The 72089-nt window shown below is 40.6% G+C and overlaps 2 protein-coding genes across 8 annotated transcripts; one reads left to right on the top strand and one right to left on the bottom strand.

The window, feature by feature from the left end:
* The first annotated feature begins 30974 nt into the window (after positions 1 to 30974).
* On the top strand, positions 30975 to 40529 carry LOC122420762 (zinc finger protein 181). 5 transcript variants are annotated; one of them, XM_043436213.1, is made up of 6 exons: positions 30975 to 31262; positions 32170 to 32245; positions 36858 to 36978; positions 37240 to 37338; positions 38314 to 38387; positions 38607 to 40529. In XM_043436213.1, exons 2-6 carry the CDS (start codon positions 32237 to 32239, stop codon positions 39798 to 39800), a joined length of 1497 nt encoding a protein of 498 aa, XP_043292148.1. In that variant the 5' UTR covers positions 30975 to 31262; positions 32170 to 32236; the 3' UTR covers positions 39801 to 40529. The 5 variants fall into 5 exon arrangements, with proteins under 5 accessions (XP_043292148.1, XP_043292146.1, XP_043292145.1 ...); XM_043436211.1 differs by having other exon boundaries at positions 31017 to 31253; positions 38314 to 40529; XM_043436210.1 differs by having other exon boundaries at positions 31017 to 31262; positions 38314 to 40529.
* A 10257-nt stretch (positions 40530 to 50786) lies between these two features.
* ZNF599 (zinc finger protein 599) lies at positions 50787 to 66219 on the bottom strand. Of its 3 annotated transcripts, none has more exons than XM_043436206.1 (4): positions 65824 to 66219; positions 63818 to 63944; positions 62288 to 62383; positions 50787 to 54509 (listed from the first exon to the last, which is right to left on the bottom strand). In XM_043436206.1, exons 1-4 carry the CDS (start codon positions 65965 to 65967, stop codon positions 52984 to 52986), a joined length of 1893 nt encoding a protein of 630 aa, XP_043292141.1. In that variant the 5' UTR covers positions 65968 to 66219; the 3' UTR covers positions 50787 to 52983. The 3 variants fall into 3 exon arrangements, with proteins under 3 accessions (XP_043292141.1, XP_043292144.1, XP_043292142.1); XM_043436209.1 differs by having other exon boundaries at positions 63855 to 63944; positions 65933 to 66219; XM_043436207.1 differs by having other exon boundaries at positions 63855 to 63944; positions 65824 to 65958.
* Positions 66220 to 72089: the final 5870 nt, after the last annotated feature.

Raw genomic sequence — 72089 nt, 5'->3', positions numbered from 1 at the left:
GGTGCCCTCTGATGGCCATCCAACTCCCATAGAGGGTCATTCAACTTCACAGAGTACACGGAGCCGGTTAGACGTCCCCTTCACCCCATAATCTCCTTCAAATCCCTTTTTAAAATTCTTAATCATGCACTCCAATACAAGTGCCTTAGATTCACTTTTTCCCATCTTGCTTCCCTTCTTGGATTTTCCTCTTTCTTCCCTTTTTGTTCTGTTTATGAAGTTCTTGGTATCCTAAGTACTTCTATTATTTCCACTCAATGAAACGTTTAAATCCACCTCTTTCCTAATTGGGGTGAGAAGAAGAGCCTTACCTGCCAGATCCCAGAGGGAGAAGGGAGATCCACGTGTCTTCACCTGCCAGTTGGCATGGCTAAACCAGAACACCACGTGGTCCAAGAGTGTTTCTCCTCTGATTTTAAGACTCCGTTCTGTCTTAGTGGGCTTGATCGTGTGTGGATGAAAACATAGATGGATTAAATATCCCACGTCCCAGGCTACCTCTGGAAAGGCCAATTTGTATTCATTTGTGTATCCCCCCCCTCACCTGACAGTCCTGAGAGGATTAAGAACTTCACAGCAAATGGGACACATCCTCAGGGACGGTAGAATACAAGCACACAAAGACCAAGTTTCTTCCCCCAAAAGCCCTCTTGCAATTACTTGGTAGCAATTTACCCCAACACGGCATGGACACCACCTCCTTTGTGACATTCACCCAAGTTTTGTCCTTCAAAAGCTCTCTCACAATCACCTGGTAAAAATTTATCACCAGACCACATGGACAACACCTTTTTTGTAACATTCATGGTCAGTGTGTGTCTCCCATTCCCTCCCAGGGTGTTGATCAGGCCCCCTCTTTCACCCTGCTGGGTGGGAACCTCCTCACCTGAGCGCTTAGTTCCCCTTGCTGCTGTCCACTACTCACTTAACATGAGGGGTCTGGGAGCCAAGAAGCGGGATCTTTCCAGAAGGTCAAGGCACCTTCCCCCCTCTAGAAGATCCCAGTTGTGAGGCCTCAGAATAGCCCCAAATGGGACTTGTCTCCTTAAAGTGAGGAGCTTCCCGGCCCATGCACAAAATGTTGTAGCCAAACACCTCAGGAAGCAAACTCACTAGGAAGGACAACACAGTCCTTCTGCAAATAAATGCAGTTTATTACACCGGCAGGTCCAAAGCAGAGTTTCCTACTGGCCAGGGACCTTAACCGAATTTTGTGACAACCTTTTATACCTAAAGTGTATGTATCCAAGCCCACATCCCCAAATTTCTCAAGTCTGCTCTGGAAAATGTGAGAAAGAGATACAATCAGGTTACAGTCATGATTCACACTCTAAAGATCATCTAGTCATGCAGTGTAGCCCACACCAATGGGCATTTCAAAGATTACAGAAGGTGATTGATTACATAGTGGATTATTACATTCTTCTTGGTTCTGGGGAGTCTAGGTATGAGGTCAGCCTGGTCTGGTGTTTGTCCGTTCAGGAGGCTTGCTCGGCTATTGGTATGTTGTCTCCATGGTTACCAGATATATAGTCCAAAGTTCGCTGAGAGTGCAAGATGGAGTTTCCTTCCTTTTAAAATAGAGTCAGTTTAGTCAAAGGACCAGGTCAACCTGGTCCTTTCCTCCTTCATCACAACTGCACTTAATAAAGAATTCTCCTAATGCCAATATAATGGGAACTTGTGGGGGGTAAAAAGAAAAATATATCAATCATGATTTATCTCAAACAATACAGACAGGAGAAGAAGGAGGCGGGCCCTATATTACATGATGACAACACCAAAGCTGAACAGCTGAAGGAAATTACTATATAAATTGTCAAAAAGTATTCATAAAAAGCTCTATTCAATGAAAGGTAAACAAAAGACAAAAGATACAGTAAAAACTAGAACATATCTGTAACATATATAGTTAATAGAATATTAATATAAGGAGTATATTTTTTAAAAGTCTTAAAAATCTAAACCAGAAGTACAAAACCCTAGTAGAACAACAGGCAAAAGATCATGAACTTATATTTCACAGAAAATACACACTGGCCAAAAAATATATGATAAAGGAGTTCAACCTCAGCAGTAATGTGGTAAATGCAAATGAAAACCAAAGCAAGAAACCAGTTAGCATTCATTCAACTGGCAAAAATTATAATAGTCTGAAGCTATCATGTGTGGGAGAGCATATGGTCTGTGAAATCTCACATCCATTACTGGTGAAGTTAAGTTGGTAAAGTCACTTTAGAAAACATTGGGCAACATCTTGCAAAGCTGTTTTCGATCTTCCAATCACTCCATTCATAGAAAGAGTTACAACTAAAACTCCCACACACATGCATGATTACACACATACAAGATTACATGATTACACACATACAAGATTACATGATTACACACATATAAGATTACATGATTACACACATATAAGAATCTTCATGGCAGCAAGGTGGGCGACCACCAAAAAAATAGGAAACAAATGAGTATCTTTTCATTGAAAAATGTAGTATGGACAGAATCTTTGGATATAATTATGGAAACAGGTGATCCACAAAAATCAATAAGCACATTGTGATATACTGATATAACAATATTTTGAGAAGGAAAAAAAAAGCTACAGCTCACACACCATGGTTCTTAATAATGCTGAATTTTTTTTTCATTTATTTTTATTAGTTGGAGGTTAATAACTTTACAATATTGTAGTGTTTTTTGCCATACATTGACATGAATCAGCCATGGATTTACATGTGTTCCCCATCCCAATCCCCTCTCCCGCCTCCCTCTCTATCCCATCCCTCTGGGTCTTCCCAGTGCACCAGCCTTGAACACTTGTCTCATGATGCTGAATTTTTTAAAAGCATGTATCAGAAAACTACATTACTGTCTTGGTCGATATGGGCTGCTGCAACAACATACCAAAGCCTGGGCAGCTTACAAACAACATTTGTTTCTCACAATTCTGAAGGCTGGGGAGTCCAGGATTGAGATGCAAGCACGATCACGTCCCTGGTGAGGGCATTCTTTCTGATTCATAGTCAGTGCCTTCCTGCTGTGCCCCCACATGGTGGAAGGGAGCCTACTGGATAAGACACTGAACCCTCACGACTTTTGCCCCTCCCAAAGGCCTCACTTTCTAACACCATCATCTTTGGAGGTGAGGATTTCAACAAATGAATTTGAGAGCTACACGTTTCAGCTGCAGCATCAACTATGATAACCACTTATCAGAAGTTAAAAAACAGAAAACCATTTAATATGTTGTTTAAGTACGCTTACAAACAGGCATAATAATTAAACTAAGGAATGAACTGACAACCAGATGAAAAAGATAAATTGTTTGAAAGATACAAAATAACAAATCCAACACAAGAAACAGAAAATCTGAAAGGCACATCTACAAAAGAAATTCAATTTATAATACAAAACACTCTCACATATAAAGTAATGAAATTATTAAGGCATGTTCAAGACAGCGATTAACAAGAAGAGAGAAGATGGCAAAGGGGAGAAATGTACATACTGAGGTAGGATACTGGTTAGTAATACTCCTTCCTGTTCTTGCACTGGCTAATGGTAATCTTTTAGAGGAAACAAATAAATAACTGGAAAAAGTTTAAATATAAACATGATGGTACAATGACAAATGATGAATAGGACATAAACCAAGGTTTATCATTAATAAAAACCTACACACCATTCCAGTCAATTATTATAAGATGTGAGATGCCAAACAGTATTGTGGTTAATGTCAAGCATCTGGGGATTGTAGTTAAAGTCAAGCACCTGCGGAGAATCAGCCTGGGCTCAAATTCCAGCAACACCCCTAGCTAGTCTTCTGCCCTTCAGCAAGCCATTCAATTTCCACAAGCTTCTGCTCCCTCAACGACAAAGTCAGAGTACAAGCAGAGTCTCAAAAATCACTGTAAGAATGCACTGAAACAGTGCATACACACTGTTTAGTATGATACAAGCACCAAGAAGCAATGAATACCTAACTATCCCGTCTACACTACGGCATGAACATGGGACACAACATACATGCACTGAAGAAAGAAGTAGAGGTGCATCATTCAGGGAGACTAATCACAGTTAAAAGAAGAAGAGCCATGAGATGCCAGGCAAAGCAAATATTGAGGCAGCGATCAGAGTAAGAGGCAGAGAATGATCAGAATTGGAGAAGAGGGGCCACTGGGACTAAGGAACAAAGCTCAGGTGTGATAAAGTGAACCATGTTTCTGCTGCATCAGAAACCAGTACAGACAGCATGGTGGTGTAGGCTGTGACTTCAGTTCAGATTCTGCCTCTACCAGGCACAGTCATCCTGACAGTTATTAACTACCTCTAAATCACCATTTCCTAATCTGAAACACTGGGAAATGCACAGTTCTTAATTCGCTAGCTGCCATGAGGGTTAACAAGACAACACCTGTAAAATACCCTGGTGATCCAGGGGTTAAGAATCCCCCTGCCAGTGCAAGGGCAAAGGTTCAATCCCTGGTCCAGGAAGATCCCACATGCACAACTAAGCCCACATGCTGCAACTACTGAAGCCTGTGTGCCTAGAGCCCATGCTCCACAGTAAGAGAAATCACTGCAATAAGATGGCACATTGAACTACAGAAAGCCCATGTGCAGCAATGAAGACCCAGCACAGCCAAAAATAAATAGAAAAATATTTTTTTAAATAAAATAGTCAGTAGAGTGCCTGGCACAGGATGAATGTTTAGTAAATTGAGGGCCATTACTGTTATTACTATTGTTGTTTAGTCACTAAGTCGTATCTGAGTCTTTGCAAAGACCCCATGGACTGTAGCCTGCCAGGCTCCTCTGTCCATGGGATTTCCCAGGCAAGAATACTGGAGTGGGTTGCCATTTCCTTCTTCAGAGGATCTTCCCAACCCAGGAGTCAAACCCAGGTCTCCTGCTTGGCAGGTAGATTCTTTACCATTGAGCCACCTGGGAAGCCCATTATTGCTGTAACATTTGGCAATTAGGATAAAAGCTACAACCACATCAAGAATGGTTTCACAAAAGACCTATACATAGAAAACTATAAAACACTGATGGAAGAAATCAAAGAGGACACAAACAGATGAAGAAACATACCGTGTTCATGGACTGGAAGAATCAATATTGTCAAAATGGCTATACTACCCAAAGCAATCTATAGATTCAATGCAATCCCTATCAAGCTACCAATGGTATTTTTCACAGAACTAGAACAAATAATTTCACAATTAGTATGGAAATACAAAACACCTCGAATAGCCAAAGTAATCTTGAGAAAGAAGAATGGAACTGGAGGAATCAACCTGCCTCACTTCAGACTCTACTACAAAGCCACAGTCATCAAGACAGTATGGTACTGGCACAAAGACAGAAATATAGATCAATGGAACAGAATAGAAAGCCCAGAGATAAATCCACGAACCTATGGACACCTTATCTTCAACAAAGGAGGCAAGGATATGCAATGGAAAAAAGACAACCTCTTTAACAAGCGGTGCTGGGAAAACTGGTCAACCACTTGTAAACGAATGAAACTAGAACACTTTCTAACACCATACACAAAAATAAACTCAAAATGGATTAAAGATCTAAATGTAAGACCAGAGACTATAAAACTCCTAGAGGAGAACATAGGCAAAACACTCTCCGACATAAATCACAGCAGGATCCTCTATGACGCACTTCCCAGAATATTGGAAATAAAAGCAAAAATAAACAAATGGGACCTAATTAAACTTAAAAGCTTTTGCACAACAAAGGAAACTGTAAGCAAGGTGAAAAGACAGCCCTCAGATTGGGAGAAAATAATAGCAAACGAAGCAACAGACAAAGGATTGATCTCAAAAATATACAAGCAACTCCTGCAGCTCAATTCCAGAAAAATAAACGACCCAATCAAAAAATGGGCCAAAGAACTAAACAGACATTTCTCCAAAGAAGACATACAGATGGCTAACAAACACATGAAAAGATGCTCAACATCACTCATTACCAGAGAAATGCAAATCAAAACCACAATGAGGTACCATTACACGCCAGTCAGGATGGCTGCCATCCAAAAGTCTACAAGCAATAAATGCTGGAGAGGGTGTGGAGAAAAGGGAACCCTCTTACACTGTTGGTGGGAATGCAAACTAGTTCAGCCGCTATGGAGAACAGTGTGGAGATTTCTTAAAAAACTGGAAATAGAACTGCCATATGACCCAGCAATCCCACTTCTGGGCATACACACCAAGGAAACCAGATCTGAAAGAGACACATGCACCCCAATGTTTATCACAGCACTGTTTATAATAGCCAGGACATGGAAGCAACCTAGATGCCCATCAGCAGACGAATGGATAAGGAAGCTGTGGTACATATACACCATGGAATATTACTCAGCCATTACAAAGAATTCATTTGAATCAGTTCTAATGAGATGGATGAAACTGGAGCCCATTATACAGAGTGAAGTAAGCCAGAAACATAAAGACCATTACAGTATACTAACACATATATATGGAATTTAGAAAGATGGTAACGATAACCCTATATGCAAAACAGAAAAAGAGACACAGATGTACAGAACAGAATTTCAGACTCTGTGGGAGAAAGCGAGGGTGGGATGTTTTGAGAGAACAGCATTGAAACATCTATATTATCTAGGGTGAAACAGATCACCAGCCCAGGCTGGATGCATGAGATAAGTGCTCGGGCCTGGTGCACTGGGAAGACCCAGAGGAATCAGGTGGAGAGGGAGGTGGGAGGGGGGATCGGGATGGGGAATACATGTAAATCCATGGCTGATTCATGTCAATGAATGACAAAAAACCACTACAATATTGTAAGTAATTAGTCTCCAACTAATAAAAATAAATGGAAAAAAAGAGAATGGTTTCAATGCTGTGGTTCTGAGCCACCTCATCCATGGGCATCAGAAAGGAACAGGGAAGATACCAAGTGCTCACGAGAACATGGAGCAATGAGCACTCTCATTCATGGCTGGTGGGAGCGTGAAAGGGTGCAGCCACTCTGTAAAATGGTCTGCCAGTTTCTGTTCAAGCCAAATACACACACACACACACACACACACACACACACACACCCTAAGACCCAGTCATTCCTATCTTGTGTATATTCCCAACAGAAATGAGTATCCCAAAGTAACATGAAGAGAATGTCCATAAATCAGATATATGAAAAAACTAAAATGGCAATCATGGCAGAATGGACATACTTACAATGAGATACTGCTGAGTACTGAGAAAGAACAGAGGTGAGCTATATACAACCACAAGAAGGACTCTCACAGAATAATGAAGATCAGAAAAAGACAGATATAACAGAATAAACTGTGGGGTTCCATTTGTATCAGTTCAAGAACAGTCAAAGTTAATCTGTGATGACAGAGTCTAAGTACTGGTTACCTTTCTAGAAGGAAGCATGAGACACCTCCTAAGTTGCAGAATTTGTGATTTATTCTCTGGTGCAAGAAGTAGCCACTGCAGGGGGCAAGAACTCTTCCACAAAGTTGGGAAGGGAAGCTATAGGTACAAGACAGAGATAATCTATAAGGCTGAGCAGCAAGAAAGAAGTGTATGAAGTAGGCTGTATGCCGAGACATCAGTGGCTCAGGAGTGGTGAATGTTTGGATCAGTGGTTGTATACATGGGACTGAGCTGACCAGAGACACAGCGGATGTGGGCTGACCAGTCAGAAATGTCTTGGCATCATCTTGGCAAAAGAAGATGAGAGCTAAGACCAGGAGGTTTGTGGTTGGAGTCCATGGAGGTGGTGGAGGTGATGGATTCACCCGAAGTGGAAAAACATAAACAAGATGACGGTGGCTGAATGTCAGATTAGATAGAGTGTTTTTACAAGGTCATTTCCCACCATCTCAACTGTCTGAATGACAGGGCCATCCACTGACATTGTGGAGGGTGGAGTGGGCAAGATCATGATTTCCTTCCAAGGTATGAAGGATCTGATGGAACAGGTGGAATGTAACTGAACGTTAAATATTTGGGAGAGATGCCATTGAGCTAAGGAAGGAACTAGACACATAAATGAACTGGCTGAGGACCGCCAAGAAAGCAGGAGAGGGGCAAGACCATGACTCTGCAGTGGTGCCGATCAACACACTTGGTGACTCCACCTGTTCTCAGCAGCCCAGATGTGGGCCTGACAAAGCCAAAGGCTGCCTTGAGACTCTACAGTAAAGGAGGGCCAGGAGGACAAGGCAGCTAGGGACTGCTTCCATCTGACAAATGAGAGGATGGATGAACAGATAGAAAAGGGTAGGATGCAGAGTATAGGCAGAGACAGTAACATAAACTTTGTTTCTGAGTTCAGGAGGACCTGGGAGATACTATGCATTGTGACTGACACTATTAAACGAAAGATCCTAACAACTGACTTTTTCTGAGCTTGTAACTGTAACTCAGGCAAGGTGCTAAGTAGTTTCATGCATCAAATGATTACACCTTCATACAGCCTAGTTAGTTAGAAATTATCATCACTTTTATTTTTCAGGAGTAGGCTAAGTGCACCAGACTGGTCTGAGGTAAATGAAACCCAGAAACCTGTCTGAACGTCTCCTCAGACACACAGCTCTCAGATCCCAGCTGTATCAAAAGAGGCACACAAAGACTCACAGTCACAGAGAAGAGACCTGTGGTAGCTGGAGGAAGCGGGGTGTAGAATGGGAGTGTGGGATTAGCAGATGTGAACAATATTTTATATATACATAAAACTGAATCACTTTGCTGTATACCAGAAACTAACAGAACATGGTAAATCAACTATACTTCAATAAAAAAATTTTTTTAAAGGGATGGCCAACTGCTGAGTTCTTGTTAGCAGAATATGAGGGGAAATAAATGTGGGTGTTACTTCCATCCTTCTCTCATTTTCCCTCTGTCAGTGGAATGATGCCAAGGTAACTATAAAGCCAGACAGGTGATACCTGGGTCTCTGAAAACTGTGTGATATGAACTCCCATGCTGACCCACATGAACCCTGCCCTGAGAAAAATCCTTTTTATGTGTTGAGCCACTTAGCTTTTGGAGATTATATGTCACAGCAGTGAGCACTAACAGCAAAACAAGGCCTCTCCAAATTATGCCACTTCTCTATTGCCACGGGGCTGCTGCTGCTGCTGCTAAGTCACTTCAGTCGTGTCTGACTCTGTGCGACCCCATAGATGGCAGCCCACCAGGCTCCACCGTCCCTGGGATTCTCCAGGCAAGAATACTGAAGTGGGCTGCCATTTCCTTCTCCAATGCATGAAAGTGAAAAGTGAAAGCGAAGTCGCTCAGTCGTGTCCGACTCTTCGCGACCCCATGGGCTGCAGCCTACCAGGCTCCTCCATCCATGGGATTTTCCAGGCAAGAGTACTGGAGTGGGTTGTCATTGCCTTCTCCAGCCACTGGGCTGGTGATCGACAAAGGCAGACTTTAATACTAAGCAGTTGGAGCCCACAGCCTCACCCTTACATAAAACATCTCCTTTACCCTGTGGTGGAAAAGAATGTGTTGAGGTGGGAGGACAGAGAGACCTCAAGATGGAGAGCTCAGGACTTCCCTGGTGGTCCAGTGGCTAAGACTCCATGTTCCCAATGCAGGGACCTAGATTCCATCCCTGATTGGGGAACTAGATCCCAGAAGCCACCACTAAAGCCTCAGCTTGCTGCAACATAAAGATCTAACTAAAAGTCATGTGTGCTACAACTAAAACCCAGTACAAATAAGTAAATAAACATTAAAAAAAAAAAAAAAAAGGAGAGAGCAAGCTCTACACTGACCCAGGCACCCAAGAAGGCCGCAACAAGAAGTCTCCCACAAAATTTCAGAGGCAGTGATCCCCTCAGTCAAGGCAGCCATGACCCCCAATGCCTAACACTTGGCCACCCAGCTGGCCAGGCACTTTGGGGGACGCTTCTCTTCACCACCCACAGCTTCTGCCTGTGCTTCAGTGGGTGGGTCAGAGCTGGTTTGGAACCGGATATCCTGTCCAGAACTTTAAGTGGAGACAGGGCCTCAGAATGGGCTGCTCTTGTCCAAATTGATCTGTGACCTGGGAACCAGAGCCAAGAACATCAGCATTAGGCCCTAAAGGCTGAGAGCCTAGACAACAAGCACTCTATGGAGAGGAATAGGAACAGATGATAATGATCATAAGACTTATCAGAGTTAAGCACAATACTAATCAACTGGTCCTCACCACCTGCCTGACCACACTGAGAGTTCATGTGCTAAATTCCAGCAATTACTCAATCCTTTCCAGCCATGGAGCTAGACTCCCACTTGGAACACAGCCTACTGAAATGACAGCTGCCTGCTCTATAACCTGGCAGACATCAACTTATTTCTCTGACTCCTGACTTTCCAATCAAAACAATAATAGCTCCCACTTCAGCAGGTGGTTTTCGAATTAAAGAGAAAATATTCAAGAAGCAAATACCAGAAGGCCTGGCACATATAAGTGCTTGTCATGTCTTCCTACTTCAGAGCTGTGTGACCTTTGGCAGGCCTCAAGTTCCTATTCTACATAGTAGGGATGCTACTAGAAGGTAATTCTGGGGAGGTGGGGTGACTCCACCTCAGCACAGATCAAGTGCTATATGGAGGCCAGCTGTTATGACTGTTTTCATTGTTATTTTTCCTCTTTGCTTCCAGAACACCCTGCAGAGAAAAATCAACCACGCCCCTATCTCTGCTTTGGAAACTACCAGACTCTGTGCACAAAGATTTCAAAAGACAGGCAGACGGGGACAGGGGTACTTTATCTAGAACTAACAAGGGCAGGGAAAGACCCTTCTAAGAGGCGACACTGGTGGAGAGCTGTGAAGAAAGTGAAGAGACAGCGCAGTGAGATCTGGGAGCAGTTTCCTAGACTGAGGAAGCTGCAGAAGCTTCAAGGTGAGAAAGAGCTTGGAATGTTCAAGACAGCTTAGCAAGACAGCAGTGAGCAAGGGAACAGAAGGGGAGAACAGAAGGTAGGAGGAGGGGAGATGGATACAGCAGGGCCCCACAGGCCATGACGGAAGGTTTGGATTGAAGTGTGATGGGAGTCCCTTATTTCAAGTGTGATGGGTCCATTCACTCATTAACCACTTGTGGAGCACCAGTTACAGGCCCTGTACTGTTCTAGGTCTGAGGATAAAGCAGAGAGCAGGAGTGATGCTCCAGGGCTGGGGACAGGTCCCCAAGAAGTAATGCAGAAAACCATCTCGAAATGCTGTTGAGGATTCTTCAGACAGAAAGCAGAGTGACGGTATCCAAGACTAGATGACTTTAAATGGAGCGAGTGGGGAAAGGGCTCCCCAAGGAGGGGACACTGGAGGGAGCCTGAAATGAAGTGAGAAAGGGAACCATGTGGAGGACAAATGAACAAATAAGAGAAGCCCTGACAGTGATTAGGGCTATGACAAAAGTAAACATGGTACCAAGCTAGAGAGTAACCCAGGGCCTGTTGTCTGTTCATGTGGGAAAAGACACAACACTCCTGCATGTCACCATTACTGAATATGTAACGGATTTGCCCTTCAAATGTGTCTTAAACAGGTCGACTGATTCACTACTGTCACAGGCAAGTTAATCATACTTGCAAGAACCAAATAGCAATTGCAAAGATGCATTCAGGGGCCTCCTTGGCTCACCACCTGATCTGCCATCTTCTGTACCCTAGCAGAGGAACAGCAATTCCAAACACGTTATTCCCACCCACCTTTTCTGTGGGCTTATCCCTACCCATCAGCAGCTCAGAGGCTAGAGTTCAGAAAGGCCCACATGTCAGATTCTTCTCGGGGTAAGTCCCGAAGATCATTGCCCAGAAACGCACCTCCCTAACAACACAATACAGAACGATGCTCCCTCGGCAGTGCTGGGGGACAGGAGCAAACCATACAAGTAGCCTCCCCATCTACCCACACCGAGAGGGAGCCACTGCAAGCACTCCCATTTTGTACCCAAGAAGTGGAGGCCAAGCTCAGCGATGGTACTCAGGCAAGGGCATAGCCCTGGGATAGGCGATACCTGGAATCTACACTAAGGTTTCCGCACTCAGCAGCCCACATTCTGCCGAGCGGGCAGCGGGAAGGTCCACGGGCATCGAGCGTAGTGGAGATTCTGAGAAGCTACATTTCCTCCTTTCATGCCGCAAACCGGCTATTGTCAGAAATGAGACCCTCCCCACGTAAGCGCCATCCTGGATTTCATACTACAGGCTGCCCACGCCAGGGCCCCCAGATCCAACGGCAGCAGGGACAAAGTGAAGACCGCCCCCCTCTGCATACCACCATCCCCCACATGGGGCGCCAGACAATGAAGGTAGTGACCCGAGTGCGTAGGGACACCGGGCTCCCGCTACTTACCAGCACTGGGTCCATGAGCGCCAGCGCCGTGCCCTCCTCGAATTCCCTGTGCGGAGCGGGGCTAAGAGAGTCAGCGACCGAGACGGGTTCCGTGGGCTCTCTCGAACCCCTCCCTCCCAAGGTCTCCCAAGGCGCAGAGGTGGCTCCCGTCTCTTCAAAGTGCTTCTCTGGAAAGTTCTGAAAAGTCGCCTGGTCAGGAAAGTCGGAGAGCGCAAGACAAGCACGTTTGAAAAAGACACGCCGCGGAAGCCAGAAGTCCGGGAAAACAACGCAGGAAACGCCTGATTTATGATCCCTACTGGCCCAATTCTCACCGCTTCCTCCTAGTACAGACTTCTGGGCAATATAGTTTCTTTTCTGCACGCTGCTGCCTATCCAAGCTCTCTGGAAAACCCTGGGAACCCGGGCTTGGGGGCTGAGAAAAGATGGCCCGAGGCTCTTAGGAAGGGGCGGGGCCACGCATCTTAATGGGGACGCAACCAGATTTATCCACCACCCGTCACAGATGACTTTAACATTTCAGGCGGATTCTTTACCTGCTGAGCCACAAGGGAAGCCCAAAAATACTGCAGTGGGTAGCCTATCCCTTCTCCAGCGGATCTTCCCGACTGCAATGCAGGAGATGCGGGTTCAATCTCTGGGTCAGTAAGATCCCCTGGAGGAGGTCATGGCAACCCACTCCACTATTCTTGCCTGGAGACTCCCCATGGACAGAAGAGCCCCACGGGACCGCGAAAAGTCGGACACGATTGAGCGACCAAGCACAGCACAGCACATGTCACAACTAAGACTGAAGATCCCGCATGCCCCAACTAAGCCCCAGCACAGGCAAATAAATAAAGCTAAACATTACAAAAAAGAAAATGTCAATCTATCTGAAAGCCTGTTCTGCCAGTTTTTCCCAGAGCGTGCCTCATCCCTGATCTCTGCCCTGAACTCCTTTCAAGATGTGATGAAAGTCAGCAACTACAGTGGCTGTGTGACCTATTCTTTGAGAGACCCATAGCTAGTGACAATTTTTATTTGGCAGTTTTGTAAATTTCAGAACGCTTTGTTAGGGATAAGAAAGAAAAGACTCCAGCAGGGACAGAAAGATGAAGGGGAGAGGAGGACTTTCAGAGGCCCTGAAGCTGGTGAACATGGGTGGCACTCTGCTTTTGGTTGCCTCTGGTTGCCTGTCCTGTTGGTATAAACAGTAATGTGTCCAACCCAGCTGGCAACATTGGTTTACCCAGTTGCTGTTTTGTTATCCAGATCTTTTGTTGCTGCTCAGTCCAATGCTTTGTGACCCCATGGACTGCAGCATGCCAGCCTTGCCTGTCCCTCACCATCTCCCAGAGCTTGCTCAAACTCATGTCCATTGAGTCAGTGATGCCAGGCAGCCACCTCATCCTCTGTCGTCCCCTTCTCCTCCTGCCCATTTCATCCTCTGCCATCCCCTTCTCCTCCTGCCTTCTATCCAGGTTCGAAAACATATTAAATTTCTTTTAGGAATCTGGAAAGTGAAGCCACTTACAAAATGTCATTTCCTGCCAGGAAAGAAGCTATCACAACCCCTGCAAGTATGCCAAAGGGGTCTCTGAAACCTGAGACAAATATTAGTGTTTCCCGTATCTCAATTCCTTATTAAGAAGTGATTATCACTTCACCTGTAATTTCAGGAACAGTAATAGCTGCACAGAGAAAATTGCCAAAACACACCTGTAAATTATTTAAATTTCTGAAAGTCATTAATGATAGTTAAGTATTTATTCAAAGATGGTGGCAGAAATACCCTCTGTGAAAGCACACTGTGACAAGTGAAAAAAGTTAACATTTTAAGAAACTTTGAACATAAGAAACAAAAGCATAAGGATTAATAGTATGAGAGGTAGCATGTGCTATGCTTCAAATCTTGCCACACCTGAGGATTTCTCTTCAAATCATTTGCCATTTTTCATTCTTAATACATTGAGGCAAAACCCACTAGAAGAAAGTGGTAAACAGGACATTTGGAAAGATTTTCTAGAACAGTGAAAATGAAGGGAGGGGACTGTTATGTTTATTCACTGCTCTAACAAATGTTCAGTGACTAAATAATGTATTTTTTGGTAATATCATCCATATATGGGAGACAAAGGAAAGAAAAGACATAAAGAAACTTACCCTCATGATATTTACATTCTATTTGATAACAGCAGGCAGGAAAAATGAAAAAAAAATTATGAAATTAAATATTATGTAAAATATGGTAGACAAAATGGGAAAAAGAGGAATAGGTGAAGGTGTCAAAAAGGTAGTAGAACAAACGCTGAGTCAAGGAGTGAAGGGAAATAATTTTTCAAGTAAAAAAATATGAATTAATGATGCTGCTTTTAAAAAGAGCTTATGTAGGTGTACATGGAGTAGGAAGCACCAGGATTCTAGCTGCCTGCCCATGTAGTCAACAATTTCAGCAGAATCTGTCTGATGTAACTATTTGGAACCTTGTACTCTACTGAAGGTTTGCAAATTCCACAAGAAAACTTCAGCAGTAAACTGTGATTAATGTAAGTCAATTTCAGCCTTCACACAGTAGCAGCTACCAATCCACCACCTCCAGGCTGGAGACAGGCAGCTGCACATGTATTCCTGGAACAAGCTGAAGAGTGTTACCATTGTTAATGCACCTCCATTGATTGTTGATACCCTCCCACTCTTGCTGATGTGACTTCTGGGAGGATGTAAAGGGCTAGAATCATTTTCTACTCCTTCAGTTCAGTTCAGTTCAGTAGCTCTGTTGTGTCTGACTCTTTGTGATCCCATGGACTGCAGCACACCAGGCTTCCCTGTCCATCACCAACTCCCAGAGCTTGCTCAAACTCATGTCCATCAAGTTGGTGATGCCATCCAACCATCTCATCCTCTGTCGTCCCCTTCTCCTCCCACCTTCAATCTTTCCCAGCATCAGGGTCTTTTCCAATGAGTCAGTTCTTCACATCAGGTGGCCAAAGTATTGAAGTTTCAGCTTCAACATCAGTCCTTCCAATGAATATTAAGGACTGAGTTCCTTTAGGATGGACAGGTTGGATCTCCTTGCAGTCCAAGGGACTCTCAAGAGTCTTCTCCAACACCAGAGTTCAAAAGCATCAATTCTTCGGCCCTCAGCTTTCTTTATAGTCCAACTCTCACATTCATATATGACTACTGGAAAAACCATAGCCTTGACTAGACAGACCTTTCTTGGCAAAGTAATGTCTCTGCTTTTTAATATGCTGTCTAGGTTGATCATAACTTTTCTTCCAAAGAGTAAGCATCTTTTAATTTCATGGCTGCTGCAGTCACCATCTGCAGTGATTTTGGAGCCCAGAAAAATACAGTCAGACACTGTTTCCACTGTTTCCCCATCCATTTGCCATAAAGTGATGGGACCAGATGCCATGATAATTGTTTTCTGAATGTTGAGCTTTAAGCCAACTTTTTCACTCTCCTCTTTCACCTTCATCAAGAGGCTCTTTAGTTCTTCTTTACTCTCTGCCATAAGGGTGGTGTCATCTGCATGTCTGAGGTTATTGATATTTCTCCCAGCAATCTTGATTCCAGCATGTGCTTCATCCAGCCCAGCATTCCTCGTGATGTACTCTACATATAAATTAAATAAGCAGGGTGACAATATACAGCCTTGACGTACTCCTTTTCCTATTTGGAACCAGTCTGTTGTTCCATGTCCAGTTCTAACTGTTGCTTCCTGACATGCATACAGATTTCTCAAGAAGCAGGTCAGGTGGTCTGGTATTCCCATCTTGTTCAGAAATTTCCACAGTTTGTTGTTATCCACACAGTCAAAGGCTTTGGCATAGTCAGTAAAGCAGAAATACATGTTTTTCTGAAACTCTCTTGCTTTTTTGATGATCAAACAGATGTTGGCAATTTGATCTCTGGTTCCTCTGCCTTTTCTAAACCAGCTTGAACATCTGGAAGCTCACGGTTCATGTACTGTTGAAGCCTGGCTTGGAGAATTTTGAGCATTACTTTACTAGCGGGTGAGATGAGTACAATTGTGTGGTAGGTTGAGCATTCTTTATAATTGCCTTTCTTTGGGATTGGAATGAAAATTGACCTTTTCCAGTCCTGTGGCCACTGCTGAGTTTTCCAAATTTGTTGGCATACTGAGTGCAGCACTTTCACAGCATCATCTTTCAGGATTTGAAATAGCTCAACTGGAATTCCATCACTTCCACTAGCTTTGTTTATAGTGATACTTCCTAAGGCCCACTTGACTTCACATTCCAGGATGTCTGTCTCTAGGTGAGTGATCACACCATTGTGATTATCTGGGTCATGAAGATCTTTTTTGTATAGTTCTGCTGTGTATTTTTGCCACCTCTTCTTAATATCTTCTGCTACTATTAGGTCCATACCATTTCTGTCCTTTATTGTGCCCATCTTTGTATGAAATGTTCCCTTGTTATCTCTAATTTTCTTGAAGAGATCTTTAGTCTTTCCCATTCTATTGTTTTCCTCTATTTCTTTGTACTTATCACTGAGGAAGGCTTTCTTACCTCTCCTTGCTATTCTTTGGAACTCTGCATTCAAATGGGTATATCTTTCCTTTGCTTTTCACTTCTCTTCTTTTCACAGCTATTTGTAAGCCCTCCTCAGACAGTCATTTTGCTTTTTTGCATTTCTTTTTCTTGGGGATGGTCTTGATCCCTGTCTCCTATACAATGTCGTGAATCTCCATCCATAGTTCATCAGGCATTCTGTCTACCAGATCTAGTCCCTTAAGTCTATTTCTCACTTCCACTGTATAATCATCAGGGAGTTGACTTAGGTCATACCTGAATAGTCTAGTGGTTTTCCCTACTTTTTTCAATTTAAGTCTGAATTTGACAATAAGGAGTTCATGATCTGAGTCAGTCAGCTCCCGGTCTCATTCTCCTTATGTTTCTCACTTTCCCATTTTGGGAGCTAGAAATCAAGGATTAGGACAGTGAAAACCAGCCTGCATGTTTGGGAAAAATTAGTCAGTGACTGTATGTGATGAGGGAAAGGTGCAGGTCCAGTAAAGATCTGAGAAGACTGCAAGTTTAAAACCTCAGGTGATTCTATCCACAGATATAGCCTAAAGAATCAAAATAAAATAAGCAAAAACAGCAAGCCCTGGCAAAAGGGGAGAGAATGATTCAAGTATTTCCAGATTATGAGATTTTAAGTGTCCAGAGTTCAACAACAACAACAAAACTATGAGGAAAAAAAAGAGTCAAAGAGAACTGTCAGATACCACAAAGAAGACTAACATACATTGTGAGATTCCCAGAAAAAGAGACAGAAAGGAGTACAGAGAATATCTGAAGAAACAGTGGCTGAAATATTCCCTTATTTGATGAAAGACATAAATATAAATATCCCAGGAGTTCAACAAACTCCAAGTAAGTTGAAGGGAAGGAGACCCATTACAATATACAGTATATAATAAAACTTGTGAAAGTCAAAGACAAAAGAGGGAATTTTAACTTATCACATCCGAGGGATCAACCATAGTATAATCAGCCTATTTCTCTTTACAAATTTTGAGGGCCAGAAGACAGTGGACCAATACATTAAAGTACCAAAACAAAACAAACTAACAATACTCCCACACCATCAACCAAGAGTCCTCTATTCAGCAAAATGTTCCTTCGAAAGTGAGCAAGGAAATAAGACATTCCTACATAAGTCAAAACTGTGGGAGCCTGTTACTAGACCTGTCCTGTGAGAAATATTCAAGGCAATCCTGCAGGTGAAATAAAGGGAAATTAGACAGTAACTTGAAGCCACTTGAAAAAATAAAGATCACAATAAAGGTAAATACATGGGAAATTATAAAGTCTAGTATTACTGTAATACTGCAGTTTCTAACTCCATTTTTTGTTTTCTACATCATTTTTTAAATTTTTTGTCTAAAACTAGTACTATTGTAACTTTGGTCTGTAACTCTGCAATTTGTATTCTACATATCTTAAGATATAGTGTACTTTAAAGAGTTATTAGTTTATATTTTTAGTCACACAATGTATAAAGATGTAATCTTGTGATACCAAATACCAGATATGGGATGAAGTTTTAAAGGAGAAGAGTCTTGTATGTTACTGGTTAAGCTGGATAAATTCAAATTAGAATGTAATGACTTTAGTATGTTAAATATAACCCCATAGTAACAACAAAAAAACAGCTAGAAAATATATACAACAAAAAATGAGTCCAGGCAAGAATACTGGAGTGGGTTGCTATGCCTTCCTCCAGGGCATCTTCCCAATCCAAGGGTCAAATCCAGGTCTCCTGCATTGTGGGCAGATTCTTTACCATCGGAGCCACCAGGGGAGCCCAAGAACGTAGATGTTTCACTACAAAAAAAAAATTGACAAAATACAAAGGAATACAGTAATGCAGGAAATTAGGGATAATTACATCTTTGTTTTCTTTAAGTTATGTAGAAAACAAACAGCAAAATGACAGAAGGTAGAAGGTAAAACCCTAGAAGAAATTACTGAAGTAGAGCTAGGCAATCTACTCGATAGAGAGTTCAAAGTAATGGTGGTAAACATGTTAAAAGAACTGGGGGGAAGGTTGGATGAACAGAGTGAGAAGTTAGGTGGTTTTAACAAAGTTAAGGGCTTCCCTTGTAACTCAGTCGGTAAAGAGTCTGCCTGCAATACAGGAGACCCGGGTTCTATTCCTGGGTCAGGAAGATCCCCTTGAGAAGGAAATGGCAACTCACTCCAGTATTCTTGCCTGGGGAATCCCATGGACAGAGGAACCTGGGAGACTACAGCCCATGGGGGTCACAAGACTTGGACACGACTTAGCAACTAAATCACCAACAAAGTTAGATATAAATAAGAACCAAGCAGAGATGAAAAATACAATAACTGATATTAAAAATATACTAGAAGGAATTGGAACTTCCCTAGTGGTCCAAGGGCTAAGACTCTGTGCTCCCAATGAAGTGGGTCCAAGTTCAATCCCTGGTCAGGGACTAGATTCTACATGCCATAACTAAGACCTAACATGACCAAATAAATATTTAAAAAATACACTGGAAGGAGTAAACCATAGATTAAATATATAGAGGAATAGATCAATGAGCTGGAAGACAGAATAGTGGAAATCAGTGATGCTGAACAGAAAATGAAACAAGAATAAAAAGAAATGAGGACAGTTTAAGAGACCTCTTGAACATCAAGCATACTAACATTCTCATTAGAGGAGTCCCAGATGGAAAAGAAAGAGAGAAAGTGGCAGAGCACATATGTGAAGATATCATAGCCAAAAACTTCCCTACCATGGGAAAGGAAACAGACATCCAGGTCCAGGTAGCATAGAGGGTCCAAAAAGGATCAACTGAAAGAAATCAACTGTAACTAGGAAAAAAAAAAAAACCTGCAAAAAACACACAAACAAATGAACACTAAAAAGTATGCTACTAAATAACCAATGTGTCACTGAAGAATCAAAGCGGAAATTAAAGTAATACCGGAAACAAGGAAAATGAAAATACAATAATCCAAAATCTTTGAGACACAACAAATGGAGTTCCAAGAGGGAAGTTTATAATGATACAAACTTATATCAGGAAATAAGAGGATCTCAAATAAACAGCCTAACCTTACATCTGGTGGAATTAGAAAAAGAAAAACAAACAAAACACAGAGTTAAAGAAGGAAAGAAATCATACATCTCAGAGCAGAAATAAATGAAGTAGAGACTTTAAAAAACCCACAATAGAACAGATCATTGTAACTAAGAGTTGATTCCTTGAAAAGGTAGCAAAAAATGGTAAACTGTTAGCCAGTCTCATAAAAAAAAAAACAGAGGGCACAAATAAATAAAATCAAAAGTGAAAATGAGAAATTGCAAATGATACCACAGAAATACAAAGGGTCATAAGAGTTTACTACATGTATATACATTTCTATATTTAGATTCTAAAATTTAAATTATATGCCAATAAAGTGGGCAACCCAGAAGAAATGGACATATCCTTACAAATCTACAATTTCCCAAGATTGAATCAGGAAGAAACCAATTACAAGTAACGAGACACAATCAGTAATAAAACAGCTCTCAACAAACAGAAGTTTAGGTCACAGTTGAATTATACCAAACATTTAGAAGATAATTAATACCTATCATTCTTAAACTATCCCAAAAAAAATTCAGAGGGAGGAACACCCCCAAAGTCATTCTGTTGCACCAGCATCATCCTGATACCAAAACTAGATGAAGATATCACCAAAAAAAAAAAAAAAAAGAGAGAGAGAGAGAGAGAGAGACAGAAAATTACAAGCAAATATCACTGATGAACGCACAAGCAAAATCCTCAACAAAATATTAGCAAATGGAATCCAATACTATATTAAAGGATCATACACCATGATCACTGGGATTTATCCTAGGGATGCAAGGATGATTCAATATCCACAGATCAATCAATATGATACAACACGTTAGCAAACCAAAGAATAAAAACCACACGATCATTTCAATAGATGCAGAAAAAAATTTTTGACAAAATTCAACATAAATTTCTGATAAAAGCTCTCAACAAAGTGGATATAGAGTAAACATATCTCAACATAATAAAGGCCACATATGAAAAATCCACAGCTAACATCATATTCAATGGTGAAAATCTGAAAGTGCTTCCTCTAAAACCTGGAACAAGACAAGGATACCCACTCTCACTACTTTTATTTAACACAGTATTGGAAGATCTAGACATAACAATCAGACAAGAAAAATAAATAAAAGGCATCCAAATTGAAAACAAAGAAGTAAAATTGTAACTGTAGACACAATACTATACAGAGAAAATCCTAAATATTCCACCAAAATACTACTAGGACTTCTCAATTAATTTGCTAAACTTGTAGGATACAAAATTAATATATATAAAACTGCTGTGCTTCTATATGTTAATAATGTACTATCAAAAAGAGAAATTTAAAAAACAATGCCATTCACAATCACATAAAAAGAATAAAATACAAGGAAATAAATATAGCTAAGGAGGTAAAATACATGTACTCAGAAAACAATAAGACACTGATGAAAGAAATTCAGAAATGCAGATGGAAAGATATATTGTGCTAATGGATTGGAAGATATGAGATAGTTAAAATCTCCATACTACCCAAGGCAATATACAGATATAATACAATCCTATCAAAATACCAACGGTATTTTTCACAGAACTAGAAAATATTCTAAAATTTGTATGGAAACACAAAAGAACTCAAATAGCCAAAACAATCTTAAGAAGACAGAAGCTGAAGGTATCAAACTTCCTGATATCCAACTATACTACAAAACTGCAGTAATCTAAACAGTATGATCCTGGCACAAAAACAGAAACAGAGATCAGTGAAACGTGATAGAGAGCCTGGAAATGAACCCACACTTATAAGTGAATTAATGAATGACAGAAGCAGGAATATACAATAGGGAAAAGATAGACTCTTCAATAAGTGGTGTTAGAAAAACTGGACAGCTACCATGCAAAAGAATCAAACTGGTCTACTTCCTCACAACATATGAAAAATAAATTCAAAATGGATTAAAGACTGAAACCATAAAACTTCTAAAATGAAACATAGGCAGTACGCTTTTTTACAGTTGGTCTTAGCAATATTTTTTGTATGTTTCCTCAGGCAAGGAAAATAAAAGCAAAAAAGTAAACAACTGGGACTACATCAAACTAAAAAGCGTTCTCACAGAAAAGAAACCATAAATAAAACTATAAGACAATCTACTGAATGGTAGAAGATACTTGCAAATGATATATCCAATAAGAGGCTAATATCCAAAATATACAAATAACTCATATAACTCAAAAACAACAAAATGCCCAGAACAACTCAAAAACTGGGCAGAGGAGTTGATTAGACATTTTTCCACAGATGGCATACAGATGGCCAACAGGCACGTAAAAAGATGTTAAGCATCACTAATCACTAGGGAAATGCAAGTCAAAACCACAATGAGATATCACCTCATACCTGTCAGAATGACTATTACCAGAAACACAAGAAATGACAAGTATTGGTGAGGATGTGGAAAAGGGGGCACACTTTAGCACATTTTGTAGGAATTTAAATTGCTGCAGCAACTATAGAAAACAGCATGGACATTCCTCAGAATAAATTAATTGCTGCTGTTGTTCAGTCACTCAGTCCTGTCTGACTCTTTGCAAACCCATGGACTGCAGTGCAGTCTTCCCTGTCCTTCACCATCTCCCAGAGTTTATTCAAACTCATGTCCATTGAATCAGTGATGCCATCTAACCATCTCATCCTCTGTTGTGCCTTTCTCCTCATGACCTCAATCTTTCCCAGCATCAGGGTCTTTTCCAATGAGTCAGTTCTTTGCATCAGGTGGCCAAAGTATAGGAACTTCAGCATCAGTCCTTCCAATGAGTATTCAGGGTTGATTTCCTTTAGGATTGACTGGTTTGATTTCCTTGCAATCCAGGGGACTCTCAAGAGTTGTCCCCAACACTGCAGGTCGAAATCATCAATACTTTCGTGCTCAGCTTTCTTTATCGTCCAACTCTCACATCTATAGATGACTTCCAGAGAAAAACATAGCTTTGACTATATGCACCTTTGTAGGCAAAGTAATGTCCTACTTTTTAATACACTGTCTAGGTTTGTCATAGCTTTTCTTCCAAATTTCATGGCTACAGTCACAATCCACAGTGGTTTTGGAGCCCAAGAAAATAAAGTCTGTCACTGTTTCCATTTCCCCATCCATTTGCATCTGAAGTGGTGGGACCAGATGCCATGATTTAGTTTTTTTAATGTTGAGTTTTAAGGCCAACTTTTTCACTCTCCTCTTTCACTTTCATCAAGAGGCTCTTTAGTTCCTCTTCACTTTCTGCCATTAAGGTGATGTCATCTGCATACCTGAGGTAATTGATATTTCTCCTGGCAATCTCAATTCCAGCTGTGCTTCATCCAGCCCAGTGTTTCTCATGATGTACTCTGCATATAAAGTAAATAAGCAGGGTGACAATATGCAGCCTTGATGTTCTCCTTTCCCATTTTTGAGCCTGTCGATTGTCCCATGTCTGGTTCTAACTGTTGCCTCTTGACCTGCATACAGGTTTCTCAGGAGCAAGGTAAAGTGGTCTGGTTTTGAGAATTTTTTTCGAATTTTCCATGGTTTGCTGTCATCCACACAGTCAAAGGCTTTAGTGTAGGCAATGAAGCAGAAGTAGATGTTTTTATGAAATCCCCTTGCTTTCTATGATGCAATGGATGTTGGCAATTTGATCTCTGTTTCCTCTGCCTTTTCTAAATCCAGCTTGTAAATCTGAAAGTTCTCGGTTCACACACTGTTGAAGCCTAGCTTGAAGGATTTTGTGAATTACCTTGCTAGTACGTGAAATGAGTACAACTGAATGATACTTTGAACATTTTTTGACATTGCCCTTCTTTGGGATTGGAATGAAAACTGATCTTTTTCAGTCCTATGACCCCTGCATGGGTGCGTGTTAAGTCACTTCAGTAGTGTCCAACCATTGCGACCCCATGGACTGTGGCCCACCACGGACCTCTGTTAATTGGATTCTCCAGTGACAAACACTGGAGTGGGTTGCCATTTCCTTCTCAAGGGTATCTTTCTGACTTCTGGATCAAACCTGTTACTCTTATGTCTCCTGCATTGGGAGACTGGTTGTTTACCACTAGCGTCACCTGGAAAGCCACCTGGGAAGCCGTGACCACTGCTGACTTTTCCAACTTTGCTGGCATATTGAAAAAAAGAAGGTATGAAAAATGAAAAACTACTGAAATGAATGAGTTATGCATGATCAGGGGCTTTCCCGGTATCTCAGCTTGTAAAGAATCCACCTGCAATGCGAGAGACACCAATTCGATTCTTGGGTCAGGAAGATCCCCTGGAGAAGGGATAAGCTACCCACTCCAGTATTCTTGGGCTTCCCTGGTGGCTCAGACGGTAAAGAATTCGCCTGCAATGTGAGATACCTGGGTTTGATCCCTGGGCTGGGAAGATCCCCTGGAGGAAGGCATGGCAACCCACTCAAGTATTTTGCCTGGAGAATCACCAAGGACAGAGGAGCCTGGTGGGCTACAGTCCATGGGGTTGCAAAGAGTCAAACAAAACTGAGTGACTAAGCACATTGAGTGCAGCACTTTAACAGCATCATCTTTTAGGATTTGAAATAGCTCAATTGGAATTCCATCACTTCCACTAGCTTTGTTTATAGTGATGCTTCCTAAGGCCCACTTGACTTCACACTCCAGGATGTCTGTCTCTAGATGAGTGATCATACCATTGTGGTTATCCAGGTCATGAAGATCTTTTTTGTATAGTTCTTCTGTGTATTCTTGCCACATCTTCTTAATATCTTCTGCCTCTGGTAGGTCCATGCTGTTTCTGTCCTTTATTGTGCCCATTTTTGCATGAAATGTTCCCTTGGTATCTCTAATTTTCTTGAAGAGATCTCTAGCCTTTCCCATTCTATTGTTTTCCTCTATTTCTTTGCATTGTTCACTTAGGAAGCCTTTCTTATCTCTCCTTACTATTCTTTGGAACTCTGCATTCAGATGGGTGCCCACCCATCCTGTGGTGGCTAAGATGGTAAAGAATCTGCCTGCAATGCAGGCGGCCTGGGTTTGATCCCTAGGTTAAGAATATCCCCTGGAGAAGGAAATGGCCACCCACTCTAACATCCTTGTCTGGAGAATTCCAAGGACAGAAGAGCCTGGTGGACTACAGTTCACAGAGTCACAAAGAATTAGACATTTCTGCTTCATTGATTATGCTAAAGCCTTTGACTGTGTGGATCACAACAAACTGCGGAAAATGCTTAAAGAAGTGAGAATACCAGATCTCCTTACCCGCCTCCTGAGAAAACTATATGCAGGTCAAAAAGAAACCATTAGAACCGAACATGAAACATGGACTGCTTCAAAATCGGTAAAGGAGTATGTCAAGGCTGTATATTGTGGCCCTGTTTATTTAACTTATATGCAGAGTACATTATGCGAAATGCTGGGTTGGATGAAGCACAAGCTGGAATCAAGGTTGCTGGTAGAAATATCAATAACCTCAGATATGCAGATGACACCACACTTACGGTAGAAAGTGAAGAGGAATTAAAGAGTCTCTTAATGAAAGTGAAAGAGGAGAGTGAAAAAACTGGTTTAAAACTCAACATTCAAAAAACTAAGATCATGGCATCTGGTCCCATCTGCTGCTGCTAAGTCACTTCAGTCGTGTCCGACTCTGTGTGATCCCATAGATGGCAGCCCACCAGGCTCCCCCATCCCTGGGATTCTCCAGGCAAGAACACTGGAGTTGATTGCCATTTCCTTTTCCAATGTGTGAAAGTGAGAAGTGAAAGTGAAGTCGCTCAGTCATGTCCAACTCTTAGCAACCCCATGGACCACAGCCTACCAGGCTCCTCCATCCATGGGATTTTCCAGGCAAGAGTACTGGAGTGGGGTGCCATTGCCTTCTCCATCTGGTCCCATCACTTCATAGCAAATAGATGGGGAAATGGAAACAGTGACAGGATTTATTTTCTTGGGCTCCAAAATCACTGCAGATGGTGACTGCAGCCATGAAATTTAAAGATGCTTGCTCCTTGGAAGAAAAGCTATAACCAACCTAGATGGCATATTAAAATGCAGAGACATTGCTTTGCTGACAAAGGTTCATCTAGTCAAAGCTTTGGTTTTTTCCAGTAGTCATGATGGATGTGAGAGTTGGACTATAAAGAAAGCTGAGCGCTGAAGAATTGATGCTTTTGAACCGTGGTGTTGGAGAAAACTCTTGAGAGTCCCTTGCACTACAAGGAGATCCAACCAGTCAATCTTAAAGGAAATCAGTCCTTAATATTCATTGGAAGGACTGATGCTGAAGCTGAAGCTCCAACATTTTGGCCACCTGATGTGAAGAACTGACTCATTGGAAAAACCCTGATGCTGGGAAAGATTGAAGGCAGGAGGAGAAGGGGACAACAGAGGATGAGATGATTGGATGGCATCACTGACTCAATGGACATGAGTTTGAGCAAGCTCTGGGAGTTGGTGATGGACAGGGAGGCCTGGTGTGCTGCAGTCCATGGGGTCACAAAGAGTCAGACCCAACTGAGGGTCTGAACTGACTGATTCAGATGGGTATATCTTCCATTTTCACCTTTCCCTTTTGCTTCTCTTCTTTTCTCAGCTATTTGTAAGGCCTCCTCAGACAGCCATCTTACCTTTTGCATTTCTTTTTATTGGGGATGATTTTGATCACTGCCTCCATACAGTGTTACAAACCTCTTTCCATAGCTCTTCAGGCACTCTGCTTACCCTTGAATCTATTTGTCACTTCCACTGCATACTTGTAAGGGATTTGATTTAGGTCGTACCTGAATGGCCTAGTGGTTTTCTCTACTTTCTTGAATTTAAGTCTGAACTTAGTAATAAGGATATCATGATCTGAGTCACACTCAGCCCCTGTCTTGTTTTTGCTGATTGTATAGAGCTTCTCCATCTTCTGCTGCAAAGAATATAATCAATCTGATTTCAGTATTGACCATCTGGTGATGTCCATGTGTAAAGTCATCTCTTGTGTTGTTGGAAGAGGGTGTTTGCTGTGACTAGTGCATTCTCTTGGCAAAACTATGTTAGCCTTTACCCTGCTTTATTTTATACTCCAAGGCCAAACTTGCCTGTTACTCTATTCCTCACCTTCAAACTTCTGCGTTCCAGTCCCCTGTGATGAAAAGGACATCCTTTTTTTTTTTTTTTTTTTTGGTGTAGTTCAAGAAGGTCTTATAAGTCTTCATAGAACAGTTCAACTTCAGCTTCTTTGGCATGAGTGGTTGGGGCATAGACTTGGATTACGTGATGTTGAATGATTTGCCTTGGAAACAAACTGAGAGCATTCTGTCATTTTTGAGATTGCATGCAAGTACTGCATTTTAAACTCTTTTGTTAGCTAGAGTACTACTGTATGATTCATCTATCTCACTTATTGATATTTATCTAAAGAATGTGAGAACACTATTCAGAGAAATATATGAACCCCCATGTTCATTACAGCATTATTTACAATAGCCAAGACATGGAAACAGTCTAAGTACTTATAAAAGGATGAATGGATAAAGAAGATGTAAGATACACACACATATAATGGTATACTAATACTACTCAGCCATAAAAAAGATAAGATCTTCTCATTTGGAACAACATGGATGGACCCTGGGGGTATTATGCTAAGTGAAATGTGTTAGACAGAGAAAAGACAAATATTGTATGACTTCATTCATATGTGGAATTAAAAAATACTAACAAAAACCAAAAACAAATACATAGATACTTAGAGAACATAGTAGTAGTTACCAGAGGAGAAGGCACCGTGGGGAGGGAGGATAAAACTGGTAAAAAGGATCAACGTATGGGAAGAAATGGAAAATAAATTATTGAAGTTATATGAAGTTCCCAGAATAGACAAATCTACAGAAGCTTAAAAGCAGTTTAGAGTAGGGAGGATGGGAAGATTGGGTAGAGTGGAAAATGATAAAGCATATAAGATGTTTTCCTATCTTTTTCTTTCTTTCTTTGTTTCCCTTCTTTCCTTCCTTATAAAGTACCTTCAGTACTCCAGCATGGATCTTCATGTTGGAAATGCAGTGTTGAAAAGAGATCTACACTTTGTTTCAGTAAGTTTCAGTCAAGTGCTTGCCATCAAATAATAAACGAACTGTGGTGAATTACCACAAGTAACAAAAACTAGTGAGTGTTGGGTGAATAATGAAAACAGCATGGTATATAAATGGACTAGATGGCACTGTAGAAAGACTGGGAGGAATGACCCATTTGAGAAGGTGAACATAGAGCAAGAATCTAGAAGACAAGATAGAAAAGCAGTGAGGTCATGAGGAGGAACCTCTAGGCAAAAATCTTTATTTAAAGGCTGGTATGCATGCACTAAGTCATTTCGGTTGTGTCCGACTCTTTGTGACTCCATGGGCTCTAGCCCTCCAAACTCCTCTGTCCATGGGGTTCTCCAAGCAGGCAAGAGCATTGGAGTGGGTTGCCATGCTGTCCTCCTGGGGATCTTCCTGACTCAGTAATCGAAACCACAACTCTTGTGTCTCCTGCATTGGCAGGAGGGTTCTTTAACCACTGAGTGCCATCTGGGAAGCCTGTTTAAAGGCTTGAAAGTGAAAGTTGCTCAGTCATGTTTGACTCTTTGCGACCCCATGGATATACAGTCCATGGAATTCTCCGGGCCAGAATACTAGAGTGGGTAGGCGTTCCCTTTTCCAAGGGATCTTCCCAACCCAGGGATGGAACCCAGGTCTTCACACTGCAGGCAGATTCTTTACAAGCTGAGCCACCGTTTAAAGGCTTAATGGTGCATAAATGTGAGCACTGAAATAACATGTGTATCTTTGTGAGCAAGAAAAATGGAAGGGAGCAGAACTTTTTCTTCTCCCAGTTCATATTCTAAAATGCGCCCTTAAATAGATAAATTCCAATAGCAAAATCATTTATTGTAAATATTGCCTAATATAAAAGGGAATGAAGGCAACTTAGGGTTAGTAGAAGGGAATGGGTTCAGTATGGCATGTGAAGAGTTTTCCTGTTTCCTTATTGATCTCTCACAGCCCCATTTTCTTTCTCAAGTGACTGGCATATTTGTTTAAAACTGGTTTACCTATGCCTAAATCCTCATCCATCTGCCCCTGAATTTCTCCTCCTTAGTCTCTACTCATCAGAGTGCCTCTATCCTTTCTGTCAAAAATTCAAATTATGTAGCATTCACACTTTAGCACTTTAGTTTTGAAGTAATTTGTTCTTTTAAGTACTGGTCATAAATTGCTATAGAAACAGAAGGACTAGCCCTACATAGAAAGTTCTTCTCACCTCTGCTCCATAATCACATCTAGTTCTTTAATGTTAACCCTTCTTCCCCCTGAACTTAATTTATGTCTCAAATATCTGAGGACCCATAATGAGAAGTCTTCACAATTCTTCCAAAAAGCTCCTAAGGAAAACCAGCAACAATGAAGAATTCCTATGTAAGATTTTCTGAAAGGACTGAGTAGAGACTTTATGTCTTAAAGTGTTTCCAAAGTGGTAGTAATCCCAGATCTTGTCTGAACATCAAATTATATAATCTGTAGAAAAAAGAGGCACTTTCATCCAAGGATATTGGGGAGACCAGTAAAATCTCTTTTCAGGGACTGAGCAGCACACAAAGGTAACCAACCAAAAAAGGAAACAGTGCAAACTGAGTAAAGAAATTTAAAAATTTACAAAGATTCATAAGATCTTCAGATTTCCTAGGTGGTGCTAGTGGTAAAGAATGCACCTGCCAGGAGACATAGAGATGCAGGTTTGATCCCTGGGTCAGGAAGATCCCCTGGAGGAAGGCATGGCAACCCACCCCACTATTCTTGCCTGGAGAATCCCATGGACAGAGGAGCCTGGTAAGCTACAGTCCACAGGGTTGCAAAGAGTCACACACGACTGAAGCGACTTAGCACGCATAAGATCTTCAATATTGGTATTATCATATCATGAATCAACTGTGCCTACCATATTACAAAAATTTTTGAAAAATTGAAAACAAAAGAATCCACTGGAAAGGAAATTATAAATGTTAGATAAATAATAAATCATTCAGACTGCAATACAGAGACAGAAAGATGGAAATTAGAGGAAAATAGAGTGGAAAAATCTACCTAACAACTAACTGGAATTCACAAGAAGAGGAGAAAGAATGGAGAAGAGCCCAATATATGGAGAAGGAAATTTTTCTCAGGATGGGAAGATGCCACTAAACAGATTCAATCTCCTCAACAATTCCAAGCAGGAGAAAAGGCAAAGAATTTCATAAAAAGCATGAGGAAATTCTTTCATGCTATTTATAATTTTTAAAAAACAGGTAAAATGAATTTAATTAAAAAAGAAAATAAAGGCAACAACCCAAATTAATACCAAGAGTAGAATGCCCTGGTCTTGATACATCTGTCCAGCGCCTGTGTGGGTGGGCTGGGCAAGGTCTCAAGGACAGAAGAGGGTCAGAGGAGTGTTTTTTTCCCAAGATTGAGGGTTTTTATCCTCAAAACCTTCACTTGAGTCCGATAATCCTGCGTCCTTCGAGGACATGTAATGCACATCACCGTGGTAGTCAGTGTCCGAGCGACGACGTGACCCCACAAACTTCCGGGAAGTGCAGCTGGTCCCCGTTCAGCTAATGTTGTGACAGCTCGGATACAGGGTATTTGGGGAAATACAGTCCTGGACAAGTGGAAGCCAAATACTCAAGAGCAGTACAAGCCTAGCAGAGTGGCAGCAAAGTTTTGAATGACAGATCTTCGGCTGGTAGAGGCCACTTCTTGTCCCGTACCAGCAAGTCTGCCCTTGTTCGGGGAGGAAAACGTCTGTGCGAGCACAGAAATGACCCAAAAGACGTTTCACGGCCTCTGGGAAACATAGGTTCCCGGTTTGGGCTCTCATTATCTTCACAGCGCATGTAGACGCCGCCGTTGGTTTCGAGAAGCAGAGTTCGCCAGAGATGACTATTGTCCTCTGCATTCTTCCCGAGGGATCGATCCCAGTGGCATCTCAAAGCGGTGTAATTTCTCACTAAGCCCAGCCCGGGGTCTCGCGGTGCTCCGAGATCGCGCGGCCGCTGAGCCTCCTGGGAAGTGTGGTTTTCCGGAAGGCAACCGTGCGACTCACCGGCAACTTTTCTCCGTGGAGCGGAGGAGTCTGAGAAGTGCCGTCCGGCCCGGGGCTCCGCCTGGGGCTGCCTGGCGTTTGTCTCCGACGCAGCATTGGTGTTCTCGGTCCTGGAATCGCGGAGGACTCTGGGCACCGCAGTTCCGGCGAGGCAAGCGGCCTTTGTTCGCTACAGCTACACGGTGCGTCAGGTACGCGGAGGTGCCCGCAGTGGACGGCTTCGGTGCTGGTGGGGGGTCTGTTGAGGGGTCAGGCAAGTGTGGGTGCGGGGAGGGTGGCCGACGCTGGGCACGGCCGCCATAACCTCTCAGGTCCCAGCGTCTACCCCGCGGTATGAGCCCGGGCAGGCCCCTGGCTCCTCTGGGCCTCTGTCCTGCTTTGTAAAAGGGGAGTAAGGATGGCGCTTACCTCTAAGAGCTGTTGTAAAAAAGGAAATGGGAGAGCGAGTGTGCGTTATACGCACTGAAAGAAAAAAGAAATTCATTGTATAGACCTTAAACAAATTGCTTCAGTGTTGCCAAGTTTCAGTTTTTCTCATCGTTTATTTAAAAAAGAAATCTGGAATAATGTGAATGCCCACCATGCATAGTGGTAAAGATCGAAAGAGCTTTTATTTAACATTATTATTACTGTTGTTTTATGAGTCAGTCACTTATATATGGGCTCCCCAGGTGGCTCATTGGTAAAGAATCCACCTGCCAGTGCAGGAGATGCAGGAGACCCCCCGTTGATCCCTGGGTAGGGAAGATCCCCTGGAGAAGGAAATGGCAACCTGCTCCAGTATTCTTGCCTGAATATTTACATAGAGGAGCCTGGCGGGCTACAGTCCATGGGGTCCCAAAGAATTGGACACGACTGAGCGTGCACATACACACACATACACACACACACACTCACACTCTCGTGTATATATGATAGTTGATGTACACATAGATGCCACCTGGTTACCTCTTGCCAAGAAACACATTGTTAATTCAGGGAAAGGTTGGAACCCTAGAAAGTGATTCCCAATGGGATCCTCATGTAGGTGTGTCCAGAGCTGCGAGATACGCCTGATTTGTCATGACTGCTTTTTCCTGTTTTGATCTGCCTTTTCAGGCACTGCCCTTCTATAAGAAGAGAACCTGGAAAGAGGACTGTGTCGACTACTGGAAATTGCAGAGTCATGTTTCAGGTAAGTTGATTTGTCCCCAAATCTTCCTAAAACACCTACTTATCAGGACTCTTAAGTGTTTGCTTTGTCTCTTGTACCAGTTCCCACCTCGCAAAGTTCACTTAGGGATTGGATCTTTGATTCCTTTCATTAAAACAAAGCATGGAGCCTGCAAAACTCCAAAGTATTTTCTTTCAGTGCTCCTCTTTTCTATCAGTTTTCTGCTAGAAGCCTCTGAAGAGTCTTGAGCAAAACTTTTTTAAAATTATGATTCAGAATTCAAGTTTGGAATTTTGGGTATTTGCTTTATGATTGTTTAAGCTGTATCATGTGGTCTCTATTAATGGTATATGTCAGTCTTTTCAGTTATTCAAGTCAAGAGATGTTTGGAGTCATCCTTGAGACCTCCCTTTCTCTTATAATTCACATTCAGACACTCTAGTTAGATCTAAAATATACATAGTATATTTACACAATCTGACCATTGGTTACCACATCACTGCCACTACCACTCCCTCCCTGGTCCAAGCCACTTAGGTTATTGCAGTAGTCACCTTGCTGGATTTCCTGCTTCTGCCCTTGACCCTCTTCAGTCTTCTCAATACAGCTGTCACAGTGATCCTCTTGTTATATAAAATCCTGTCATTCCTCAGCTTAAAACTCTTTGGTGGCCCTAACTCAGAAGTCAGAATTGTGTAGTGACAAAAAACTTTGCACAGTTAGGCTGTCTTATTACGTCCCTGATTTCATCTTCCATCTGTTTCTTTGTTCTCTGGGAGTTCCAGCCACACTGGCTACCTGCCTCCAGACCTTAGAAGTTGCTGTACCATCTGCAAGGAGTATTCTTTACCTAGATATATACAAGCTTGCATTCTGACCTCCTTTGTGTCTTTGCTCTGTAGTTACTTTCTCAGTAAAACTTCCCTAAACACCTATGTAAAATTGTAATCACTTTCTCTCGACTATCACTTCTACTCCTCCATCATTGTGTTGTTTTTCATAGCACTCTCCTGATGGCCCAGCGGTAGACAACCTACCTGCCAATGCAGGAGACACAGGATTCACAATTCAACCCCTGGGTCGGGAAGATCCCCTGGAGGAGGAAATGGCAACCCACTCCAGTGTTCTTGCCTGGGAAATCCCATGGACAGAGGAGCCTAGTGGGCTATAGTCCATAGGGTCTCAAAGAATCCGACACGACTGAGCATGCATGCACACACATCACTCACTAGCTGATACACTATGTGTTTACTGTATGCATATGCTCATTGTTTATCTCCTTCTACTGGAAAGGATATTTTTTTGTTGACGGTTTTCTTTAGTGGCCAAGTATCTGGTATAGCCAGATACTTGGTAAACAGTTGTTTAATGAAGGAGTGATGAGAAAATGATGGTAAAGAATCATGGAGTGGAAGTGAAACCAGTATAGGAGAAGGTATGAGTGGTAGATATGCATGTTGGGCAGAGTCTCTTTCTTGGGAATGTTAGATGATTAGAATTGAAAGAAGTCTTTTTTTTTTTTATTTAGGTAAAAGCTAAAGTGAACTAATTGCCAAAATCATTCACTGATTTATTTTCTAAACACTTAACAAATAACTGTTAGGAGATTCTTACATAGGTTTCTGTCATTGGTACACAAGATTTCATGATCTCATGCAGTACTGTCAAAGAGAACTCTCTATAGTGGGGGAAGTATCCTATTTGTGTCCTGTCTAATGTGGCAGCCACCAGCCCCTTATGACCGTTAAGCACTTGAATTATAACTGAAGTGACTAAAGAACTGAACTTTTTATTTTATTTAAATTTAATTTTAATTAAATTTTATAGCCAAATACAGTGGCTACTGTATTGAACAATACAGGACTGTTAGAAAAGTAACATCATAAAAATTAAGATATTTATTTAATATCTAAGTTCTAGCGACAGAGGTGAATTAGCATCCCAGGCTGCTGGGACACTGAAGGGGAAGAGAGAGTTGAAGCATCCCTGGCTGGAGTTGTCTAGGTGGCCCATAATACCAGGGAGGCAGAGGTGGAAGTAAAGTTATACCAAACTGAGAGAACACCTTGAGTATAGGTAGAGAGGCCTAAAAGAGTCTTTCAAGGAAATGCAAAAATTTTGTGCAACAGTGGTTTTCAAACAGGGTTGACTTTGTTCCCCTTAATCCCATTCATAAGAGACATTTGATAATGTCTAGAGACATTTTCAGCTGTTAAAACGGGGGTAGGGAGTGTTAGGGGGAGTTTCTACTAGTATCTGAAGGGTCGAGGCTAGGGATGTTATTAAACATCCTAAAATTCTCAGGACAGCCCCCACAGCAAAGAGTTGTTCAGCTTAAAATGTCAGTAGTGCCAAGACTGAGAAACTTTGATTTAAATAAAGATCAAAGAATATGTTAGAGTATGTGGGGTTTCTTCTCTGGACTATTAATGTTATGATATTGATTAATATCAAAACTTAAAATATGAAATGTCTTTGCATTGGTGGAGTAAAACATGGTGTTTTATTCATTTAATATAGTGTTGACTTTTCAGTTTGGCTTATCAGGTGAGATTTATAAAAGCTGATCATTTTAAAGATCACTGTGGAAAACAGGATGAACTTTTCAGTTCATGTGATAAGGCTAGTATAACCCTCATACCTGGCTAAGAGTAAATACAGATGGGAAAAATAATTTTCCCTGGTGCCAAAGGGAGACCTTCTCCCCTTTCCTTTTCTTAAGAGTGTTTCCTTGAGAAAAATATGTAATTCTGTATCCTTTCCCCTGTCCCTTTAAAATGTTTATAAATCTTTTCAAAGCTAAATAAGCCTCTGCCAGTTTTACAGAGCATTAAAGTCTTTCTTAAGGGCACTAGTGGCACTAGTGGTAAACAACCTGCCTGCCAGTGCAGGAGACATAAGAAATATGGGTTTGATTCCTGAGTTGGGAAAATCCCCTGGGAGGAGGGCATGACAACCCACTCCAGTATTCTTGCCTGGAGACTCCCATGGATAGAGTAGCCTGGCAGGCTGTGGTCCATAAGGTTGCACAGAGCTGGACATGACTGAAGCGACTTAGCATGCATGTGCAAGGGCCTTGGCGACATCCGTTTGAAATGAAAACATGAAAGAAGATGCACTTCTGTCTCCCTATCTGTATGGGAGTTTAGCCTAGACTCGGGCTCCAGGTTCTAACTACCTGCTTGTCATAAAAATGAGTTTAAAATTTTTTCTTTGGAGTAAAGGCACCTAACACAGAGGACTACCCCAATTGCCAGGTGAATTTAGGATGAACTGTGTGTTGCAACAGTTCATCCTAAATTCACCTGCAATTGCAAAGTGATGTCTCCAAGGCCCTTGTGCATGCATGCTAAGTTATTTCAGTCATGTCCAACTCTGTGCGACCCTGTAATGGATTGTATCTGACTGATTTTATAAAAGGGTGAGATTTCTTTCTGTCCTTGCAGTCTCATTAGTTATTAGTTATTATTATGAAGTGCATTACAGTCTGGTTTAATGCTTTTTCAGTAATAAAACTGTTCTCTTTTTACACTATAGAGAGGATTTTCTGCTTGGTAGATTTGATTGATTTTTAATTTCCTCAACAGACAAAGGTAAATTCTCTATTTAAAACCAAAGACCAGTATCACTGGTGAAAACATGCGTAAAACATCCAAATGAAGTAATATAGTATGGAATCTATAGTTGGAATGAAAAATTTACAGTAGCCAAACAATGTCTGTTTCACCAGTGAAAGGTCGTAATAATGACATTTTAAATGCCCTGAAGGAAATCCAATCCACTCCATATTCTTGCCTTGGACAAGAAAAAAAAGGAAAGCCCTTGGACAGAGGAGCCTGGGGGGACTGCAGTCCATGGGAGTCACAAAAGGGTTGGACACAACTTAGGAGCTAAACAACAACAAATGTATACATTTTTTTCACATAGTTTAATTTGACTAGCCAATAAGTTATGATTGAACATTTAAACTTTTTCTATAATTTTTCCATTTTAAATAATACCATGAATGAGTACTGTTGGGAAGAAATCTGTTTTCTTAGGATATTTTCCTTAGGATGTGTCTTATTTTTTCTTTGCTCTTCCTTTAAGGTTCTATTCAAGGACTACCTATGGTATGAAACCATCCTTCAGTCCTTTTGCCCAGGAGTCTCAAATTATTTTAATTATAGATTATAAGGGTTAATTATGTACCGTAAATATTTTTGCTTTTTGTTTATAAACTGATTATGTATATGATTATGTGTTTATCTTTAATATAAAGATGTCTTCTTTTGAGCCTGTTGGATTGTTTTTTTAAAACTCAATTCATGTTTTATTACTTGGCACATAAGCTATGAAAAACAAAACTAATCACTTGACTAAATACTGTCAAATGTTGAATGCTGAATTTTAAAAATTTTAAAATTCTGTTCCCTACTCTCCTGAAGCAGAGTTCTTGTATTCGTCTCTTAACTTTATTGTATAACAGTGCCAAGCACATAGTTATCCAATTATTACTTAGATCAGATTCTTGATCATGTGACAACTGCTGGAATCTTTATCCCTTTCTTCCATACCAGGGTAATTTTACCCTTTAATCAGCGACAGAAGAGGCCTGGACTATGGTTGAACCTAAACGTGTTTGCTGTTTCAGGTGACATTTAGTGATGTGGCCATAGACTTCTCTCACGAAGAGTGGAGATGGCTCAGTTCTACTCAGAGGAGTTTATACAAAGATGTGATGGTCCAGAATTATGAGAACCTGGTATCCCTAGGTAAGCATATCTCTTCCTCCCCCTCAATGAAGGAGATCGTCCACCTGCCACTGTGAATTGCTAGAGATCCTCTTTAGTAAATGGCTGAATTTTTGTTTCACAGTCCCAAGTACATGTATAGTTTTGTTGTGTCCTGCCTGAAGCTTATCATCGCATTTCAGTGAACATCCTTCAGATCTTTCTTTGGTCCCTTTTATGGTGATGGTCTCTCCATGAAGACCACAACTTAAACAGTGTTTTTTCTAATATTTTTCTTGCAAGCAGGTCTTTCCATACCTAAGCCATATGTGATTGCTTTATTGGAGGATGGCAAAGAACCTTGGATGGTGGAGGAAAAGCTGTCAAAAGATATGTTTCCAGGTAAGTCGTACTAAATCAGGAGTCAGAGGTCTTTGTTTAAAGATGCTTGTGTAAAGTATAGAGGCATTTTAGTATATTTTAGGGATACTGTTATTAGAGATTCCAGATGTAACAAAATTGAGGGATGCTTAGATTTCTAAATGACAATTCCTCTATCCTAAATTATCTTTCTGTATTACTTATCTGATCAAAAGTGGAGGGTTTTGCCATCATTATAATCCAAATTGTTGTTTATTTGAAGTGAAATAAGGCAAATTATTATATGTCCACATAAGGAAAAATATACAAATGGTTTTAGGCTAAAAAAGCTGTCAACTAAATGGAAAACCACTTTACCCCTGAGGCAGAACTTCAGAGATCAAGAGTGAACATAAATGTTAAAGGAAGTAAGGGATATATAAGAAAGTTTCTAAGAACAGTATTTTCTGTCAATAAATATTATAAGTTCACACAGATCCTACATAAACTCACAAAGCTTAAATCTTTCTGAGCCATAAAGAGCATTTACATTATTTTGTTGTCATTGTAGCTATATAGTGCAGTGCTGTACATTCTCCATATTAAGCGTACTAATCTGACAGCAAATTGAGATTAATCAAAGTTTGGAGAACCAAGGCTGTGTGAGATAAAATGTAGTCGTTCATGTAAGTATAGACACAAAATGTTGGCTTGGGATCCAGAATGCCTTTTGCACTTTCTTTCTGATAGTTTCCTTTTTTTCCCCCACAGACTGTCTATGTATTAATTCATTTCCCTTATTACACTCTGTTCCTGCCTCTGTGAGCTGTTTGTATTCTGTGTGCTCCACTGTAACTTTGATCAGAAATCATTGAATATATGAGAGTTGTGAGAGTTATGTGTTTTCTTGGCACTGTGGGGAATGACTATTTTTTATCTAGTTCTCCTGTTTCTGCCATAGAAGTTTCTTTTCAAGAAGTTAAGATAAAGCAGATTTGCTCTTTTGATATATTACAGATTGTAAATCAAGATGGGAAAACAAAGAATTATCAATGAAGGAGGATATTTATGATGAAGATTTACCCCAAATGGTAATAAAGGAAAAAACTATACAACAGAATCTTGAATTTTCAAATTTTAACAAGGACTTGTATTATATCAAGAAGTTGGAGGGGAAGTATGAAAATCAAGTAGAGAATTTCAGACCAGTTACCCTCACCTTAAGAGAAAGTCCTACTGGGGAAAGTGTTTACAAATTTAATGCGTTTAAAAGCATCTTCCATTTAAAGTCTGTTTTTTCTGAACCACAGAGAATTTCTGCTGAAGAGAAGTCACATAAACGTGATATACTTAAGAAGAGCTTACCACCAAATTCAGTTATAAAAAATGAGAATATCAATGATGGAAAGAAACTTTTGAATTCTAATGAAAGTGTAGCAGCCTTCAGCCAAAGCAAATCTCTTACCCTTCATCAGACTTTGAATAGAGAGAAAATCTATACATGCAGTGAATGTGGGAAAGCCTTTGGCAAACAATCAATCCTTAATCGGCATTGGAGAATTCATACAGGAGAGAAACCCTATGAATGTCATGAATGTGGGAAGACTTTTAGCCATGGCTCATCCCTTACTCGACATCAAATAAGCCACAGTGGAGAGAAACCTTACAAATGTATTGAATGTGGGAAAGCCTTTAGCCATGTCTCATCACTTACTAATCATCAAAGCACTCACACTGGAGAGAAACCATATGAATGTATGAACTGTGGAAAGGCGTTTAGTCGTGTTTCACATCTCATTGAACATCTGAGAATTCATACTCAAGAAAAACTATATGAATGTCGAATATGTGGGAAGGCATTCATTCACAGGTCATCTCTCATTCACCATCAGAAAATTCATACTGGAGAGAAACCTTATGAATGTAGAGAATGTGGAAAAGCCTTTTGCTGTAGCTCACACCTTACTCGACATCAAAGAATTCATGCTATTGAGAAACAATTTGAATGTAACAAATGTCTGAAAGTCTTTAGCAGCCTCTCATTTCTTATTCAGCATCAGAGTATTCATACTGAAGAAAAGCCCTTTGAATGTCAAAAATGTGGGAAATCCTTCAACCAACCCGAATCACTGAATATGCATTTGAGAAACCACACTAGATTGAAACCTTATGAATGCAGTATATGTGGGAAAGCCTTCAGTCACAGGTCATCTCTGTTTCAACATCACAGAATTCATACTGGAGAGAAACCCTATGAATGCATTAAATGTGGAAAGACCTTCAGCTGTAGTTCAAACCTTACTGTACATCAGAGAATTCATACTGGAGAAAAGCCATATAAATGTAATGAATGTGGGAAGGCATTTAGCAAAGGCTCAAATCTTACTGCCCATCAGCGAGTACATAATGGAGAGAAACCCAGTAGTACAATAAGTATGGAAAAGTCTTTAGGCCATGTGAATCACTATGTGTATGAAAGATCACATAATAGAGAAACTGCATAAAGGCAGTGTTCATCATACTATACTGTAGCTGTAGATCTTCCCAGATTCAAGATCAGAAAATCTATACTGGAGAAAATTCTTAAGAATGTAATGAATATGGGAAAGTCTCTAGCAATGATATAAGCCTTATTGTTTATCACAATTCACACTGTAGAGAGACTATGAAGGCAATAAGTGTGGGAAAGACTTTAGCCAGCATTAATCCCTTAGTTGACATAAGTAAATCCACACTGGAGAAAAACCCTTTACATGTAACAAGTTGGGAAAGACATTAGGCAAACATGAATCTCTTAAGAAACATTACACACATACAGGAGAGAAGCAATATGAATATAGAAATTGTGGGAAGTCCTTCAATTAAAATACATCATTCTCTACATTAGAGAACTCACACTGAAGAGAAAGTTTATGTAAGCAATATAGCAAAGTGTTCACTAAGCTTGCAGGCATCAGAAGATTAATGCTAGAACCACCTGAAGGATGTAGGAAGTATGTGTAAGTCTTTCTTTGCAATGATGCTAATTTGTAAACAGTTCTACAGGAGAGCAAACAAGCATAAATCAACATGCATATCATAAAGTAGCAGCATGCATTTTACTCCAGGTCCTACATAAAAATTAGCTAATGGGCATGTGAAGATAAATAGTCACTCAGTGAATCCAATAAATGTAATAAATGAAAGTTGCAATAGAAGTAAAAAGTGGTAAGAATAAAATTTTTCATCTCTAATAAAGTGGTTTTGTATATGTTGAATCCTTTGACACACTGATATTTCTTAAGAGTTTTACACTATTTTCCTCTTGATGAATGAGGATCAGCTTTGCTGTATAGCCATTAGTGGCAGACCAGCAAACCTAGAAAAAAGTGGCCTGACCTCTGTACTAAGAATGTCACTAGTTTGATGAGGTTAATATACAGTTCATCTCCTCTTGGCTTAAATGATGCATTTTAATTTTTACAAGTGTTGTGAGAACCCAACCAAGAAATTACATACAGTGAGGGATTATAGCAGAGTGTATGTGCTTTTTAGTCCAAATCCTAAAGAATGAGTCCTAATTACAGTGACCCTCCATAACTGCATATTCTGCATCTGTAGATTCAACCACTCACAGTTGGAAATGTGTTTTTTGAAAAGTTTTCATCTGGAAAGTTCTAAAAAGAAAACTTGGACTTACCAGCTGTAGGCAATTATTTACATATCATTTACATTACATTTACAACTATTTACATTGTACTGGCTTTTGTAGTGGCTCAGGGAATACATCATATTAGGTGATGATTTAAAAGTATACAGGAGGATGTGCCTAGGTGACAGCAACTATGCCATTTTATTTAAGGGACCTGGAGCACCTGCAGGTTTTGGTATCTGTGCAAGTGAGGGAGTATGTTGGTCCTGGAGCCAGTCCCTCACAGATAAAGGACAACTGTAGGTAAGGCACATGCACGCTCAAGAATCATTCTAGGCAAAGCAGACCAGCAAGTTCTATCATGTTTGATGTAGCTGAAATCCATTATATAGTATCTAGTTCTAGTTTCTCCAGTACTCTTGCCTGGAAAATCCCATGGACGGAGGAGTCTGGCGGGCTGCAGTCCATGGGGTCGCGAAGTCGGACACGACTGAGCGACTTCACTTTCACTTTTCACTTTTATGCATCGGAGAAGGAAATGGCAACCCACTCCAGTGTTCTTGCCTGGAGAATCCCAGGGACGGTGGAGCCTGGTGGGCTGCCATCTATGGGGTCACACAGAGTTGGACACGACTGAAGTGACTTAGCAGCAGCAGCAGCAGCAGTTCTAATTTTGTGGCTTTGAGGTATTATTACTGCTGGCAGCAATACTAATAAAGTATCAGTCATTTCTCCATCCCTTGATCATTGTTATGGAGGGTTGGAATTGAATAGTCCAGAGCCATTCCCACAAATTCTGCAGCCTGTTCACCAATTTTGATGGCACTAGTATCCTGTACCATAGCTTCTTGAAATAAATATTTAAGAGCATTTTTGTTTTTTACACTGAAGCTTGACAGATAAATATAGATTCTAAGCGGGGTGCCTTCAAATATTCTAAACAGAATAGCCTTACTGGCTCCACAATTTCTTATCTTTTGACTAGAGAGGTTATACAGATCAGTGATTGGGATTTTACAGACACTGTTGCAAATAAAAGGCAGTTAAATGTAGTTTATGTTTCAGATTTTATTCTCTATGGTATTTGATAGTTGTAAGTAAATTTTAAGAAAGGATATTATATCATTGATACAATTCTGGTGTCGGATGAATGATAGGGTTTCCAACTTTTTATAAAATACTCTCTTACTCTGGTATGTGCTACTTTAATGGAAAGCCAATAGGTGAAGTCACATTCCATATCAATTCTCAGCAGATATAGTGGGTTTGGAATGGGATTTTTAATATTAAGCAGAGATTTATGTTGCCTCATTTCGTTATAAGATTTATTTTTACATTCTATGGAATGTTGAAGGATCTTTGAGAGGTTTATAATTAAAGGAGCACAGGATGGTATCAAACAAGGATAAGAACATTTATAATTATGGATGGACTGGCCCCTATATGTATATTTAGTTGTAAGATAGTGGCAGTAGCTTTTTATTTCTCCCATACTCTGCCCTCTATCCTCCCAAGCACTGATGCCAAAAAGATGAACCAGTCCTTTAATCGCCCAGATTTTGTTTTCACTACATACAGTTTCATGCCATCTTGTTACCTTGTTATAAGATTCATCCAGATACTCATACTTTTTCATTTAAAAAGCATGAGCATACACATCATAATGTTTTGCAATTCTTAAAGTGCCTTCACAGTGATACTGAACAAGGAAAAGAAAGCCAGAGACTTAAAGATAGCAAAGTTTTTAAGAAAGCAATAAAAGTATTATACCTTGTTAGAATAAGATTGAGCTGAGATCGTACTGATGTTATAATATCACTAGTGGGAAATCGTGCTCAGTATTACTCAACCATTTCTTGAGCAGCTACTGCAGTCAAGGTAAATAAGACGTGTTCCATACAACTTAAGAGCTCAAAAGTGTGTGTGTATGAACAGCATAGGCTCTGCAGTCATGTTACCTGGGAATAAATCCAAGTTGTGTGTATATTGACTTTGTACAACCTTGGACAATTTACCTTGCTGTACCATCTGTAAAATTATTTTCTCTGTAAAATCATATCTCAGGATTATGATGAAGATTAAGTAGGTTAAGTAGTATAAAATGCTTGGTACCTCAAAAGCATTTAAATAAATATTAGCTATTGATTTCATCATTTTCTTCACACGACTGTATCATTCTGGTCTCAAATGTCGCATCTTGTAGTGAGTTTTCATAATCACTTGTCACTTAACCTACTTATTGATTCACCTTTTGGTGGCTTTCACAAGACACTCCCATTTCCTTCCAACAAATCCCCCTTTGGTAATTGAACCATCTTGCAGGAGAATGTATTTATTATCCAAAATACTCTGAGGAGACAAGAACACAGCATGGCTACAGGTAGGTGGGAGGGTATACTACACATGTGTTTTGGAGAAAGAGCAGAATGAAGGAGGCTTCAGATCCCTGTATGAAGGAGAGTGAGGCTTTACCCAGTGAAACCAGAAGCCTAAAGGACTTGAGCATGACCTCTCAGTACAGGGTCCTCTGGGTGAGTGCAACTGCCCTTACTGTTCCCGAATGGAGGTTCAGTTCAGTTCAGCTCAGTCATGTCTGACTGTGACCCCATGGACTGCAGCACACCAGGCTTTCTTGTCCATCATCAACTCCAACTCCCGGAGCTTGCTCAAACTCATGTCCATCAAGTCAGTGATGCCATCCAATCATCTCATCCTCTGTCGTCCCCTTCTCCTGCCTTTAGTCTTTCCCAGCACCAGGGTCTTTTCCAATGAGTCAATTCTTTGCATCAGGTGGCGAAAGTATTCAAGCTTCAGCTTCAGCATCAGTCCTTCCAATGAGTATTTTCAACTGATTTTCTTTAGGATGGACAGGTTTGATCTCCTTGTAGTCCAAGGGACTCTCAAGAGTCTTCTCCAACACCACAGTTCAAAAGCATCAACTCTTTGGTGCTCAGGTTTATGATCCACCTGTCACATCCATACACGACTGCTGGAAAAACCATAACTTTGACTAGATGGACCTTCCATGTTATTGAAGATCACTGATGCCTGAAAAGTGAGAGTAGCTTCAATAACCTTGGGCTAGTCAGATGTTGCTAGAGATGCTTGTGCAGTCATTCATAAAGATCCTGAAAGAACCAAGGCACACATCACAGCACTTTGTGGGAGGCTAGCTTTGTGTTGAACACCAAAGGAGAGTCACACACTGTCTTTTAAACAGGATGCAGTTATGTTAGAGAAAAGAAATGTCTATGATTTCACTGATGAAAGACAATGACAAAGTTGTGTGGCTTGAGAGACACAGAAAGTAAGCTCTGGCATTAGAGATTAACCAGGAAAAAATACAATGGTAACAAACAACACTGTTAGCAGCAGCAGTTAGTTTCATGGCTGTGTATATAGCGCACTGTATACCTGCACTGTATGCTAAGGACTTTGCAGCATCAAGAGGCTGCCTAATGGCAGAAAGTGAAGAGGAACTAAAGAGCCTCTTGATGAAAGTGAAGTGTGTTAGTCGCCAAGTCGTGTCCAACTCTTTGCAACCCCATAGACTGTACTCCACCAGAATCCGCTGTTCATGAAATTTTCCAGGCAAGAATACTGGAGTGGGTTGCCGTATCCTTCTCCAGGGGATCTTACCAACCCAGGGATCGAACCTGGGTCTCCTGCATTGCAGACAAATTCTTTACTGTCTGAACCACCAGGGAAGCCTGATGAAAATGAAAGAGGAGAGAGAAAAAGCTGGCTTAAAACTCAACATTCAAAAAACTAAGATCATGGCATCTGGTCCCATCACTCCATGGCAAATAGATGGGGAAACAATGGAAACAGTGACAGACTTTATTTTCTTAGGCTCCAAAATCACTGCAGATGGTGACTACAGCCATGAAATTAAAAAATGCTTGCTCCTTGGAAGAAAAGCTATGGCGAACATAGTGTATTAAAAAGCAAAGATGTTACTTTGCCAACAAAGGTCCATATAATCAAAGCTATCGTTTTTCCAGTAGTTATGTATGAATGTGAGAGTTGGACCATAAAGCAGGCTGAGCACTAAAGAACTGATACTTTCAAACTGGGGTGCTGGAAAAGACTCTTGAGAGTCCCTTGGGCAGCAAGGATGTCAAATCAGTCAGTCCTAAAGGAAATCAACCCTGAATATTCATTGGAAGGACTGATGCTGAAGCTGAAGTTTCAATTCTTTGGCCACCTGATGCATAGAACTGACTCACTGGAAAAGACCCAGATGCTGCAAAAGATTGAGGCCAGGAGGAGAAGGGGGTAGCAGAAGATGAGATGATTGGATGGCATATCAACTCAATGGACATGAATTTGAGCAAACTGCGGAAGTTAGCGAAGGACAAGGGAGCCTGGTGTGCTGCAACAATGCAGTGACTGAACAACAACAACAACAGAACTCTCTAGCCCATTTTGCCACAAGAGGACTCAGTGAGAAGTCTGCAACCAGAAAGAGAGGCTGACAATGCTGGCACCCTGATCTCAGGCTTTCAGCCTCAAGAACTGTGAAAAATAAATTTGCTTATAAGCTACCCAATCTGTTGCATTTTGTACGGCAGTTTGAATGGACTAAGACAACAATCCATGGGTCAAAGAAGAAACCAGAAATTAAATCAGAAAATACTTAAAGACTAATGAAAATGAAAACACAATATACCAACATTTAAGGTACAGAGGAAAAACAGTACTAGGAGGGAAATGTGTAGCAGTAATCGCCTACATAAAAAAGCAATCAAAAATCAATAACCTAACTTCTGCCTCCAGGAACTATAAAAAAGACAAACTAGACCAAAAGCTACAGAAGGAAGAAAATAACAAAAAAAAAATAGGGTGGAGATAAACCAAATAGAAAGTAGAAAAACAATAGAGAAAACCAACAAAACCAAATGTTGGCTCTTTGAAAAGTTTAACAAAGTTGATAAACCTTTACCAAAACTGACAAAGAGAAAACACAAATAACTAAAATCAGAAATGAAAACGGAGTTATTACCACCAACCTCACAGAGATAAAAAGAATTACAGGACAAAATATGAACAATTATATACCAACATACTAGGTAAATGACAAAAATGGAAAAATTCCTTGGAAAAGAAATTAAACTGACTCAAGAAGAAATACAAGATTTCCACAGACCTATAAGAAGTAAAGAGATTGAATCATAATCAAAAACATCCTGACAAAGAAACTTTTCAACCAGACTGCTACACCAGTGAATTCTACCAAGCTTTTAATGAAGAATTAACACCAGTCCTTCTCAAACTTAAAAAAAAAAAGAAAACAAACTGAAGAGGGGAAACACTCCTTAACTTGTTCTGAGGCCAGTATTGTTCTGTTACCAAAGACAGATAAAGACCCATCACAGGGAAAGATAATTACAAACGAATATCCTTTATGAATACAGATGCAAAAATCTCAACAAAATATTAGCAAATTAAATCCAACAGCATATTAAAAGGTTTACTCACCATGAGCAAGCAGAATTTACCTCAACAATGCAAGGGTGGTTCAACATAAGAAAATTAATCAATGTAATCCTTCCCATTAATAAAATGAATGGAAAAAACCCACTTACTCATCATGATTTATGTAGAGAAGACATCTGGAAAACCCAATAACCTTTCATGATGAAAATGCTCAGAAAACTCAAAATAGAGGAAAATTTCCTCAACATGATAAAGTTATTTGTGAAAAACCTACAGCTAAAATCATACTCAAAGGTGAAAGACTGAAAGCTTTCCCCCTAAGATCAGAAAAACACAAGGAAGGAGACCTGCTTTCACAGTTGCTATTAAGCACTGTACTTGAAGTTCTACCCAGAGCTATAAGACAAGGGGGAAAAAAAGTCATCTAAAGTGGAAAGGAAGTTGTAAAATGATCTTTTTTTTTTTTTTTGCAGATGACATGATCCTATACTTTGAAAATCCCAAAGAATGATAAAGCTAATAAATGAATTCAGCAAACTTGCAGGGAAAACTAACACCCCAGAATCATTAGTGTATCTATAGAACAGCAATGAATAACCCCCCAAAAAAGTTAGGAAGCTCCTTGTATTTTACAACCATACCTACAAGAATAAGATATTTAGTAATAAATCTAACCAAGAAGGTGAAAGATTTGAATGCTGGGGAAAAAAAATAGTTGAATGAAAATAAAGAGCTAAATAAATGGAAAGATGTCTCATGTTCAAAATAAAATAGGAAGTCTTAACATTGTTAAGCTATCACTATTACCCAAGAGATAACACAGATTTAATGCAATTTTTACCAAAAGCCCATTTTTGCAGAAATGGGAAAGAATTCCCAAATTTATATGGAATTTCAAAGGAACCCAAATAACTAAAAACAATCCTTTAAAAACTTCAAAACTTAACAGAAATCCCTGGTGGTACAGTGGATAGGAAATCCACCTGTCAATGCAGGGGACACTGGTTGGATCCCTGGTCTGGGAAGATTCCACATGACACAGAGAAACTAAGCCTCTGCACCACAACTACTGAGCCCACACCACAGCCCACACTCTAGAGCCCACAAGCTGCAACTACTGAACTCATGTGCACCACAGCTGAGACCTGCGTGCCCTAGAGCCTGTGCTTCACAACAAGAGAAACCACCAATGAGAAGCCTGTGTAGAGCAGTGAACAATAGCCCCCACTCACCACAACTAGAGAAAGCCCATGCACAGCAATGAAGACCCAAAGCAACCAAAATTAAATAAACAAAAAAGTGATAACTCGGTACACATGAAAAAAAAAAAAAATAACAGTATGGCACTAACATAAGGACAGACATACAGACCAAAGAAATAGAAGAGACAGCCTGGGAATAAACCCTCATATATACAGTCAATTCTCAACACGGATGATAAGACCATTCAAGGGGAAAAGACAATCTTTGAATAAACTGCAGAAGAGGAAATACTACCTCATTCTATGATGCCGAAATTGCCCTGACACCAAAATCAGACAAAGACACTACAAGGAAAAAAACAGAAACAAAAAACTATAGACCAATATCCCCTGTGAGTATGGATGCAGACATATTCAGAATACTAGTGATAGACACTTCTCCAAAAAATATATATAAGCGACTAACCATGGAAAAATGGTTGGCATAATTAGTCATTAGGGAAGTGCAAATCAAACCCATAATGAATTGTTTCTTGGCTTTTTGGCTAAGATTGAATGCAAAACCACTACTAGGATGGCTATAGTAGAAAAAAGGGCACGGGAGGTGAATAAGTGTTGGTGAGGTTGTGGAGAAATTGAAACCCATTGCATTGCTTATGGGAATGTAAAATGGTATAATCATTGTGGGAAAAAGTATGTGGTTCCTCAAAAAGTTATATATATAATATTTTCTGTCAATTCCATTTCCAAATATATATTCAAAATACTTGAAAGCAGGGACTCAATTGCTTAGGATTCAGATAATTGTTCACAGATGTTTATACCAGTATTATTCACAATAGCCATAAAGGCAGAAAACAACCCAAATTTTCATTAACAAATGAATGAATAAACAAAATATGGCATGTACATATAATGAAATGTTTTTAAACCTTAGAATGGAATTCTAAACAGGCTACAATAGATGCACCTTGGAAACATTGTGCTAAGTGAGATAAGCCATACACAAAAAAGGCAAATATTGTATGATTCAATTTATATGAGATACCTAGAATAGGCAAATTCATAGAGAAATAAATTAGAATATAGGTTACCAAGGACTTAGAGCAGGGTGGGAGTTACTGCTTAATTGATAGAGTTATTGTTTGGGATGATGAAAAGCTTCTGGAAATGGATAGTGCTAGTGGATTTACAACCTTGTGAATGTACTTAATACTATTAAATTGTATATTTAAAAATGGTTAAAAATCATAAAAATTTATTATATCCTGCAATAAAAAATGAAAGAAAAAACCCCAATATATAATACAGTTAGCCTTCCTTATTCTTGTGAAATTAGGTGCTACGTCTTTGATTCTAGCAGAAGTATGGCAAAAAGGAGAATCCTAAGCAAATTATCTAAATCCCATGTAAGGTCATGTATATTTCAGGGTGATTTTCAGACTGCCACAAACCATACCTGCTAGCTTTTATCTCCAAAAGAGGTACTTTTGGAACTCAGCTAACCTATCTCTATTAGGAGCCACTAGTAGACAAGTTAATGGAAATTACACAAAAGTTCCTAAGTGCTCATGGATTACATTGAGAAAAATCTGACTTTTTGGAAGGGTGGCAGGTTCTAATATGTAAAGAATTGTTTTATTGTTTATAATTTTATTTCTCCTTTAAAGTTGTGTTTGTAAGAATAATAGTTTCATACAGGGATTACTCAATAATTAGCATTTATATGAGAAAATAATCAAGTTTACAATCATTTGTTGATGACCTTAGTTTGTTATATCATGTAATAGTTTAAATTTTGTAATTGATATGGAAAATTACAACCCATTTCCTGGTTGTAAATATTATGGGAATTGAGGCAATAAAATAAGACTCAAGACATAGACACCAGAAATGTTCAGAGAATATCTGAATTTTTAAATAAGTGAATGAATCAGTAGTTTACAATATGTGGCCCCTTGACCAGCAACTTCAGCATCACCTGGAGATCTATGAGAAAAAAAATTCTCAGGAGATTGTACCTGGCAGAGAGGAATATCTGAACACAGTCCTGATAACTGGACAGACTGGGCTTTAGGGAGAGGAAGAAGGTCTGTTGGGTACAGCTAGTTTGGGATGGCTGGGAGAGCATTCACAACAGAGAGGGGAGGGAATGGAGCCTAAGATATCTTTCTGGATATAATAGGAGTTTGGATTTCCTAAGAACAAACGGGCACCCTCCCAAAGCCCCAGGGACAGACGGGTCATTAAAAAGGGAACAAATGCTGGGCATGGCTATGGTACACATAAGAGTGGATCCCACCTCCAGGAGCTAAGGGTTGCAGGCATCCAGTTTCTACTGCAAGGTCTTCCAGTTTCTCCACAGGAGCCCAGAACCAGAGATTTCAGAATCTGTGTAAAACTGCACAGATTTCCCATCGTGGAAACTAATTCATATTAAAAAAAAAAAAAAAAAAACACCCTTTGGGGAGCCTTAATCCACACCTCTAGGCCAGATGTAGACTCCCAGGTAGTACCTGGTTAAAGACAGAACTGAGGGCTTGGTGCTACAGGCAATCCAGTTATACTTCCATATATTAGACCAACACAAACAGAAGGATGGATAGATTATTATTTGTAATTGTACAGATAAGGTAGCCTTGATAAAGTTTCATTTTATTAAAACATAAAAGCTGATCACAGTGATCACTTGAGCACCTAGGAGACATGTATGAAGACAGACCCACAGGCGCCAAAATGCAGAGAAATAAGAGATCTTGATGGCCCTTCTGAGGATTCCACCTTTCATAGGCATTTCCAGAATTGTCAGTTTATATAATCTCTTTGCTAAGAATGTCAGTGTCCCTACTAAAATACTTATAGAAATACAAAAATATTTCCAAATCACAATGTCTGACATCCAATTAAAAATAAACAGTGACACACAGAAGCAGGAAAATATAACCTAAAATGAGAAGAAAAATCAATCACTTAAAACAAGGCACAGATGAAGCAATTATACCCCAATTAAAAATAATTTAAAAAACAGGCACAAAACATGAAAAGATGTTCATCACTGCTAATTATGGGGCTTCCCTTGTGGCTCAGCTGGTACAAGAATCCATCTGCAATGCTGGAGACCTGGGTTTGATCCCTGGGTTGGGAAGATCCCCTGGAAAAGGGAAAGGCTACCCACTCCAGTATTCTGGCCTAGAGAATTCCATGGACTTTATAGTCCATGGGGTAGCAAAGAGTCGGACATGACTGAGCAACTTTCACTTCACTTCACTGCTAATTATTAGAGAAATGTAAACAAAAAATACAATGTGGTAACACCTCACACCTGTCACAGTGGCTATCACTAAAATGTCAACAAATAATAAATGCTATATAGAAGAACAGATTTAAATGCTAATGAGACAGGCTTGCTTATAAGGCTATTGGCAAATGAACCTATATAATGCAAATGGCTTTCAAAGCCTGACTTTGAATTATTCAAGTATCACACACAACTGTGCTATTGTGTGAATGCCAAGGGCAACTTTAAGTACAAACCCCTAGTGTTATAAAGAGCCCCATGTCCAGACTTGAGAAGAAAAATCTGAACCATATGACAGTCCATTGTAGGTGGAATAAAAAACTTTGAGGGATACCAGAAACATTCTGGGACTTGTTTTACAACTGCTCATCCAAGAAACGGAATGCTATTTCCAGTGCAAAAACCTTGCCTCCAAGATTTAATTAATTTTGGATAATGCCCCAATCCATTGCCATGAAGAAGTTGAAAATGCCCACTCCAACCCAGATGTTCTTTTCATGCCCCTAAATTCTATGTTATCCAACCACTCAATCAGGGCATAATAAAAGCAAAACATAAGGGAGCTTTTTAGCAAAACTCTCAACACCAACAAAGAAACCATATACCAGGATGGACTACTGGGTGTCTGTCAATATATTCACTGTCACTGTGTTGGCACAACCTGGGATAATTAATAAGCAGACTACTATCATTAACTGTTGGGAAAATGCTTGGCTAGACTGCCTGAAAATTTTCAGACTTAAAGGTGTTACAGAAAATATAAAGGACAGTGTCAAACACACAATGCATATCACAAAACATATAAGTAAAAAAGACTTCAAATGATATGATGGAAGATGTGGAAGAAACTTTGGCAGAGAGGGAAGTAGAAACCACCAACTAAGACCTGGAAGAGAACGCAAAACAAAGCATCGTCCTCTCCTTTGGTTTTCCTGGGTCAAGCCAAGGTCAAGAGATTTACCCACTCAGTGCACTGCCCCATCACACATCCTGCAGTTCTATCAAAATTAGAGTTTTAGTTAATGTTAATATTTAATTAAGTTTAATCTTTTTTTTTCCTAGGACTTTCTTTGCATGGTGTACTGTACAACATAGTATACTAGACAGTGTTTATGTGTTTACTGTATAAGAGTACTGCATATATGTATTGTTTGTGTATGTTGTAGTGAAAAGAATAAAAACAGTACAGTAACAACAATATACAAAAATGATGTCATTAAAATATTTTTAATACAATGAAATATTGGATGTAACTTCTCAGAAACATTTATTAAATAAGGTGTCCTAAAACAGAAAAAAAAAAAAATCCCATAGGAGATTAAGTATTGATTGGTTGATGAAAATGTGAACAGATGCTCACAGGTACCTAAATCTGTATTGCCACTAGAAGCGATGGTCCACTATTCACTAATTCAGTGTTTATGGTGAACTTAAAGACTACAACTACCGTGAATAACAAGAACTGATTGCATATAATGTATGTATATGTATTTCATGACTCAGGCCTTGTGCTCAATGGTAGACATGACATTGACATGTTACATGTCAATATTTTGTAACAAATAACTTTCAATAAATGTTAGCAGAGTTAACATCCCAATGGTCCAATTCTCCTGACTATGGATATAAAAAAATACATAAAGGGGATGAGGCCTTAGACCTCTCCCCTTTCAGCCCCTCCCCTGCCCCCACACAAATGACAAATTGTCATAAGCTTGGCAGGGAGATCGGAAAAAAGACACACAGGCATTTCCCTTTCCTTTCTCTTCTACATCTCTTTAAATGCTCTTGAGATGGATTTGTAATAAACATAGGAAGGACTGTTGCTGACATTTTCCCCAAATGCATGACAACCACTGATTCTCCCTTGTGGATTCTCAGATGTAGTGGAAAGCTGTAGCCAGTGTCAATTTCTAGTATGACCCTTTAGATTACCTGCCATAGAAAGCTTTCACAGAGATGATAATTATGTTTCTCTTCTGACACTGAGTAAGATATCTCTCTGGCCAAAAGACTTCCCTGAATAGTTACATTCAAAAAGGAAAGGTACTTCACCAGTATGAGTTCACTAAAATTGCCTGAAGTGAGCAAACTTGCACAAGGCCTTCCTCCATCTTCTAAACTCTGGTGTGAATCTTTTGATGGTGAGTGAAGGATGAACTGTGGCTGAAGGCCTTCCCACATTCACCACATTCAAAGGGTTTCTCTCCAGTGTGAGTTCTCACATGTTGAGTTAAGGCAAAGCTGTCACAAAAGGCCTTCTCACATTCTTTGCACTCATAGGGCTTTTCTCCAGTGTGGATCCTATTATGCCGAACAAAATTTGCAGGTTGGGTAAAAGCCTTTCCACATTCTTTGCATACATAAGGCTTTTCCCCAGTGTGAATCCTCATGTGTCGAGTAAAGGAAGAGCTATAGTAAAAGGCTTTTGCACATTCTTTACACTCCAAAGGTTTTTTCCCACTATGGGTCCTATTGTGTCTGATAAAAACAGAATGGTGTGTAAAGGCCTTTCCACATTCACTGCATTCATAGGGTCTCTCACCAGTGTGAATCCTCATGTGTTGAATTAAGGAAGAACTGTCACAAAACGCTTTTCCACATTCTTTGCACTCAAAGGGCTTCTCTCCAGTATGTGCCCTCTTATGCCGGATGAAAGTAGATCGATGAGTAAAGGCTTTTCCACACTCACTGCACTCATAGGGTTTCTCTCCAGTGTGAATCCTCATGTGTTGAGTAAAGGATGAGTTGAGGCAGAAAGCCTTTCCACATTCTTTGCACAAAAAGGGTTTTTCTCCCGTGTGGGTCATATTATGTTGGATAAAAGTGGAGCGGTGAGTGAAGGCCTTTCCACATTTGCTGCACTCATAGAGTTTCTTTCCAGTGTGAATCCTCATATGTTGAGCGAAGGAGGAGCTGTAGTAAAAGGTTTTCCCACATTCCTTGCACAAAAATGGTTTTTCTCTAGTGTGAGTCATATTATGCTGGATGAAAGAGGAGCGATGGGTGAAAGCTTTACCACATTCTTTGCATTCATAGGGTTTATCTCCAGTGTGAATACGCTGGTGCTCTGTGAGGTGAGACCTGCGTTTGAAGGCTTTCCCACACTCGATACACTTGTACGGCTTTTCCCCAGTATGAAACCTCATATGTCGAATGAAGTCTGCCATATAATGAGAAGCTTTCCCACATTCACCGCATTCATAAGGCTTCACTCCAGCGTGAATCTGTTGATGCCGAATAAGGGCCCAATTCTTGCTAAAATCTTTTCCACATTCCTTGCACTTATAGAGGTTATTCCTTACATCAACAACCAGGTCTTTTCCTGGTTCTTGGGAATCACATTCATGCAGAGCATCTTGTATAGTGACTTGCTCCGGTAAAACCCCTAAACAAAGACTATGATCTGTCACAAAATCATCATGTTTATGGCTCAACTTCTTCAGGCATGCCTCCTTGTGGGGATCTGCTCCTGGCCTCCAGTTCCCTTCCTGCATTTCTGACAGTTTTTCCTGATACCTTGCTTGCCCCAGCCAGGAATCCCTTGAGGTGCCATGTGTCACTTGTTCCTCAAAAGAGGCTTCCTCAATGAGGGCCAGCTGAGAAGCAGTAAGCTGTGTAGTCTTGGGGTTTGCTTTTTCACCTGAAGGAAATCCAATATAACAAAAGTGCCTATTAGTGATGTCAAGACAGAACAAAATAAATGACCATTTTAGTGGAAGAATGAAGATGAAAATAAAGCCTCTACCATCTATGGCATTTTTACATCTCTTAAACCCTGGTTTAAAATTTCTTTCTTTACTAATCCTTGGGCTCTTGACATCTTTAAAAGGTAACCCAAGGAGAAAACCTGCAGCAGGGAACAGAAAATCTGTAGTGGAGACTCCACCTCACTCTCCAGAGTGAGAGAGGGTGGGCAGAGTAATGATAATGACTGTGTTCCAATATCTCATGCTGCTATGACAGCACAGAGAAGGCGAACCTAACTTGGCCCAGATGGCAGACAGAAAGAGGTCAGTGGAGGCTACAAGGACAAGGTACTACATATGCTTATTTCTAAAGGTGAGTAGGAATTCCCTGACAGAGGAATTAGGAGAAAAACTGTATTAGACAACTGAAAGTTCAAAGGGTCAGGGTCTTAAGAGAATGCTGAATGCCAGGCAAAAAGAAAAGAATGACAGGATGGTGGAGAGGGAGGCAGAGACAGAGGAGAAACAAAATCTTAGGATTCTGGACTGTGCAAAAGTTGTGGGGAGTCAGAGATAAGCAACTGGGTGGACATATTCAATCTACTATACCTGAGTAAAGACTAGGTGAACAGACTGAAATAGATATCATTTAGATAACTAGAAAACATATCACACTCATAAAGATTTATTTGAAAACAGAGATTAATAATATAAAGTTGCCAATTTCCCTAAATTCATTATAAATTTAACAACTTGGGATAAATCCCAATAGGGTTTTTCATGGTTACAGGCAAGCTGATTGTGGAATTTATATAAAAGAACAGAGACCAGGATATCTCTGAAGAAGAATAAAGCAAAAGGACTTGCTCTTTGAGGAATTAGGATGATGATGAAATCATATATAACAAAGTAGTGTGATGCAGCCTAGATATAATATAAGCTGTCAAAGTGTCAAAGGTAAAAACAGAGTTAGGAACTCTGAAATGTGTATATGGAATTTGCTCAACACATGAGGATTCACACAATTTTGATATATGATAGAAGTAGCAGAGAGGCCAGTGGGAATAAGAAAAGACTATTTAATAAATGGATGTAGAAAAATCATTTGCCACAATGAAGGAAAATGAAATTGTATTTCTACCTTGTACAAAGCAAAAAATTAATTCCAGATTGACTAAGACTTATTGTCAGAAGCATTCATGGGGTCGCAAAGAGTTGGACACAACTGAGCGACTGAACTGAACTAAAAGATTAAAAACTTTTAATAAATAGTGAAAATGACTATCTTTTAGATCTTGAGGAAAAGGAAGAATTCAAAAACAAGATACAGAAGCATTCACTATAAAAGACTAATCAACATGACTAATGTTTTAAAAGACAATCCAAGAAAAATGGCTATGTTAACATCAGACCTATATTAACACCAGATAACATAGATGACAGAGCAAAGAAAATGGGACCAAAAGGGACATTATATAATGATAAAAAGATCAAGCCACCAGGAAGACATAATAACCCTAAATCTGTATGTACCAAATATCAGAGCCTCAAAACATACAAACCAAAAACTGAGCTGAAAGGAGAAATACCCAAAATTACAATTACAGCTGGAGACTTCAACACTTCACACCCAAAATGAAAACCAAACCATGCTATTAACTGACATTTCACAGAAGATATGTATTGACTAATCAACATATGAAGAGGTACTCAAATTTCTTAAATATGAGGGAAGGGCAAATTAAGATCACAAAGAGAGACTATTTTATATTCACCTGATTGAAAACACTTTTCAAGTGTTGGAGAGAGTATAGATCCATGGAATTGTTCATACAGGGCAAGTGAAGTGTAAGTGGATATAAATAACCATGTTAGAACACAACAGGGCATCCTCTAGTAAAGTTCTCCTTTTGCTTAATTTATAATTCCCAAATTCCAGTCCTAGGCATATTCTAAGAGAAATTACTACACTTGTTTGTGAGAATACACACATGTGAATTTTCATGGCTCCACTGTGTATGGGTACAAAAAATTAGAAACAAGAAAATTTCCATGAAAATGGATGAATACATGGTTTTATATAAATGACTATGGGAGAAAAAAAAATGAGTGAACTATAGCTGTGTGCATGCTCAGTTGCTAAGTTGTGTCTTGCCTCCTTGAAACCCCATGGACCGTAGCCTGCCCAGCTCCTCTGTCCATGGGATTTCCCAGCTAAGAATACTGGAGTGGGTTGCCGTCTCCTTCTTCTGGGTCTTCCTGACCCAAGCAAGGGATCTTCTGAACCCATGTCTCCTGCATTGGCAGGCGGGTTCTTTACTGCTGAGCCATCAGGGAAACCGAACTATAGTTACATGCATCATGAATCTCAGTAATGTACTGTTGAATGAAAAGTACAAATCCTATAAGACAACATAAACAGATACTTTTTATAATGTTCAAATAAAACAGCAAAATATACACACAAGTACAATGAAACAATGTTTTTTTGAGAATGTCAGTTTTTCATGGCATTATAAAAATGATATGTATGTATCTTAAACTTATTTTTTAGCAATTTTTAATTGTAGTAAAATAACATAACATAAAATGTACCATTTTGAGATGAAACAATCTTAAAAAGAAATGGATATAATAATTAGATGAAGTAGATGAATTCCTTAAAAGACTCCAATTACCAAAACTGACACAAGAAAAAACAGAATATCTGAATAGCCCTTTATTTATTCAAAAGACAAATTCTGTGATGGACTAAATGTGTTCCCCAAAATTCATGTATTGAAGCCCTGACTGCCAATGTATTTGGAGGCAGGGCCTGGCCTTTACAGAAGTAATTAAGGTTAAGTGAGGTCATAAAAGTACGGACCTGAGAGGATCAGATCCTTATAATAAAGAAACACCAGAGACTTCTCCCTCTCTTCCTCTCCACCACACACCACACTTAGGAAAGGCCATGGTCCCTATCTTCAGATAAGAACACTAATCCCATCATGGGTGCTCCATTCTCATGACCTCATCTAAACCCAAGCACCACCCAAAGGGCCAGAATCATCACACTGGGGCATTAGGGATTTAACATACATATTTGGGGAGGACACAGGCATTCAGTTCATAACAAGGTGACATGAGAAAAAGTACAGCAAAGTGCATGGCAAATGTTCTGTAAATTGTAGACCACTATCTATCATTATTATAGTTGTTATACTGGTTAATCAGAATGTCAGCAATAATCTGTGAGAACATTTTTTTTAGTACTGCAATGCTGAGAAATACCATTGCTGGGCCTCAAAGAGTAAAGGGCAGATACCATCTGCTCACAACTATGTGAAACAATGAGGGATCTTACATATAGCTGATGGGAATGTGACATGGTGCAGTCACTCTGAAACTGACTGGTAGTTTCTATTAAAGCTAATCATATAACTACACCATGATCCAGCCAGTCCACTCATAAATATACTCCCAACAGAAATGTGTGCTTATAGGCAAAAAAAAAATATGGTTAAGAATATTCACAGCAGCATTCTCCATAATATTCCGAAAAGTCAAATGTCCATCAACAAGAACACAAGTATGTGTAATCTATTAATTCATTGAGCTATTGCACAGTGAGAAACTAACTCCAAATAAGTGCAACCACATGGATAAATTCCAGAGCCATAATGATTGTCAAAAGAAGACAGGCAGGGCCATATTGTATACTGTGGGGTTCCATTTATAAACCTTCAAAACTAATCTATGGGACTTCCTTGGTGGTCCATAGCTAAGACTCCAAGCTTGCAATGCAGGAGGCCTGGGTTCAACACCTAGTCAGTGGACTAGACCCCATATGCTGCAACTAAGAGTTCACATGCCATAACTAAAAGATTCCACATGCCACAACTAATACCTGGTGCAGCCAAATAAATAAATATTAAAAAAAAAAAAACAAAAACTTAAATCTATGGTGACAGAGTCTAAATACTGGTTAATTTTGTAGAAGGGGATATTAACAAGGAGGGAAGCACAAGATGCCTGAGAGGTGCTGGAAATACTGCATTTCTTGACACTTGCAGTGGATACACTGGTTTATATATATGTAAAATTTTATAATGATGGACCTTTAAGATTTACACATTCACTATGTATAAATTACACCTCAGTACAAAAATTCAAGGAAATATTGACTAGTAAAGGGGAAGTCTGTGTAGATGTCTCTTCTGAGAATGAGAAAAGTCCTCTAAAAAGCTTGGTTGTTCAGCTGAAATAGAGTCAACAACTTTTGGATGTTGTTGGAGAGCCAAGAGCATTTTCTTTTAATGTTTCCCACAATTGCAAGAAACTTCATCATGTTTTTTATATTCAGCAGAGAGAAGATGGAGATATCGAAGAGGGAGGAAATAAATGAAGAAGCATGTTCTCTGAGGCAGTGGACAGACTCCTGTATGGTTTCCCATAATCCCTTCCTCATGGTGTTCCCACAGTTTTGATACCCTCTGCCTGAATCCTGGGCTTCCAGGTGGCACTAGTGGTAATGAACCCACCTACCAATGCAGGAGACATAAGAATCATGGATTCAATCCTGAGTCAGGAAGATCCCCTGGAGAAGGAAATGGCAACCTGCTCCAATATTCTTGCCTGGAAAATCCCATGGACAGAGGGGCCTGGTGGGCTATAATCCATGGGGTCACAAAGAGTTGGACATGACTGAAGTGACTTAGCACGCACACATGCTGAATCTTAGCAAAATTTACTTCTAAAGAATAGAATATAACAAAGGCGGTAGAATGTAAGACGTAACAGATAAAGTATATGTGTGGAACCTCTCTTGCTGGAATCTCTTACACCATTACTTGATCTGAAGAAGTAACCTGATGTGTTGTAAACTGCCTACAACTACAGTTTTGCAGGGGATCAAGCTAAGCTGTGCCTATATTTCTGATCCACAGATGAGATAATAAATGAGTGATATTTTAATATGAAATGAGTGATTTTTACTCACTCATTGTGATCTGGCAATAGATAATTAAGACACCTGAGAAGGTAGGTGAAGGTATGACCTAGACTCTGCTAGGGGGATCAGCCATGGCCAGGGATGAGAGCTCTTCTGTAGAGGTGAGAAGGAAGCTGAAGGTATAAGTCAGTAAGGGTTAAAAAGCAAGAAAAAGAAGGGAACAGCCTTTATTTTCTGAATAAACTGGGTCATATGTTGAGATCTCAGTGGCTGGGGAGATGGTGATGTTTGGAATATGGAAAAGTGGATAGGGGAGTGGATGTGAGACATAGAGCTGATCCTGGGGGGACTCTGTTAGCATCAGGCAGGCAAAAGATGATTACAGCCTGAGCTAGGGTGATTATGATGGAACTCATAGAACTGGTGGAGGTGACAGATTCAGGAGAAATGTATGATGAAATATGATCAAGATTCAGGAATGGCTGTATCATGGGCATGATGAAGATGGAGGTGTTGTTCAAGTTTGTTTTTGGTTTTCTCAACTTATTGAACAAGACCATTGACTGAAATGGGGAGATGAGAGGAGTTGGCAAGATCTTGAGATCCTTCTTAGGCATGATGGGTATGAAGTGCCTTTGAAACCTCCAAGTGAAGATGCAGAACTGCAGAAAGAGGTGAAGATTTGAGACAGACTCACTGGGACTGAGGAGGGGCTGGCCAGAGATACTCTCTGGCTGGCTGAGCAACCTGAGGGAACCCAAGAGGGGAGTGATCACAAATTTACATTGGTACTAGCCACACATTTGTCTTTTTTTTCTTTTTTTCATTTATTTTTATTAGTTGGAGGCTAATTACAATATTGTAGTGGTTTTTGCCATACATTGACATGAATCAGCCATGGATTTACATGTGTTCCCCATCCTGAACCCCCCTCCCACCTCCCTCCCCATCCCATCCCTCTGGGTCATCCCAGTGTACCAGCCCTGAGCACTCGTCTCATGCATCCAACCTGGACTGGCGATCTGTTTCACACTTGATAATATATATGTTTCAATGCTATGCTCTCAGATCATCCCACCCTCACCTTCTCCCATAGAATCCAAAAGTCTGTTTTATACATCTGTGTCTCTTTTGCTGTCTCACACATAGGGTTATCGTTACCATCTTTCTAAATTCCATATATATGCATTAGTATACTGTATTGGTGTTTATCTTTCTGGCTTACTTCACTCTGTATAATGGGCTCCAATTTCATCTATCTCATTAGAACTGATTCAAATGTACTCTTTTTAATGGCTGAGTAATATTCCATTGTGTATATGTACCACAGCTTTCTTATCCATTCATCTGCTGATGGGCATCTAGGTTGCTTCCATGTCCTGGCTATTATAAACAGTGCTGCAATGAACATTGGGGTACATGTGTCTTTTTCGGTTCTGGTTTCCTTGGTGTGTATGCCCAGAAGTGGGATTGCTGGGTCATATGGCAATTCTATTTCCAGTTTTTTAAGGAAACTCCACACTGTTCTCCATAGTGGCTGTACTAGTTTGCCTTCCCACCAACAGTGTAAGAGGGTTCCCTTTTCTCCACACCCTCTCTAGCATTTATTGCTTGTAGACTTTTGGATAGCAGCCATTCTGACTGGCGTGTAATGGTACCTCATTGTTAGCCACACATTTGATGTGGGGCTGACAAAGGCAAACATACTCTCAAGGTTTTACAAGACAGGAGGGCAAGAGGATGACAAGGCTAGGGACTGCTTCTGAATATCTCATTTACAAATGGAAGCATGGATGCCTGCAGGGATGTACAGTACAGATAAACAATTGGATAGAGGTGGAAAAGAGTGAGATGCAAAGCAGAGTTGGAGGTAGTAATCTGCAGAAAAATAAATGACTCTTTTCTGAACCCAGAAGGTAGTTTGAGATACCATTAGTCACTATTCATTATGAGTAATAATACATGAATATTGTTAAGTCACTTACTTTGGGTCAGGCAATGGAAGGTGAATGGAAGTGACTATGTGAGCAAATGGGTATGACTACTCCCCTTCTCTCCTATTTTGGCCAGTTGGATGACGTCAGGGCAATCTTATAGCCACATACTGACAATAGAATACACCTGGTCCCTAAATAGATATGTGGTACAGAATTTGCCTGCAGACCCACATTATGTGTGTATGTGCTCAGTTGCTCAATCGTGTCTGACTCTCTGCAACCCTATGAACTATAGTCCGCCAGGCTCTTCTGTCCATGGAATTTTCCAGGCAAGAATACTGGAACAGGTTATCATTTCCTACTCCAGGGGATCTTTCCAACTCAGGGATCAAACCCACATCTCACGCGTCTTCTGCACTGGCATGCAGATTCTTTACTACTGCGCCACTTGGGAATCCTGACCACGTTATACCATGGCACAAATGAGAAAAACAAGTCTTGCTGAGTCACCAAGATTTTGGAGTTTATCTCTTACAGCAGGCAGCATCCACTTAGCCTAACTTGTATGTCAAAAGCACAGGGAGATCATGCAACTTCCCCAGGGTCCTGATGCTTCTGAATGGCCAAGTATAGAGTCTGTCTCTTACTCAGGATAGCACATTTCAACCTCAGTAAAAGCAAAGAGTGTGATGGGATTGGGAAGACAGCAAAAACACAGTTAAAAGGACTCCATGATCACCCAAGACCCCCAGAAAGCCACAGAAAGAAACTGCCCATGGAAAGGGGCACTGCCCACTCAATGGGGCTGACTGGCAGACTACCAGTCACTCCCCAGCAGTCTGCCAGCTGCCATGGCACTCACCTGTACAGGTGTTTCTGGAGAGGCCTCTCTTTACCATCCACAGTCCTGGCCCATACTCCAATAGGTGAATCAGCTCTGCCTTGGGAACAGGATGCCCTGTACATGGAGAAATAAACGGGGAATGGATATATAGGTAAAGACAAAAGGGAAAGTCTCACATATACAGGAGTGAACACCTTGAACATACCACCATAAAACCCCAAAGGGCACACCTCCTTCCAGAAGTCTTTCCCTAATTAAATCAGCAAGATTCTACCTTCCCATGCTTCAGAACATCTTAGACACACCTGGTTCTAAACACAGAACAAATTAAACCAAATCTCTGGGCATAAAGACAGTACTGGTTGCTTTCAAACTTTGCCAGGTGATTCTGGTGCCCAAGGATGGCTGAAAACACTAAACTAAATCAACTGATAGTCAGTTGTCTGAGGAAGGCCATGACCTAAAACTGCTACCCATTCTGAAGAAAAGTCCAGGTTGGGAAGATGGGGCTGAATGTGGGGACTTGCTACCCTATTTGTTGCTACAACATCCTGTTGCCACTTCAGGGATGCTGGCCCGATGACCTGGACCAAAGAGAGAAAGCAGACAGAGAGAACTGGGTTGGGAGGAACCAACCCAGGAGCCAGCACCACCACAGGGCTTCTCATTAGGTGAAGTAATAAACTTTTTTCAGGGTGAAACTTGTATGATGTGGTTTTTTGGCACATGCAGCCAAATATATTTTGCCAAATGTGAAGGTTTAAAGATAGGAGGATTCTAAAGAGAAGTCAATGACTTAGGCAGCAGGACCACAGAAACTCTGATTAGAAAATTCTGTACTGCAAGCCAGAGTGCACCCAGCTGTTCACTGAGGTCTGCTCTATATCTGGCACTGAGTTTAGTGAGGAGGCAGGGGAAAAGGTAAACCGGATCTTCCTATGTCTCTGCTGGACCTGAGCTCCCTGCCCACTCAGGGAATTGGCTTGTGTTTGTCCCTCCACTTGGAATACTATTCCCCAGATGCCTCCTTTCAATAACTATTCACAATTGTCACAAAACATTGTAGTTACTTCACTGAAGCCTGACCTTCTGGGAGAGACTATGTGGACATGAGACAGGGAAAGCCCAGTTAGAGGTAACCATTTCTTGGTAAAGTGGCCAACTAAGCTTTAGGTGGAAGAACATTTGCGATTTATTATTTTGTATAATTTTATTGTGCAATTTGTATATGATTATATTTGTACATAATTTGTATAATTTTATACATTATTATGTATAATTTATTATACATAACAAATACCTATATGGCACTTTCTAAGTTCCCAGTTCTACTCTACGCACTTTAAAGATATTAGTTCGCTGGGGCTAAGTGAAAGGGTTACTACAAAAATGATAAAATAAAAATAATCATGAGGCGGTCAGACCAGAACAGGCTGAGGCTGGAGGGAGAAGCGAAGGCAGGCTCCTCAGGTCTTCTTAACTGATCATGCTCAGAGAGAGGGTAGAATGAAAGAGGCTCTGGGTACCACATGTGAGGTGAGGCCTTACCCAGTGAGACCAGGAGGCCGCAAGTCTCCAGCATTACCTCCTGGTACAAGGTCCTCTGGGCCAGGTCTAGATGTCTCCATTCCTCCCCAGTGAAGGTTATGGCCACATCTTCAAATGATATCAATGCCTGCAAAGTCAAATAGAGGTGGTGGGGTGACTGTATGGCTATTAAATTAGAGCCTACTGCATGGTTAGTGACAGAAATTCAGAGACCCAAGGCCTGAATCCCTGAGTATCTCCTGAGAACCCAGCTCTGTGCTGGGTTTAAGAGGGAGGTAGATGGTGCTGTAGACAGAATACAAATAGTGTGGGAGAGAAAAACCACCTATATGGGAATTCACTAGAGAGTGATGCAAAACAAAGGTAATCTTGTGTGGACTATGAGTCTATTACTGTAATTCAAGCAAGGATAAGAGCAGTGGCAGCTGAACCTCACTGGTCTGTCCTCTATGCCTGCACCTCAGGGTTTTAGATGCTGTGTTAAAGCAACGAAAAGATTCTAGATCTGCATCTAGACTTCTTGGGATTTAAATCCAACCTTTTGAACCAAAACATGCTAATTTCTTTGAGCCTCAATTTCCACATCAATACAACAATAATTCCAACTTCACCAGGTTGTTGCAGAGATTAAACTGAAAACGTTCATAAAGCAAACAAATGCAGTGCCCAGCACTTGTCAGTGCTCAATGTGTATTTGTGAATTTCATTAATCCTCTTGCAGCCCGTGAGGTAAACACCATCACTGTCTCCATTTCACAATCAGCAAATGGGGGCTCAAAGTCAAGCAGCCCAGAGTAACATGTCTAATGAGAAGGGACAAGATTTGAATCCAAGTCCCTCTAGACAAGCCATGGTAGGGGGTTTAGATTTGATCTAGGTATAATAGGAGCTCCAGAGGGTAGAATCTTTCATTCATCAGCCACTTATGGAACACTTGGTACGGGTCCTGCATTCTTCTAAGCTTGGGGACAGGAGCTCCCACATCCCTGACAAGGAACTAAATAAATAAGCAAGAAAAGTCATATGGCCTTAAGGGCTATGAAATGAAGAAAAATAAGATGACTACAGAGATTACAAGACTAGATGAGGCAATCAGGAAGACCTCTCTGAGCAGATGTGGAACAAGGCTGGAATGAAGTTAGGGAGCAAGCCAGGAAAACTGGATAAACAAGCAAAGTTCTGAAGGTGATCAGAGCTATGTTGACAGCAAAGTGGCGTGCTGAAGAATAACTTAGGACCTGTCCATATGTTTACATCCCTTGAGACACAACATTCCTATGCACTGGCATTAATGAAAACTGTAATGGATTCACTTTTCAAATATAAGTAAATGTGTTGGGGCAATGGATACTGTCAGTGGCAAGCCAATGGCCTTGTACCCAGATGGCACCTACAAAGAGAAATCCAGTGACAGGCTTGTCTTCTGCTCTGTCCCGGTAACTTCTACTCCTACTAGAGGAGCAGCCAATTACAGAAACACTGCTCCCATCCCACTTCTGCTCTCCAGGCTGTCTCATCTGTCTCCCAGTTCTCAGCAGCGCTGAGGCCGGAGGCAGGGATGTCTGAGGGTCAGATTCCACCTGGGGTGAGCCTAAGATAACAGCAGGACCAGGAGAGTCCTTCTCCGGAAACCACATCGAGTGATGCTCTCTGGGTTGTGCTGAGCACTCAAGGACACACGTCACAGGCATATGCTCTCCAGTTCCTCCGACCGACAGAGAAAAGTTGTTAATACTCCAATTTTAGACCCGAGGGAATAGAGGCCAAGGGCCGTGAATCCACAAGCTTAGAGCCCATTATGGGTGCCTCTCTTTACAACACTTTGGCCTGGATTCAGAACCCTGGGTTGGAACTGATAAACACTGTAGTTCCCACACCCCATTCTCACCGAACCTCCAGATCCGAGCGTATTAAGACGGAAAGGTGGAGAGGCCCGGGATTCCCCATATCACAGAGTGGCACTATGCGGACCGCGACCCCAGCGCACTTGGGCACCCTCCACTCACCAGCGCCGGCGCCGCCATGGGGCCCGTAGGCAGAGGGACGGCGGGAGGTGGTGACAAAAGCTGGTAGAGAGGGCTCAGCCGACCCGAGGCCAGCCCTGCACGGAAGTACCTGGGACCTGAGTGTCTGCGGTGTGGAATGGGCATCAGGCCCCGGGAGCCGCCTCTGGGAGCTGTGGGGACGGAGGGCTGGGAGCTCAGACGCTCGGCTGACAACCCGTTCCAAGCGGGGTCACGGCTCACACAAAAGTGTGGCGGTGGGTTCTAGTCTCCTCACGGCTCTTTGCTCGTACAGAAGACCTTTTTCTGTGGAGTGGTCAATGCTCAGGGCTCCAGTGGGGAAAGCCCGTAAGGTTAGACAGACCGCTTGTAAACGACGTCCTAATACTCGACCAAGAAGTCCCGTCCAACCTGCCGCCAGTGCCTGCCGCCAGTGCCTGCCTCCGCTTTACGTCATTGGCTCAGCACCCAAGGCCGTCATTGGAGACACTGCCTTCTGGGTAATGTAGTTTCTGACTTCATCCTGGTGAACCAAGGAGCTCACTTCCGGTTTTCTATGGAAACAGTGTCTTAAGGTTCCGTGGTATCTGGTCCCGTCACTTCATGGCAAATAGATGGGAGAACAATGGAAACAGTGACAGACTTTTATTTTCTCGGGATCCAAAATCACTGCGGATGGTGACTGCAGCCATGAAATTAAGACACTTGCTCCTTGAAAGAAAAGCTAAGACAAACCCAGACAGCGTATATAAAATATAGAGATATCATTTTGCCAACAAAGGTCCCTATAGTCAAAGCTGTGGTTTTTCCAGTAGTCATGTATGGGATGTGAGAGTTGGACCATAAAGAAGGCCAAGCACCAAAGAATTGATGCTTTCTAACTGTGGTGTTGGGGAAGACCCTTGAGAGTCCTTTGGACTGCAAGGAGATCAAATCAACCCTGAATATTCATTGGAAGGACAGATGCTGAAGCTGAAGCTTCAGCACTTTGGCCACCTGACGGGAAGAGCCAACTCATTGTAAAAGACCCTGTTGCTGGGAAAAATTGAAGGCAGCAGAAGGGGATGACAGAAAAAAAATGGTGGGATGGCATCACCAACTCAACGGACATGAGTTTGAGCAAACTCTGGGAGATGGTGAAGGACAGGGAAGCCTGGCATGCTGCAATCCATGGGGTCACAAAGAGTTACACATGACTGAGCCACTGAACAAGGTTCCAAAGGAGGGCACAGCCTCGCTTCCTCTTGAAGGCAAGGCACACTGATTTACTTGGCCCTTCAGGTAACGCCCCACCGTTAAAGGACTCTAACACATGCCCTATTCCTTAACCTATGCAATGTACTCCTGCCCAGCATTTCACCTCTCTGAGCCAGGATTTATGATGAAAAGTGAAGATTCCCCTAATCTGTGGTTTCCAATTCACAGACCACATCAGCATTACCTGGAATTTGTTACAAGTCATCGGGTCCCACTTCAGACATACTGAATCACATACTCTTGAGTGAGGCCCACATACCTGTGCCTAAGCCCTGCAAGAGGTTTTAATGCTCCAACACAGTTGAGAACCGGACTCTCCAGTGAATGGGACAAAATTACCTATGTCAGAAGAGATAGCTAAAAAGTGCTTAGCACTAGACCTGGCACATAATAATAAATGCATGCTAAATCACTTCAGTCATGTCTGACTTGAGACCCTATGGACCCATAGCTTGCCAGACTCCTCTGTCCATAGGATTCTCCAGACAAGAATATTGGTGTGGGTTGCCATGCTCTCCTCCAGGGAATCTTCCCCACCCAGGGATTGAACCTGTGTCTCTTACATCTACCTGCATTGGCAGGAGGGTTCTTTATCATTAGTGCCACCTGGGAAGCCCAAAGTGATGAGTACTTGAGAGCTTTTGTTGTCATTTTCAGTCACATTGACTTCACTTGATTTCTTCAATAGATTCTCTTTTCAACTCGGGTTTTTGGCACGTCTAGTTACTTCATCAGAAATGCTGCTTCCCCACATTGAACCTGGTGGAACTATTCCATCCAGCTGGGGTCTGCATGATACCAGCTTCTGTTTACTCTGCTGTCCTTTCTGGCATTATACCTTAATGCTCATTGTCCCACTTTTACCAAAAAGGACACTGAGAAGTGATATTATGAGAAAATAACAGATTAATATCCCTTCCATTTACAGATAGAAAAATCTTCAACAAAATATTAGAAAACCATTCCAACATCATTTCAATTTTTTAAAGGAGTATATATAATCATGGATTTATCCCAGGAATGCAAGAGTGGTTCAATATAAGAAAATCAAGTAACAGAACACATCAATAAAATAAAGAGAAAAAAGACATGATAATCTCAATTGACAAAGAAAATGCATTTGATAAAATCCAACACACTTTTATAATAACAATAAGAGTAATAAAACCTTCAGAAAACTAGAAATAGAAAGCATTTTCCTCAGTGTGATAAATGGTATTCTTGAAAAAGCCACTGTTAAAATTATACTTGATAATGAAAGATTGAAAGCTTTCCCTGCAATATCAGGAACAAAACAAGAATACCTGCTTTAACCACTACCATTCAACACTGTACTAGAAGTTTCGGCCAGGGGCAAAAAGAAGAAGAAAGAAAAAGCATTACATTTGGAAAGGAAAAAGTAAAACTGCCTCTATTCACAGATGACATGATTCTGAGAGGGTAGGGATAACCACTAGACCATTCAGGTATGACCTAAATAAAATCCCTTATGAATATACAGTGGAAGTGAGAAATAGATTTAAGGGACTAGATCTGATAGACAGAGAGCCTGACGAACTATGGACGGAGGTTCGTGACATTGTACAGGAGACAGGGATCAAGACCATCCCCAAGGAAAAGAAATGCAAAAAGGCAAAATGGTTGTCTGAGGAGGGCTTACAAGTAGCTGTGAAAAGAAGAGAAGCAAAAAGCAAAGGGGAAAAGGAAAGATATACCCATTGAATGCAGAGTTCCAAAGAATAGCCAGGAGAGACAAGAAAGCCTTCCTCAGCAATCAATGCAAAGAAATAGAGGAAAACAACAGAATGGGAAAGACTAGAGACATCTTCAAGAAAATTAGAGATACCAAGGGAACATTTCATGCAAAAATGGGCTCAATAAAGGACAGAAATGGTATGGACCTAACAGAAGCAGAAGATATTAAGAAGAGGTGGCAAGAATACACAGAACTGTACAAAAAAGATCTTCATGACCCAAATAACCACAATGGTGTGATCACTCACCTAGAGCCAGACATCCTGGAATGTGAAGTCAAGTGGGCCTTAGAAAGCATCACTACGGACAAAGCTAGTGGATGTGATGGAATTCCAGTTGAGCTATTTCAAATCCTGAAAGATGATGCTGTGAAAGTGCTGCACTCAATATGCCAGCAAATTTGGAAAACTCAGCAGTGGCCACAGGACTGGAAAAGGTCAGTTTTCATTCCAATCCCTAAGAAAGGCAATTATAAAGAATGCTCAAACTACCGCACAACTGCACTCATCTCACATGCTAGTAAAGTAATGCTCAAAAATCTCCAAGCCAGGCTTCAGCAATACGTGAACCGTGAACTTCCAGATGTTCAAGCTGGTTTTAGAAAAGGCAGAGGAACCAGAGATCAAATTGCCAATATCCGCTGGATCATGAAAAAGCAAGAGAGTTCCAGAAAAACATCTATTTCTGCTTTATTGACTATGCCAAAGCCTTTCGACTGTGTGGATCACAATAAACTGTGGAAAATTCTGAAAGAGATGGGAATACCAGACCACCTGACCTGACTCTTGAGAAACCTGTATGCAGGTCAGGAAGCAACAGTTAGAACTGGACATGGAAAAACAGACTGGTTCCAAATAGGAAAAGGAGTATGTCAAGGCTGTATATTGTCACCCTGCTTATTTAACTTATATGCAGAGTACATCATGAGAAACGCTGGGCTGGAGAAGCACAAGCTGGAATCAAGATTGCCGGGAGAAATATCAATAACCTCAGATATGCAGATGACACCACCCTTATGGCAGAAAGTGAAGAGGAACTAAAAAGCCTCTTGATGAAAGTGAAAGAGGAGAGTGAAAAAGTTGGCTTAAAGCTCAACATTCAGAAAACTAAGATCATGGCATCTGGTCCCATCACTTCATGGGAAATAGATGGGAAACAGTGGAAACAGTGTCAGACTTTATTTTTGGGGGCTCCAAAATCACTGCAGTGGTGATTGCAGCCATGAAATTAAAAGACGCTTACTCCTTGGAAGGAAAGTTATGACCAACCTAGATAGCATATTAAAAAGCAGAGCCATTACTTTGCCACCAAAAGTCCAGCTAGTCAAGGCTATGATTTTTCCAGTGGTCATGTATGGATGTGAGAGTTGGACTGTGGAGTGCCAAAGAATTGATGCTTTTGAACTGTGGTGTTGGAGAAGACTCTTGAGAGTCCCTTGGACTGCAAGGAGATCCAACCAGTCCATCCTAAAGGAGATCAGTCCTGGGTGTTCATTGGAAGGACTGATGCTGAAGCTGAAACTCCAATACTTAGGCCACCTCATGCGAAGAGTTGACTCATTGGAAAAGACCCTGATGCTGGGAGGGATTGGGGGCAGGAGGAGAAGGCAACGACAGAGGATGAGATGGCTAGATGGCATCACCGACTCGATGGGCATGAGTTTGAGTAAACTCCGGGAGCTGGTGACGGACAGGGAGGCCTGGCATGCTGCGATTCATGGGGTCGCAAAGAGTCGGACATGACTGAGCGACTGAACTGAACTGAACTGAACAGGTAGGAAGGCCAGGGGTCTCCAAACGGAGGAAATAGGCTGCAAGTGTCAGACATTTTTTTTTTTAATCTCTCTCTGAAGCAGCAGGAGGAAAAACTAGTGATATATTTTTTTCCCTTCTCTATACAAATTTAAAAAGAGGTTTCTGTTAAAATATGTGTTGCCATAATGACACCTGGTTCCACCTGAACTTAACTTTTCTTAAATTTTGAGTTAACCAATATATTTTTCTAATGGAAATGTTTGTCTTAAGCTATGTTAATGTACTATGCATTTACCCCAGACTCTGTCTTCAAGTTGGTTTGTCCTAAAATCTCAGATTTAGGCTCAGAACCGACTTGACAAACCAGTATGTTATACTCAGACATTGTTCTCCTAATCTATGTAAATGAAACTATTTGTACAGTAATCTGCCTTTCTACAAGATTCAAGTCAATCGTTTTATGGCCCGGGATGACTCACCTGGTGCCAAGATTATCCCAAAATACATCTTGTGGGTGAGGGGCCTGGTGCCATTCTCTGAGTTTTAAGACATTCCTTTCTTTCATTAACAGACTGGTAGTAACTATATAACATCCAGCTAAAGACTAGCAGGTGGGTATTCTTTCTGCCGCCTTCTGATGTCTATGTCAGAAGCTTTCTCTATCTCATTTAATAAATTTAATAAAACTTTATTACACAAAAGCTCTGAGCGATCAAGCCTCATCTCTGGCCCCGGATTGAATTCTTCTCCTCCGGAGGCCAAGAATCCCGGCATCCTTCATAGTTCAGCAACAACCTTTCAGTTCTAAATATAGAAAGTATCATAGAATCTACCAGAAAAACTACATGTATTCAGAAAAGCATCAGGGAACAATAACAACATGCAAAAATCAGTTCATTGATGGTGGGAATGTAAAATGGATCTGCTTCTGTGAAAAAAGTTTGGTGGTTCCTCAAAGAGTTAAGTGTGGAACTATCACATGGCGTATGATTCCACAGCTGTGCAGATACTTTAGAGAATTGAAAACAAGTATTTCAACAAATACTTGCATGTAATGTTAACAGCAACACTATTCTTGATAAACAATAGGTGGAAACAATTAAAATTTTTATCAATGGATGGATAAACAAATTGTGCTATAAACATACAATGGAATATTATTCAGCTATAAAAAGGAATAATACAAAGACTTCTACAATGTGAATCAACCTGGAAAACTATGAAAGGTTTATAAAGAAATAAAGAAAATGGTGAAGCCTAGATGAAGCATCCTTAGATATAATCACACAGCACAAAAGGGAAAAGGCTGAAAATTGAGACTTCATCCATTTTAAAGACATTTGTTCTGTGAAAGTATTTTGAACTGAGTGGAAATGAAGACACAACATATCAAAATTTGCCAGAGGCAGATAAAGCAGTATTTAAAGGGAAATGTATAACATTTACACATTAAAAAAAAGAAAGGTCTTAAATCATGGATCTCAGTCTTTGTATTACAAAATC

This window comes from Cervus canadensis, chromosome 18 (assembly GCF_019320065.1).
Source record: "Cervus canadensis isolate Bull #8, Minnesota chromosome 18, ASM1932006v1, whole genome shotgun sequence".
NCBI classification, from domain to species: Eukaryota; Metazoa; Chordata; class Mammalia; order Artiodactyla; family Cervidae; genus Cervus; species Cervus canadensis.
This window is presented reverse-complemented; position numbering and strand designations above follow the sequence as displayed.

What these genes read in the sequence shown, in the direction of transcription:
- LOC122420762 (XM_043436211.1), top strand. An exon ending in TGAGAACCTGGTATCCCTAG is followed by an intron (nt 36,979 to 37,239) that starts GTAAGCATATCT and finishes TTTTCTTGCAAG; the next exon opens with CAGGTCTTTCCATACCTAAG. An exon ending in GTCAAAAGATATGTTTCCAG is followed by an intron (nt 37,339 to 38,313) that starts GTAAGTCGTACT and finishes GATATATTACAG; the next exon opens with ATTGTAAATCAAGATGGGAA.
- ZNF599 (XM_043436206.1), bottom strand. Translation starts at nt 65,967, where the DNA reads ATGCCCATTCCACACCGCAGACACTCAGGTCCCAGGTACTTCCGTGCA. An exon ending in CCATGGCGGCGCCGGCGCTG is followed by an intron (nt 63,945 to 65,823) that starts GTGAGTGGAGGG and finishes TTGACTTTGCAG; the next exon opens with GCATTGATATCATTTGAAGA. An exon ending in CGGCCTCCTGGTCTCACTGG is followed by an intron (nt 62,384 to 63,817) that starts GTAAGGCCTCAC and finishes CTCCATGTACAG; the next exon opens with GGCATCCTGTTCCCAAGGCA.